General features: G+C 44.8%; 4 protein-coding genes and 2 pseudogenes across 4 annotated transcripts; all 6 read left to right on the top strand.

The window, feature by feature from the left end:
- Window positions 1-4,196: 4,196 nt before the first annotated feature.
- LOC138930655 (melanoma-associated antigen B17-like) lies at window positions 4,197-5,228 on the top strand. The gene has a single exon (XM_070291156.1). It carries the CDS (start codon window positions 4,197-4,199, stop codon window positions 5,226-5,228), a length of 1,032 nt encoding a protein of 343 aa, XP_070147257.1.
- A 13,731-nt stretch (window positions 5,229-18,959) lies between these two features.
- Window positions 18,960-19,991, top strand: LOC138930656 (melanoma-associated antigen B18-like). The gene has a single exon (XM_070291157.1). It carries the CDS (start codon window positions 18,960-18,962, stop codon window positions 19,989-19,991), a length of 1,032 nt encoding a protein of 343 aa, XP_070147258.1.
- A 4,226-nt stretch (window positions 19,992-24,217) lies between these two features.
- Window positions 24,218-24,918, top strand: LOC138930657 (melanoma-associated antigen B5-like; annotated as a pseudogene).
- Window positions 24,919-39,428: 14,510 nt separating this feature from the next.
- LOC138930658 (melanoma-associated antigen B4-like) lies at window positions 39,429-40,457 on the top strand. Its single transcript, XM_070291158.1, has one exon. The coding sequence runs from the start codon at window positions 39,429-39,431 to the stop codon at window positions 40,455-40,457; it is 1,029 nt and encodes a 342-aa protein (XP_070147259.1).
- An 18,244-nt stretch (window positions 40,458-58,701) lies between these two features.
- LOC138930659 (melanoma-associated antigen B17-like) lies at window positions 58,702-59,733 on the top strand. Its single transcript, XM_070291159.1, has one exon. It carries the CDS (start codon window positions 58,702-58,704, stop codon window positions 59,731-59,733), a length of 1,032 nt encoding a protein of 343 aa, XP_070147260.1.
- Window positions 59,734-64,111: 4,378 nt separating this feature from the next.
- Window positions 64,112-65,156, top strand: LOC138930660 (melanoma-associated antigen B5-like; annotated as a pseudogene).
- Window positions 65,157-72,089: the final 6,933 nt, after the last annotated feature.

Consider the following 72,089-nt stretch of genomic DNA (forward strand, 5'->3'; position numbering starts at 1 on the left):
AAATTTTATGTCAAAAATGAAATGATCATAATACCCACTGAAGTCAACATTAAAGATGTAAGTCAGAGAATTGATATTAGCGGATTTCAAAACTTACTTTAAAGCTACAATACTCAAGACTGTATGCTATTAACAGAATACTAGACAGATCAATGTCACAGAACAGAAAATCTAGAAACAGACACCCCAAACACTCAACCAACCTTTACCAAAGGCGCAAAGGCAATTTAATGGAAAAGGACAGTCTTTTAAAATTACAGTCCTGGGATAACTAGGCATCCATATCTAAGAAAAATGAATCCACATACAAACTCTAAACCTTTCAAAATAATTAACTGAAAAGGAATCACAGACCTAAATGAAAAACTCACAAGTAAAAAAAAAATTTGCAGGGACATCCCTGGCAGTCCACTGTTTAAGACTCAACACTTCCACTGCTGGGGGAAGAGGTTCAATTTCTGGACAGGGACTAGGATTTCACATGCCATAAGGAATAGGCAAAAAAATCTAGAAGATAACATGGGGGCAAAACTTGAGTTTGGTAATGAGAGTTTAGGCACAACACCAAAAGCACAGTCCATGAAAGAAAATAATAAGTGGAACCTTGTTAATATTAAAAACTTCTATCTGCAAAATATACTATTAAGAGAATGAGAAAGAAAGGCCACAAAAGGGTAGTTACAAATCTATTTGCAGGGCAAGAATGGAGACACAGACCTAGAGAACGGGCATGTGGACACATCGGGGGACGCAGACAGTGAGACGAATTGAGAGAGTGGCATGGACAAATGTGCACTACCATGTGGACAACAGGCATGTGGGGGAAGTTCTGGGTGACACAAGGATCAGCTCTGTGACGACCTTGAGGGGTGAGTTCGGGTGGGAGGGAAGTTAATGAGGGAGGGGATATATGTATACTGATCACTGCTTCATACAAGAGAACCTGACACACCATTTAATTATCTTCTAATTTAAATAATTGTTTAAAAAAATCTATGAATTTAAAAACTAGAAAAAAAATCTAGGGAAGTACACATAGCCACTAGAGTTACATACAACAATGCCAAATGAATAAAAGTCAGAAGCAATGAAAAGCAAAAGACAGTAACAATTTGATTCTCAAATTAAAATTCTTAGAAAACAGGACCGGAAATATTCAAACATATAAGAGACTTCAAAAATCTGGAATAAAAAAAAGATCACAACAGCAAAATCATCCAGTTGGTCTGGAAGAATCAACAATTACTTGCACCAAGTAACAGAAAATACACCATAAACAAAAGCAACCATAGAAAAAATTTACCCACAAAGAAACTTTAGAAAAATGTATACAGTCTTCATGGAGGCAACAAGAAGTATTTCCTGAGAGACTTAGGAACAAATAGGCTCAAACAGAATAGTATGTTATGTATATTCATAACGTACAGATATTGTAAGACTGTCAATTTTCTGAAACTGGAGTAGGAGTTAGTACCACATTCAGAGTAGAATGTGTTCAGATCACAATGAAACACGGCCTGCTGCTTTTTGTACATAGAAGTAACTACGGAAATCTTATGGAAGGAATGAAGAAAACTATTAACAAAAGTGAAAACATAAAATTAAATAATCCCTGATGGACAGTAAGTCTCCACTGAACTTGACCCTATGTGTGCCCAGGTGGGGGAGTACTTAAGAGACTGGCACAGATGTGCAGCCTGCAAGGGAAGCAGACAACAGGATCAGCTGGAAGAGGCTTTAAACTTGAGCCCTGGATTCTTCCACTCTGCCCTGGCATCATGAATCTCCACTGCTTCACTGAAGGAATCTGAGGCAGCACCTCCGAGGGCCCATGCCAGGTCCATGGGGCACCAAAGTTTGGCTTGGTGTGGCAGTACAGCCCAGATCATGAAATAACCAGCACAAAGTTTGTTGTCTGTGCGCTTAATCACTGAGTTGTGTCCAACTCTTTGTGACCCCATAGACTGTAGCCCGCCAGGCTCCTCTGTCCAAGGGGAAACTCCAGGCAAGAATACTAGAGTGGGTTGCCATGCCATCCTCCAGGGGGTCTTCCCAACCCCCGGACTGAACCCAGGTCTCCCACACCACAGGCAGATTCTTTAGTGTCTGAGCCAACAGGGACTGCTAGGGGATGAGAACTGGCCCTTTGAAATGATCACCGTAATAGACTATCGCCCAGGGACTAAAAGAGAAAAGTTAGTATCACAGGAATTGTAAAAGCAACAGAACTTCATCTCAGAACTTCTGAGCAATGACCCTGCAGTCGACTGAGAGCCCACAGTGAGAACTGTCAGGCTAAGGAGCCCCTTCACTTACTCTTCTGGAATGGTATGAGCATGGCTGGGGACAGGGGTGGACTTATACCAGAAAGGGAAGGATTTCCAGGCCCTGTCAGCAGTCAATATAAATGAAGTTTCTGAGTGAGATGTGAGGGGTTCCACACCTCAGAAGACAGTCTCCCATCCTTTCCTCTCAGCTGATCTTACCTGTAGCAGCCATTTCCAGGAAGCCTTGGGTAGAAATGGTGAGATGAGACGTATGTGCACTTCATACCAGGAGACTCGGGGGTTCACATTTTCGATATGAGGCCTTGTCCTCGGATCAGCAGATGGGACGTAGCCCAGCATCTACAGGGGTTAAGGGAAGGCATGGAGAATGACAGAGCATCGCTTACTCCAGAAGAGGGAGCCCAGAGAGCCCTCGCTGTCGGTCTCATGGGCTCCAGGACGGCTGTTAGGCTTGGGCTCCCCAATTCTTCCTGCTGCGGGTGCTGACACAAGTGAGAGGCATGGAGTGAGCCAGCTGACAGTTCAGGACAGGGACGTCCCAGGACCCCTTAAGAGTCAATGGAAAGTCCACGTGCCAATCCTGGGAGAAGCTCCCCCGGAACCCCGCCTGTCCAGGTCCCACCCCTGCTGCCCTCCTGGAGCCCAGATGCACAGGACAGGAAGCGACGTCCTCCTAAGCACGCTGGGGGAGCGACGCCATGCTTGACAGTGCCGCTATCTCTGAGAGCTGCCATTGACGGTGGCCAGCGGGAGCAGTCACATGTCATCGGGTGTCAAGTTCGGACGTGACGTGAGTTACGAGTGCAGGGACACGTCTCTGCACCCCGAATCCCTTTTCTATCTGAAAAGAGGGGGCCACAAGCCTCCGGCCACCCTAGCCCTGCACTCGGACCAGAGGATCCAGCTTCGCTCTTAGGCCCCAAGACCGTTCACTAACCACTAGGTGGTCTCGGGAAAGAATGCCTCAGTCAGGCTCTGCTGGACCCCAGCTCCGCTCAGTAGTGGGAGAGCCACGAGCCCTGTGGAGTGAAGGAGGGACCCTCGGGGGTACTCAGGGTCTCCATACACCAGAACGGCAGCCATGTGTAAACCCCCACTCACCGCGACTTGGCTGTGGATCATCCGGGCACCCGCCGGGCTGCTCTAAAGGCTGAGGGGCTCCATCCTTGTGACCTCGGACACGGAACACTCAAAGAAGAGGGGACTTGGGTCTGAGTTGCTGACAGCTGGTCAGTAGAGACAGGATGTCAGGGTTCGGGAAGAGTCAGGATGAGGACCAGCCTCAGTGACAAATGCGCAGCTCAGTACGCTCCCCTGTGATCACCGATTCCTCCCAGCCAAACATTCGAAAGTGGGGCGGTGGTCTGAGAGGGGAGCTTGAGCGTGATTGTAAAGGGGCAACCACGACACAGCAGAAGGGAAGGTCCTGGGACCCTCCATGGGAGGCTGAGTACGCCCTCCTATCCTTGTCTGGGGTGACAGGGAAGGTGGCAGTGTCAATTTCAGACAGGAGAGGGAACGGGCTGGGTGCAGGACAGGGGGTGTTGGATATGGAGGTGTCTCGCACCAATTTTCATCCTGACTCTGAATGTCAGCTGTGAGGACTTGCCTCCCCTGCCAGGCCCCATGCCCCGCCCCTTCTAACGCCCAGGCAGGACTGTCTGCTGCGCCCAGGGCTCACTCTCCCTTGCTATTCAGCGGTCTCAGGAGACAGGCTGGCCAGGAGAACAGGAGCCCTGTGGGTCCTAGAGCACTGGCCTCGAGGACCCCTCAGAGGCGGCTTCCATTCAAGCCAGGGAAGACTCTCCTCGCTGAAGGTTCTCAGAGCATGTCCTTGTCCCTCCTCAAGGTGCCCTCGCCTGCTTTCCTGCCTGCACTCCCACCTGCAGCCCCTGACCTGCTGTCAGCATGCCTCGGAGGCACAAGAACAAGTTCCATACCAGTGGGAAACGCCACCAGGTCTGGGGGGACACTCAGGAGGCCCAGGCCCATGCTGCTGCAACCCCAAAAGAGGAGTGCCCCTCCTCCCCCACTTCTGCCCCTCAGGGTTCTCCCCTGAGCTCCCCTGCTGCTGGCGATCACCAGGAGCTTGAGGGAGCCATGGCCCCTAGCTATCCTGATGCAGGGCCTTCCTGTGCAGGATCTGATGAAGGTGCCCAGGGCCCAGAGGAGGAAAGTGCAGGTGCCTCCCAGGCAGCCCCTGCCACTCAGAGCACTCGCAAAGATCCTCTGGCCAGGAAGGCCAGGATACTGGTGGAGTTCCTGCTGGAGAAGTACACCAAGAAGGAGCCCATCACGCAGAAGGCCCTGATGAAAATCGTCAGCAGGAAGTACAGGCAGCACTTCCCTGAGATCCTCAGTACAGCCTGTGAGTGCGTGGAGCTGGTCTTTGGCCTGGAGATGAAGGAAGTCGACCATAGCAGGAACATCTACACCCTCATCAGCAAGCTCAACCTCAGGGGAAACGTTTGTCCAAGTGGTGAGGGGGAGCTTCCCAAGTCTGGTCTCCTCATGGTGCTCTTGGGGGTCATCTTCATGAATGGTAACCGCGCTACCGAGGAGGAGATCTGGGAATTCCTCAGTATGTTGGGGATCTATGCTGGGAGGAGGCACTGGATCTTTGGGGAGCCCAGAAGGCTCATCACCAAAGATCTGGTGCAGAAGGAGTACCTGAACTACCGCCAGGTGCCCAATAGTGATCCTCCCCGCTATGAGTTCCTGTGGGGCCTGAGAGCTTGTGCTGAGACCAGTAAGATGAAGGTACTGGAGGTTCTAGCCAAGTTCCACAGTAGGCTCCCTAGTTCCTTCCCAGACCTCTATGAGGAGGCTCTGAGAGATCAGGCGGAGAGAGCAGGGCTGAGAGGTGTGGCCAGGGATCCACCCATGGCTGAGGCTAATGCCCCTTCCAGGGCCAAGTCCTGCAGCTCCTCCCTCATCTAGGGAGGGGGGCAGGGCACTTTGTTCCCTTTGTGTTGGAAGAAAGCAGTCAAGCTCCTAAATAGTGCAGAGCAGTAGGGTTGGAGGGAAGAAAACCAGTAACTTGTTACAGCTTTAAAAGGTAAGCGAGTTTAGGTCTAGTTTAACAAAATATATATCTGTTTTCTTTTATCAATATGAGAGATATATAGTGAATGATTTAAAGTAGAAAGGTGAAGAGGTGAAGGTTTTAGTATTTTCAAATGTTCTTACTTTTGATAAGTTTTATTGTGCTTCACAATTCAAATGTATGAATTTTATAAATCATAGTTTCTAGCTGTTTTCATGTTTTAAAAGTTTGGGTATTTGTAACACACACTGAAAGTACTGAATATATTGTTCACAATGCAAACAAGATAACATGATATTAGAAGAGAATGTTTCTTGAAAAGCAGTCAGCTTCTAAAGAGTGTGTGGTAGTAGGGGGTAGATCACATTTATTTCGACCATATTTCTCTGTTTCACACAAGTAACTTCTACATATTATATGTTTCTTTTTTTTTCAAATGTTTTTACTTCTAAGAGTTTGTTTTTCTTCAGAGTATTAATTTGGTAATGATACTACTGTTATATTCACTGCTGTTTTAAGAGTTTTAAAGGTACAGTTTTGGTAGACATAAAAGATTCAGGAGCCATCTATATTGTCTTTCTGATCTGCAAGTAGGTAACATAGCACTGCAAGAGTGATTTTCATGCAAATGTGAAGGAAGACCGAAGAAACTATTGAGAAAGGAAAAGAAAATGAAGAAAAGAATAGAGTAAAAAGTCTTTAACTTGTGGTTTACCTTATTTTAAACTTCCTTTTAGTAAAAATAAAAAATACTGTGACTTATTTAGCTCATTTAAGAGTATTTTTTTCTTTTGTGCTAATTCACTGCATATTCTCTGTTCTCTCCTGGATTGAAAATAAACTCAGATGGGAAGGTGGTATTTGAGGGGTTCATAGTAACATAACTCCCACTTATTTCAAACCAATACTTCTTCATCAGTATGCCACTGCTTTATATGTAGTACACGCATTCCAGCATTCATGCAGGATCGGACTGAGCAGACTCCATTTATGGATGGATAACCTGCCAATCTCTCAAGTTCACAAACTGATGAAGTGACCTTCCTGGGACTAGTCCCCTGATCTGGATTCGTGCAGAGCCCAAAATGCGCCACTCCTCCCAGCCTAAGCCAGACATCATGTCTTTTCATTCAATTTTCCTCTAAACACTCCAAAAAATGTGTCTCATTGGATGCATGGGGCACTGTCCCAAAGAACTGTTTTGGAATAAAGTTTAAAAAATGCCAATAAATGAATGGTATGAAAGAAGACAAAACTACTCAGGGACAAGGTGGTCATGAACACATGCAATGTCAGATACCCTGAAAAGATCAATATGCCCTCATTTATCCTTCCTGATTCTCAGGGACATAAAAGCCTTAGCTTGAGCGCTGTGTCCTCAGGTCAATGGATGGAAGAGTCCCAGCCTCTGATAGTTAAATTCCTAAGGGAGTTTAAGGCTGTAGCATGAGAGGACAGGTCTCATTAGGAGATGGGAAGTCAGTGTGAGGACCTGGAGAGAGGACAGTAATAGTGAAAGGAGGGAGGAAATACAGGTCTTCCTAGAAGCCTGCCTGAGGACAGGTGCAGCCAGCCATCAGAAGGCCTCAATTTCCAGTCCCAGCTTTCTGTCCTGAGAGAACACAGGTAGATGTGGTAAGTTGGGCAACCTCTGCTTTCTTCTATTGGGTCTCAGACTGTTGTGGGCCTTACTCTGAGCACATACCCTCAGGAAATGAGACAGGAGCTCCAAGACCTCCCAGCAGTTCCCAGAGGACACCTGGTCATTTCACCAGAGGAGCTTCAAGGAACCCTTGATGTGGCAGGAAGGACAGTTCTTTCATACATGGGTCATCTACTCTGTGCAGACTGATTTCCCTGGGTTTTTTTCCTTCAAGTCCTCCATGATAAAGGGAATTGAAGGAAGGCCCCAAACCAAGTGGCGTGCCCCTCCCCTCAAGTCCTTGCTAGGAAAGTTTACCTTTGATGTTTCTGCACATGCATGACTGCCCCTTCCACTTATTGGGAAGAAAATTGCTCACTAAATTCCAGACAATAGTCCAAGCTGGAGCCTTTCATTTAGAAGGCTCCCACCAAGAGAAACGACAGCTCTTGGCTGGGGGAGCCTGCCTCCATACGACAGGGATAGAATAGCATAGGATACAGGTAGCTGTCCCAAGTGACTTTGTGGAAAAGAATCCACCTGCAATGCAGGAGATGAAGGTTTGATCCCTGTTCTGAAACATCCCTGGAGGAGGAAGTGGCTTCCTATTCCAGTATTCCTGCCTGGAGAATCCCATGGACAGAGAGGCTGGAGTGCTGCAGTTCATGGGATTGCGAAGAGTCAGAAATAAGTTAGGGCCTGAGCACAGACAGACAGACAGAGAGGTAGATCTAGAAGTCTAGGAGGGGACTAGAGATAGAGAAACTTAGGAACCATTGGTAGACCTTTGTAAGTTAACATTGTTCAAGAAAGGTATCAGAATGTAGTGAAGGAAGGCAGGTTTGTTTAAACATAAAGCCATAAATAATCCATGAGATGTTCCCTAGGCCTTTAGGTAAAAGAGGAATGTCACGGCCCTTCTGTCCATTTGAAGAAGTTCTACAATAACCCAAGTTTGACCTCATAAGGTCAGACACTCTCCTGTTCCAAATGAATTGGGAGGGAGTGATGTAAGCCTGACCTCTACTCAGAGAAGGCAGTCTTTCCTAGTCCTCCACTTTCCATTGTCTATAGAATATATTCCACCTAATCTTTCAGGCAGAGCTCTGTCACCTGCCTCCTTGCATCTCTTACATGCATCCTATATATATAAATCTTTCTCTTGCCTAACATTTTGCTTCTGGCTGAATTCCTTCTGCGCTAAGACACAAACAACCTGAGCCACAGTACGTCCAGGTACCAGGTAAGTGTTTCTAATTAAATGACCATGGTTCAAGTCCCAAACTGGAATTTGGGGTGGGGTTGCAGTCCTGGCCATGTGGATTTGAGTCAAAACCTGATGTGATAGGTTTCAGGAAGAGGAGGTCTCCATGCTACCCAATCAAAAATTTTAACCTATGTCCTGTTAAACTGATTCATAGGGCTAGAATGAAAGTCACTTTCTTCTGCATTTCACTGTGCCTAGACTCCCAGTATCTTTGCTTTTGGGTGGACAAATCCAGACACTGTATGCCATGAAAGCCTCCACTTTGTGTTTATAAAATTTAAGCTGAGTGTGTCTACAGGATAGGGAGAGAATGGACAAAGAAAGAAAAAGAAAGTGAGCTAAAAATTTTCTGGCTACCTTCCGAAATATGGCTGTCCTGGTGCCTCAGATGGTAAAGAATCTAGCTGAAATGGCAGGAGACCCGGGTTCAATCCCTGGACTGGGAAATTCCCCTGGAGAAGGGAATGGCGACCCTCTCCACTATTCCTGCCCAGAGAATCCCATGGACAGGGGATCCTGGAAGGCTACATTCCATGGGGCCACAATGACTCAGACATGACTTAGAGACTGAACTACAACAGCAATCTCCTAACATTTCTACTTTACCACTCCTTGCTGCAACTAGTGAAGCCCATGTGTCCCAGAGCCTGTTCTCCGCACTAAGAGATGCCACCACAATGAGAAGCCAGTGCATCCCAATGAAGGGTAGCCCCTGCTCCTCGAAACTAGAGAACACACACGCAGCAATGAAGAGCCAGCACAACCAAAATTAAATACATAAATAATTTCTTAAAAAAAAAATACTCAGGGAAGCCACAACAGCCCCTGTGGCGAGAACTGAACCACATTCTGCCCAGCAAGCTCACAGGTGAGGGATGCCACAGCCATGAAAAGGCCATAAGGGACTTCAGTGACACCTGAAGCCCCTTATGAGCATTTGTCATTTCCTTTTCAGATGGATAACTGACTATGCATCGCTGAAGACTTCTCCTTAGGATTCCAGTGAGGTCCCTTATGTCCAATCTTCTGTGCCTTAAGGAAAACCTCTGAACTTTGAAAGACTTGCCAGGTAGACTCGTCTGGCTTGACAATGCTTAATTTGCCTAGAAAAGCCCTTCCCCTTCTCCCGATGATACTAACCATCAGCCAGCCTCTGAGCCCTGTTCACAGGAACTCTTTCTGGGCAAAAGAAGGAGCCTCTTGGACCAGAGACCTCTTCTTCACTATACTCAGCATTGAACACCGCTGCTCCCAGCCCCATCAACAATGCTTGGCTCTCTAACCTCAGGCTCCAGAACTCCTTAAGCTCTAAGGCCTAAGTGCCTGAAAGAACTTAGACACAGGTCCTGTTCCCTGAAGAGAACTATGACCAGAGATAGCTGCAAACATTATGGGCAAGATGTGGTGGTGAAATCTTGGCAGGGCCTAGAGATGAGAGTCCACTCTGTGGCCCGGAGTCTCTGCCTGGCACAGAAAACATTCCTTTACCAACATTCCCATTTCCATCTCCCTGTGAACTGCCTTCCTATCCTTTCATGTCCCAAACAACTACCATTAAAATTTTCTTCTGTCTTTGGCTCTGGGCTTTGGCCATGTTGATGAGTTATTCAGTTTTCCTGTGTCTCTCTCATGTCTATGTGTTATTACACTTTTATTTTATCCTATTAATCTGTCTCACATCAATTTAATTCTTCAACCATCCACAAAAAACCAGAAGGGCAGGGGGGAATTTCATCCTCCTCCATATTAGCTACATCTCACATATTTCTTTCTGTGTTCAAAATCCTTCTTAATGAGGTATTCAATAACAAAATAAAAGCTATGAATGTCATTAATCATTTTAGTCATATTGATATAATTTTATTTTTCTTTATGGTTTTCTAATTTTTATTTATTTATTAACTGAGCATTACCCCGCCCAATAGAGCAAGAGTCAGGTTTCCTCAGAGCCAGTCCCTCCCATCAGCAAGCTTCCACAAGCCTCTTAAACTCATTCTTCAGAGGGCAGAGAGAAGAACCACAATGCCCTATTCTCTAGAATGAAAACCACAATCACACTAAACTAAGCTAAATGATCACGTGAATCACACCTTTGTGTAACTCAAAAGCTATGGATAAGGTTTTGCAGGGCTACCCAAGGTGGACGGGTCATGGTGGAAAATTCTAACCAAATGCAGTCCACTGGAGAGGAGAATAGCAAATCACTTCAGTATCCTTGCCGTGAGAACCCCATGAACATCAGGAAAAAGCAAAAAGAAATGATACCAGGAGAGCATACCAGAGGGAGACACCTGAGCCCCCCAGGTCAGTAGGTGTCTAATACGTTATTGGGGAAAAGCCCAGAAATAGCTCCAGAAAGAATGAAGAGACTGGGCTAAAGTCAAAATGACGCTTAGTTGTGGATGTGTCTGGTGGTAAAAGTAAAGTCTGATGCTGTAAAGAACAGTACTACATAGGAACCTTCAATGTTAGGTACATGAATCAATGGAAATTGGTCAAGCAGGAGATGGCAAGAGTGACCGTCAACATTTTAGAAATCAGACAACTAACATGGACAGGAATGGGTGAATTTAATTGAGATTACCATTGTATCTGTGGGCAAAAATCCATTAGAAGAAATGGAGCAGTCTCATAGTCAAAAAAAGACTGCGAACTGCAGGTACTGGGGGAAGTGTCCACAAGGACAGAATGATCTTGGTTCATTTCCAAGGCAAAGCATTCAGTATCACAGTAATCCAAGTCTATGCTTCAAACACTGATGCCAAAGAAGCTAGAGTCCAGTGGTGCTATGAAGATGTACATCACAGCCTAGAACTAACATCCCCCAAAAATGTCCTTTTTGTAATAGGGGACTGGAATGGAAAAGTAGGAAGTAAATGAATAACTTGCAGCTGAAGATGGAGAAGCTCTACACAGTCTGCATAAACAAGACCCGGAGCTCACTCTGGCTCAGATCATAAGCTCCTTACTGCAAAAGACAGACTTAAGCTGAAGAAAGTAGAGAAAATCATTAGGCCATTCAGATATGACCTAAATCAATTTCCTTATGATTATACAGTGGAGGTGAGGAATACTTTCAAGGGATATGATCTGGTAGAAAGACTGCCTGAAAAACTAAAGATGGAGGTTCAGAACAAGGTATAGGAGGTGGTAACCAAAACCATCCACAAGAAAAAGCTATGAAAAAGGCTAAATGATTGTCTGAGGAGGCCTTACAAATACCTGAGAAAGAAGAGAAGCAAAGGGCAAAGGAAAGATATACCAATCTGAATGCAGATTTCCAAAGAACAGCAAGGAATAATAAGAAAGCATTTTCAAGTGAACAATGCAAAGAAATAGAGGGGAAAAATAGAATGGGAAAGACTAGACTTCTCTTCAAGAAAATTAGAGATACCAAGGGAACATTTCATGCAAAGATGGGCACAATAAAGGACAGAAACTATAGGGACAGAACAGAAGCAAAAGATTTTAAGAAGAGGTGGCAAGGAGATACAGAAGAACTGTTCAACAAAGGTCTTTATGACCCAGATAACAGTGATGATGTGATCACTCACGTAGAGCCAGACATCCAAGAGTGCGAAGTCAAGGGGGCCTTAGGAAGCATTCCTAGGAACAAAGCTAGTGGAGGTGATGAAATTTCAGCTGAGCTATTTCAAACCCTAAATGATGATGATGTTAACGTACTGCACTCAATAGGCCAGCAAATTTGGACCACTCAGCAGAGGACACAGGACTGGAAAAGGTAAGCTTTCATTCCAATCCCCAAGAAGTGCAATGCCAACGAATGTTCAAACTATCATATAATTGTGCTCATTTCACATGCAAGCTAGGAAATGCTCAAAATGCTTCAAGGTACGCTTCAACAGTATCTGAAAAGCGAACTTCAATATGTACAAGCTGGGTTCAGAAAAGGCAGAGGTATCAGATATCAAATTGGTAATCTCCATTGGGTCATAGACAAAGCAAGAGAATTCCAGAAAACTTCTACTTGTTTGACTATGCAAAAGCCTTTGCCTGTATCACAAGAAACTGCAAGATTCTTAAATGATGGGAATACCAGACTACCTTACCTGCCTTCTGAGAAACCGGTATACAGGTCAAGAATGTATACTATCATGTAAGAATTGAATCGCCAGTCTATGTCTGACGCAGGATACAGCATGCTTGGGGCTGGTGCATGGGGATGACCCAGAGAGATGTTATGGGGAGGGAGGTGGGATGGGGGGTTCATGTTTGGGAATGCATGTAAGAATTAAAGATTTTAAAATTTAAAAAATAAAAAACTAAAATTAAAAAAAAAGAAGCAACAGTTAGAAGTGGACAAGGAACAATAGACAGGTTCAAAATTAGGACACGAATACATTAAGGCTGCATATTGTCACCCTGATTATTTCAGGTAAATGCACATACATCATGAAAATTCCCAGATGGAAGAACACAAGCTGGAATCAAATTGGCAGGAGAAATATCAATATCTTCAGATGTGCATATGATACCACCCTTATGGCAGAAGGTGAAGTTGAACTAAAGAGACTCTTGATGAGAGTGAAAGAAGAGTATGAAAAACCTGGCTTAAAACTCAACATTCAAGAAACTAAGATCATGGCATCTGGTCCCAACACTTCATTGCAAACAGATGGGGAAAAAGTAGAAACAATGGAAGATTTAAATTTCTTCTCCAAAATCACTGTGGATGGTGAAAGCAGCCATGGCGGTGGTGGTGGTGGTTTAGTCACTAAGTCGTGTCCCACTCTTGCGACCCCATGGGCTGTAGCCTCCCAATCTCCTCTGTTCCTGGGATTCTCCAGGCATGAATACTGAATTGGGTTCCCATTTCCTTCTTCAGGCGATCTACCTGACCCGGGAATTGACCGTGGATTTCTTGCACTGTAGGCAGATTCTTTTACAAACTGAGCTATGAGGGAAGCCCCAAATTAAAAGATGCCATGAAATTAAAAGACGTTAATTCCTTGCAAGAAAAGCTATGACAAACCTAGATCACATAATAAAAAGCAGAGATATTACATTGCCAAAAGAGGTGTGTCTAGTGAAAGCTATGATTTTCCCAGGGGTCATGTGTGGATGTGAACACTGGACCATAACGAAGGCTGAGTGATGAAAAATTGCTGCTTTTGAATTGTGGGGCTGGAGAAGACTCTTCAGAGTCCCCTGGATAGAAAGGAGATCAAACCAATCATTCCTGAAAGGAATCAACCCTGCATGTTCATGGGAATATCTGATGCTGAAGTTGAAGTTCCAAACTTTTGGCCACTTATGGGAAGACCTGACTCATTGGTAAAGACCCTGATGTTGGGAAAGATGGAAGGGAAAAAGAAAAGGAGGCAGCACAGGATGAGATGGTTGGATGGCATTACTGATTGGATGGACATGACTTTGAGCCAACTCCAGGAGATGGTAAAGCATAGGGAGCCCAGCGTGCTATGGATCATGGGGTCACAGTCAGAGATGACTGAGCAACTGAACAAAAGCAACAACACAGAACTGCAAAACAACAAAAGTAAAATATATTGTAAGCAACGGACAATAGTTAATAACACCATATTGATATTAGTTGCTCAGTTTTAACAAATGAACTTGTATCAGTTGAACCAATCCAAGATGTTAATAACAGAAGATGCTAAGTGGAGGAAGAGACTAGCTCTATAGCTAGTCTATAGTATAGAGACTAGCTCTGTATACTATCTGCTAAATTTTCTGTAGTCCTAAATCTGTTCTTTAAAAAAATGCAGATGCTCACAAGACAAGATGTTTACAACTCATTATGAACGCAAACCAAAGCTACAATGATGCATCACCTCACACTTGCCAGAAAGGCTATCATAAAAAAATCTAGAAACAATAAGTGCTGAGGTGGCATGAAGAAAAGAGAACCCTCTTGCACTTTGAGGGGGAAAGTAAATTGATATAGCCACTACGGAGAACAGTATGGAGAGTCCTTTCAAAACTAGAAATAAAACTACCCTATGACTCAGCAATCCCACAACTGGGCATACACACCGAGAAAGCCATGCGTGAAAACATTCATGGACCGCACTGTTTATTGAAACACTATTTACAATAGCTAGGACATGGAAGCAACCACCTCAACTTCCACTGAGAGATGAATAGATACAGAAGTTGTGGTAGATGTATATAATGGACTATTACACAACCATAAAAAGAACCAAATGTAAGACAGTTGTAGTGAGGTGGATCATGGGAAAAGCAAGAGAGTTCCAGAAAAACATATATTTCTGCTTATTGACTATGCCAAAGCCTTTGACTGTGTGGATCACAATAAACTGTGGAAAATGCTGAAAGAGATGGGAATACCAGACCACCTGACCTGCCTCTTGAGAAAGCTGTACGCAGGTCAGGAAGCAACAGTTAGAACTGGACATGGAACAACAGACTGGTTCCAAACAGGAAAAAGAGTGCGTCAACGCTGTATATTGTCACCCTGCTTATTTAGCTTATATGCATAGTACATCATGAAAAACACTGGACTGGAAGAAACACAAGCTGGAATCAAGATTGGTGGGAGAAATATCAATAACCTCAGATATGCAGATGACACCACCCTTATGGCAGAAAGTGAAGAGGAGCTGAAAAGCCTCTTGATGAAAGTGAAAGAGGAGAGCGAAAATGTTAGCTTAAAGCTCAGCATTCAGAAAACAAAGATCATGGCATCCGGTCCCATCATTTCATGGGAAATAGATGGGAAACAGTAGAAACAGTGTCAGACTTTATTTTTTGGGGCTCCAAAATCACTGCAGATGGTGACTGCCACCATGAAACTAAAAGACGCTTACTCCTTGGAAGAAAAGTTATGACCAACCTAGAGAGTAGACTCAAAAGCAGAGACATTACTTTGCTGACTAAGGTCCGTCTAGTCAAGGCTATGGTTTTTCCAGTGTTCATGTATGGATGTGAGAGTTGGACTGTGAAGAAGGCTGAGTGCCAAAGAATTGATGCTTTTGAACTGTGGTGTTGGAGCAGACTCTTGAGAGTCCCTTGGACTGCAAGGAGATCCAACCAGTCCATTCTGAAGGAGATCAACCCTGGGATTTCTTTGGAAGGAATGATGCTAAAGCTGAAGCTCCAGTCCTTTGGCCACCTCATGCAGAGTTGACTCATTGGAAAAGACTCTGATCCTGGGAGGGATTGAGGGCAGGAGGAGAAGGGGATGACTGAGAATGAGATGGCTGGTTGGCATCACAGACTCGATGGACGTGAGTCTGAGTGAACTCCGGGAGTTGGTGATGGACAGGGAGGCCTGGCATGCTGTGATTCATGGGGTCGCAAAGAGTTGGACCCGACTGAGTGACTGAACTGAACTGACCTGTAGTGAGGTGGATGCACCTAGAGTATGTTACACCGAGTGATGTAAGCCAGAAAGAGAACAAAAATTATTGCGTATTAACACATTTCTATAGAATCTAGAAAATGGCACTGATGAATCTATCTGCAGGGTAAGAATAGAGACACATGCAGAGAAAAGACGTGGACACAGCAAGGGATGGAGAGAGAGGGACAAACTGAGAGAGGCTGTGACGTATATGCACTGCCATGTGTACCAGAGATAGCTAGTGGGGAGATGCTCTGGAACAGAGGCAGCTCAGACTGCAGTCTGTGACAACCTAGAGGACTGAGATAGGGGTGGCGTGAGGGATGCTTATGGAGGGGCATATATGTATACTTATGGCTGCTTCATAGTGTTGTACAACAGAAACTAACACACTATAAAGCAGTTATCCTCCAATTAAAATTTTTCATAAACGCTTTTATTTAAAATGTAGTAAAAATCTGGACAAGGACACATAGCCAGTACAGAGTTATATACAACAATGCCAAATGAATAAGAACAATGAAAACCAAAAGATAACATAAGAATTTATCCTCGAATTAAAAATCTTAGAAAATAAAAACAGGAAATATTCAAACATATAAAAAATTTTACCTATCTCATATAAAATAGATCACCATAACAAAATCAAGAGTCTGGCCTGGAAGAATCAACAATTTCTTTGGTCACGTAATAGAAAATACACCATAAATAAAAGCAACCATACAAAAATCGTACCTAAAAAGAAACCTCAGAACAATGTATACAGTCCACAGAGACAACAAGAAGAACTTCCTGACAGCCTTAGGAGAAAGAAGTCTCAAACACAATAGGATGTTATGTGTATTCCTGAGGAGCACATACTGTAAGACTGTCGATGTTCCTTAACTCCTGGACAGATCTACTCCAGTCAGACCAGCTGAGACCACAATCAAACATGGGCTGCTGTTTCCTGTACCCAGAATAAACCATGGAGCACTTATACAAGGAATAAAGACAACTATTAACAGAAGCAAAAACACAAAACTAAATAATCCCCAAGGCAAAGTATGTCTCTAATGAACTTGACCCTAGGAGTGCCAAGGTGAGGGAGTACTCGGAGATTGACAAGGGCTGTGCAGCCTACAAGGGAAGAAGACACAGGATCAACTGGAAAAGGCTTTAAAGTTCAGCCCTTAATACTTCCAGTGTGCCCTGGGGCCATGAATCGCTACTGAAGGAATGAATCACTGAAGGAATCTGAGGTAGCATCTCAGAGCTCCCATGCCAAGACCATGGGGAACAGAAGTTTGAGTTGGATGTGGCAGTATGGCCCAGAGGTCATGAAATAACCAGCACAAACTTTGCTGGTGGATGACAACTGGCCCTTTTAAGTGATCACCTTAATAGAGTGTCACACAGGGACTAAAAGAGAAAATGTAGTACCACAAAAGTTGTACCAAAGGACAGAAATTCACCTCAGAACTTTTGAGCAATGCCCCTGCAGTCGACTAAGAGCCGACAGCGAGAACTGTCAGGCTAAGGAGCCCCTTCACTTCTCTACTGGGATTGTGTGGGGCATGGTTGGGGACAGAGGTGGATTCATACCAGAAAGGGAAGGATTTCCAGGCCCTGCCAGCAGTCAATGTGAAGATCCTGAGTGAGATGTGAGGGGTTCCACACCACAGAAGGCAGTCTCCCATCCTTCCCTCTCAGCTCATCTTACCGGCAGCAGCCATTTCCTGGAAGCCTCAGGCAGAGGTGTCCAGGGGAGATGTACGTACACTTCACACCAGGAGTCTCGGGACGTGATGTCTTCGAATGAGGCCTTGGCCTCAGGTCAGCAGATGGCACGTAGCCCACCATCTACAGGGGTCAAGGGAAGACACGGAGATTGGACGGAGCATCACCCAGCCCAGAAGACGGGGCCCGAAAGTGCCCTCACTGTCATTCTCAGGAGCTCCAGGAAGCCAGTTCGGCCAGGCCAGAAACAATTCCTGCTGGGGTGCTGACGGAAGCTAGAGCCTGGGAGGGAGGCCCGTAGACTCCGCTCAGTACAGGGAAGGTCTCAGGATCTGCTGATTCAAGGAAAGGTGCACATGCCAATCCTCCGGGAAGCTCCCCCGGAACCCCGCCCACCCTGGCCCCGCCTCTGCTGTCCGCCTGGAACACAGAAGCACATGACAGGAAGTGACGACCACGCACACACGCTGCGGCTGCGAAGCCATCTTGGAGAGCTGCTGTCGTCTTAGAGAACTGCCGTGTAGGGTGCCCAGGCGGAGGACTCCCAGGTCTCACTAGGTGTCCAAGTGTGAGGTGACGTGAGTTACAAGTGCAGGAACACATGTCTGGCACGACCAAGCCTTTCCCTCTGAAAAGGGGGGGCCGGACAACCCCCGGCCACCCTGCCCCTGTTGTCCCCTCGAAAATTCGGGCCTGTATCTTAACCCCCGAGTCCAGCCACATCACCCAGGTGGTCTCCGAGAGGAAGGCTTCGGTCCAGGCTTGGTGGACTCCAGTTCTGCTCAGTAGAGGGAAAGCCCCTAGCCCTGTAGCTAAAGGAGGGACGCTCGGTGGGCACTGAGGGTCTCCACACCCCAGAAAGGCGGCCACGTGAAACCCCCACCCCACGACTTGGCCTCGGAGCATGCGGGTAGGATCGGGGCAGCTCTAATGGCTGTGGGGCACCCTCATTGTGATCTCGGATGTGGGACAATGAGAGAGGAGGGGACCTCGGTCCGAGACATTGGTAGCTGGTCAGTACAGGGAGGATGTCAGGGCTCAGGAGGAGCCAGGGTGAGGATCATCCTCCCCGACACACAGGCCAGTCAGGACCTTCCCCTGTGGTCAGCGCTTCCTCCTGGCCAAACACGGGGAAGGGAGGCTGCAGTCTGAGTGGGGAGGTTAGAGCTTGCTTACAGTAGGGCGGGTCCTAGGACCCTTCGGTGGGAGGCTGAGCGCTCCCTCCTCTCCTACTCCAGAGTCACAGGGAAGGTGGCAGCATCAGCTTCAGAGCAGAAGAGGGATCGGGGTGGGTGCTATGGGGTCATTCCCCGTTTTTCATCCTAACTCTGAATGTGAACTGAAAGGACATGCCTCCCCTGCCGCCCCTCACAGGCCCCTGTCTAAACCCCAAGCAGGGTGTCTGGCTGCGCCCCAGGTCTCAGTCTCACTTCCTCCTCAGGGGTCTCGGGACAGGCTGACTAGGAGAACAGGAGACTTGTGGGTCCTAGAGCAGTGGCCTCAAGGCACCCTACGAAGCAGACTTTTTTAAACCGGAGACGACTCTCCCTGGTGAAGGTGCTCACAACATTTCTTTGTGTTCCTCAAGGTGCCCTCATTGCCTGCCTTCCTAACTGCACGCCCACCTGTGGTCCCTGACCTGTGTCATCATGTCTCGGAAGCACAAAAGCAAGCATCATGCCCACGGGAAATGCCACGAGGTCCAGGGGGACACTCAGGAGTCCCAGGCCAGTGCTGCTGCAGCCCCAGGAGAGGAGTGCCCCTCCTCCCCCTCTTCTGTCCCTCAGGGTTCTCCCCCGGGCTCCCCAGCTGCTGGCAATCGCCAGGAGCTTCAGGGAGCCATGGCCCCTAGCTCTCCTGATGCAGAGGCTTCCTGTGCAGGATCTGATCAAGGTGCCCAGGGCCCCGAGGAGGAAAGTGCAGATGCCACCCGAGCAGCCCTGCTCACTCAGAGCATTCGCAAAGATCCTCTCATGAGGAAGGCCAGCATGGTGATGGGTTTCCTGCTGGAGAGGTACACCAAGAAGGAGCCCATCACAAAGAATGCCATGCTGAATGTCATCGGAAGGAAGTGCAAGCTGCACTTCCCGGAGATCCTGAGCAGAGCCTCTGAGCGCGTGGAGCTGGTGTTTGGCCTGGAGCTGAAGGAAGTCAACTGCAGCAGGAACATCTATGCCCTCCTCAACAAGTTCACTCTCGGGGTTGAGGAAGGTTCAAGTGATGAGGAGGAGCTGCCCAAGTCTGGTCTCCTCATGGCGCTCCTGGGCATCATCTTTATGAAGGGTAACCGCGCCACCGAGGAGGAGGTCTGGGATTTCCTCAGTGTGTTGGGGATCTATGCTGGGAGGAAGCACTCCATCTTTGGGGAGCCCAGAAAGCTCATCACCAAAGATCTGGTGCAGAAGGGGTACCTCAACTACCGCCAGGTGCCCAATAGCAATCCTCCACTCTACGAGTTCCTGTGGGGCCCGAGATCTTATGCTGAGACCAATAAGATGAAGGTGTTGGAAGTTGTGGCCAAAATCCAGGATACGGTCCCGAGTTCCTTCCCAGACCTCTCTGAAGAGGCTCTGAGAGATCAGGCGGTTAGAGCAGGGCTGAGAGGCATTCCCATTTCTCCAGCTATGGCTGAGGCCACTGCCCCTTCCAGGGCCAAGACCTACAGCTCCTCCCACATCTAGGGAGGGGTCAGGACACTTTGTTCCCTTTGTGTTGGAATAGAACAGTCCACCTCCAAAACAGTGCAGGGTAGTAGGGGTGGGGGGGAACAAAACCCATATGTTCTTCACAGTTTTAAGTAGTATGGGAGTTTAGGTGCAGTTTGCATGTTTTCCTGTTATCCATATGAATACTGTCTAGTCAAAAATAGATGATTTCGTTAGGTACGTGGAGGTGTTTTATACAATATTTAAATGTTACTAATCTTCATAAGGTTTATTTTGCTTCAGAATCTAGGTTTATTAATGTCATGGAGATGTTTACTGCTATTAGGTTTATGACTAGGAGTTCATTTTTTGTAAACAACCTGAACAGACTTCAATATTTTCCTTACCGTTCAGGATGAGGTAATATAGCATTGGAATAGGATTTTACTTGGAAATGTGTAAGAATCCTAGAGATAAATATTTGGGATCAGAAAGCTTTCAGAGTAAACACGGGTTTCTTCTTCATTTGTCTTATCTGTCCTCTTTTCTTGTAAAAGCTAATAACATGGACTTAGATTTGTGTAGCTTATTCAAACTGTATGACACTTAAATCATAATAAAACAGAGTCTTTGCTCATTATTTCTGTTTTCTGCCAAATTAATTGACCATCTTCTTTTTAGAAGGCTTTCTTATAGTACTGGGTTGGTACGAAAATGGAGACCAAGCCACTGCCCATGGAATTTTGAGTCTAGCAGCAGATACCATCTACGGAAGGTGGTGAGCTAACTCTAAGGAATAAACAAATCATAAATTTAAATGGTGGAGGTGTGGAAGAGGAGGTTCCAGATGAGAGCAAGCACGTCTACTTTACCTGATTAAGGCAGCACTGGGTCTTGGGAAACCTCTAGTTCCTCGGTGGGGGGTCATTTTCAGTCCAGATGCATGATGGGCTAGATGAAGCTGTGGGAGTGATGCCAGAGCTCATGCCATGGTTCTCAGAGGTGAGGCTGTAAACCTGGAATATATCTCAACCATATATTTACCATTATTTGGGGATATCTGAAAACTATAGGCAATCTCAACATAGGGAATGGAATAGGCCCTGTGCAGTTGAGCCAGGCAAGTGAACACTCACACTACATGTTTTCATCAAAAGCTGTCCACAGAGTTTCTGAGAAATAAGGGTGATACCCATTGAAGCGAGATGCCAAGATGTCACGGGACTGTCTCTCTCTTTCCGGGATGGGAGCACCAGAACTTGCTCTGTTAAATGGGCAGTTTAATTAGGTTGTGTTTAGTGTAATTTGGCAAACTTTAAGGGTGGGCTCAATTTTTACTGTCAGTGGGATTAAATTAGGGTTGTTTTGGACAAAAAACAGCACCTGAGAGGGACGTTCTTGGTCCTTGAGACAAATGAACTTGTACTTTCACCCATGTGGAGAAGATAACCACAAACACATCCTAAAACAGGTGCTCAAATAGGGAAATACTGCTTAGTTTAACTCGCTTGGGAGCATTAGTGCTGATGTGGATTTGATTCTTGTTTGGAGTTGCATATTCTCTAATATAGCCTGGAAATAAAATTATATGATGGAAGTTTGTGATCATTCAGGGTCAAAATCACCTTCGTAATAACTGCCATTCATTCAACATACCAAAGCTTGTCTCATACTGTGTCAGGTGATTTACATACATCACACATGTCTGTGGTCCTACACTATAGACTTTTTCAAACACAATTTGGAGATAAAGAAGCTGGAATACAGAAGGTAAATTCAAAGCTCATAAATGATAAGAGCTGGACTGAACCCCGGCACTGAATTCCTCCGGAGCCCACACTCTGCCACTTCTCCAGGATGAGGCCAACCTTGTGTCACTTCCTCTTTCTGAACATTAGTCAAAAAAGGCATTTCACATGCTAAATAGAATTTCATACCCAAACACGGTTTTGGAATAAAAAGCCCCAGAAATAAGTAACAAAAATATGAAAATAAAAGTGGAGTACGAATAAAGAAGGAGACAGTATTCAGTGACAATTGAACTACAAAGGAAACATCAGTAAACCACAAAAGATCAGCGATGCACAAAATCATTTAATTCAGCCCCTTCCTTTCAGAGAGTAAATCTGTTAGAAGGTTCTACAAGAGGCTGTGTCTGGTCAGTGAAGAGAAGGAAGAGATCAGCGTGTTTTCTCTGATAGCACACCACCTATGCTGGGGCCCCCTCCCGGACTGCAGCTTCCCCATCACTCCTGGGTCTCAACCCATTCTATGTGAGATTTGGTGCAGGCAGACTAAGACTTCTCAAAGATGTGGCATTTCCCAAGAAGTCTTTCATAGAAGAGACAGGAGTCAAGGTAAAGACAGATGAATGAGGAACTGAAGTCACAGAGAGACTGGCCTGTGTCTGCTCTCAGAAGGCCAAGACAGGGCTGCCAGGCTGCACATTCCCTCACTTCTCTTCAGGGCTTGCAAGGACATGGTCTTTGCTCTACATGGGTCACCTCAGGCTGAAAGTGGAAATCCTGAGTCCCCCAGGAGTCAAGGTGAGGCACCTGAGTCAACTCATACCCCTACACTGAACACAGAGGGCCCCAAGAAGCCTCAATCCTGTTGTCATCCCTGAAGGCACAAGTAGGAGCAGACTCGTGTTGCATTCCCAGACTTTCCCTCTCGGGCATGCCAGGGAGGGAGGAGCTTAGTCTGAGGAGAGCTCCCTTACGTAAACAAAGGAGCCCCACACCCTGCCAGGAGTCAAGCTTTGGACCTATGAAACCCCCTGACCTCAGAACTCTGAGGAAACCACACAGAACCCTGCCCTTCCTGGCATCCCTTGGATACCTGCTCATTGTTGACATGATATGTGCATTTCCTTCTATGATGTCACAAGTGGGACTGGGACATGGTCCAAGGGGTATAGCCTAGGGCCAGCAGTGGGATTATTTCCAGGTTTTCCAGAAACCAACTGAATACCCTGAAGACGAAGGGAACCACACAGCCCATCACCGTATGATTCATCCTCTGCACCTCAGAAGACCAGGGACGGGTATGGACAGATGAGGAGAATCTTACTTTCTCCTAGGGGTCTCATGGAGATGCTTGCCCTACTATAAGAAAGTATAGTAGTAGAAGGGGTGGACCTAAGGGGAAGGGAGGGTAGAATTTTAGGCCACAACAGAGGTCAAAGCAAGGACTGAGGGATCATCTACCAATAAAAAGAAGTGATAATGAATCCAGCCCTGTTCCTTATAGCCCTTGAAGAACCAGGACAGAGCTATCAAGCTGAAGTTCCACCAACATTTATTTGTATCAGGTGTGTCGGAGGTGAAACCCTTAGTATGAAGTTGCAGATACCATTCCAAGAAAGGGGTGGGGACACCAGGCCCTATGGGGAACCAAAGGAAGCACTCTTAATTCGTGTTGAGGACTCCAGAGGCAGGGACAGAAAACTTCCCAGTGCACACTCAGTACTGCGTGATAACTACTGACTGAGGTGATGCGGTGAGGACCTCTTCACTTTTCAGAAATCCCAGGGAGCTTTGTGATGCCAACTACAGAACAGCAGAGGGAATAGGTCCTATGACTGGCCACTAGTTGGGTTGGTGGTCTTGAATGTGAAATAACAGATGCCTCTGTGTAGGAGACTACCAGCCCCTTCTGTCACCCCAGCATGCCTGAGGCAGGGGTAGCAGGATGCAGCCTAAAGATCACTCTAATTTCCTTCAATAACTTTCCCAAAGGACAGGCTGATTAAGAGAATAGGAACCCTGGGAGTTTTCAGAACAGTGCCCTCAAGAAAACCACAAATGTAGCCTTCCTGATAACCAAGGTGGTATTCCCCTGCTGCGGCTGCACATTCAACCTTCGTCATCCTGTGGGCCCTTATCACCTGCCCTCCTACTCACACTTCTAATCATTGTCCCCCAGAGCAGTCATCATGCTTGGGGGCCAGTCTCATAAACTCTGCATCCGTGAGAAACGCTACCAGGCCTGATATGAGCCCCAGAGTCACAAGGGAGTGCAGCTCACTGTAGTAATGGAAGATCTTCCCTCTATCTCTTCTCTTTTGGAAGATATCATAGAGCTCATCAGCTACTGGGTCAAATAGCACTTCCCAGGGGTCTTTGGAAGCCCCATCTACTACCAGCACTTTTTCAACTACTGCTGACCCAACATCTGATGAAGAAGATACCAGTCAAGATGAGGAAGATTCACGTTCCTCATCTTCTACCAAAAACACCTACCGTGATACTCTGAACAGCATGACAAGTTTGTTGGAGCAGTTCCTTCTGTGTAAGTATAAAATGAAGCAGCCCATCATGAGGAAGACATGCTGCAGATTATCCACCCAAGATACCATCACCGATTTGCCGAGATTCTCAAGAGAGCCTCTGAACACATCGAGGCTGTCTTTGCAGTTGACTTGAAGGAAGTTGACTCAACCATCCACTCCTATGACCTCGTCAGCAAACTGAACCTGCCCAGCTATGGGAGGGTGTGGGATGGTAGGGGCTTACCTAAGACTGGTCTCTTGATGACAGTTCTGGGTGTGATCTTCGTGAAGGGCGACTGTGCCACTGAGGAAGACATCTGGAAATTCTTGAATATGATGCGAGTACATGCTGGGAGAAAACATATCATCTACGGAGAGCCCAGGAAGCTCATCACCAGAGAGTTAGTGACGATGGAGTGATGTTACTAACTAACATCAGTGATGTTAGTGATGGTACCTGGAGTACCGTCAGGTTGCCCACCACGATCCTCCACATTACGAGTTCCTGTGGGGCCCAGGAGCCCATGCTGAAACCAGCAAAATGAAAGTCCTGGAATTTTTGGCAAAAGTCAATGATACGGTCCCCAGTGCCTTCTCATCACAATATGAAGAAGCTTTGTGAGATGAGGAGGAGAGAGCTCGAGCCACAGTTCCAGCCAGGCCTGGCACCACTGTCCCTTCCAGGCATGATCCACTGCCACGTCCAGCAGCTTCTCCCACCCCTACCGAAGATGAAGACTTTTAAAAGATCATCCAGATAAGAAAATGTGACATCAAAATAGGGACTTTTGCCGAAATGGGATGCAATCCCACAATATAATTGCTGGGACAATGGAATGAAAAAATAAAATGAAAAAAGTTCAAAACATGATCAACCTTGATTGTTCTCCATCTTTTCGGTCTTCTGTTTTGTAAAACTAAATAATTTATACCTCGATATCCTTCTTGAAAAACTCAGGAGGTATTAAACCTTACCAAGTTAGACCTCTTACTGTCTTCATTTATTTTTTGAGCACCTGCTCTTTCAAAGGCTCTGTGCTAGTTCTGGTGAGGCTAAGATCAAGACCTAGCCTATCCCCATACAACTTTAGATAGAAGGAGCTGCAATCACATAAGCAAGATCTTGAGATAGCCTTTAGGAATGACAGGAACGTAAAAAGACTATCCAGGAAGAAATCTCTACCTGGGGTAACGTACGGATCTGTTAGGCTCTCCACAGAAAAACCCACAGAATGGGTGGTTGAAACAACGGAAACTTATTTTCTCAGAGTTCTAGAGTCTGCAAGTCCAAGGTGAGGGCTGGTTTACCCTGAGGCCTCTCCCCTTGGCTGCCAGGTGGCTACCCTCTTCACTTGCATTCCTTTTAAGTGCATATATCCCTGGTGCCTCCTTTTGTGTCTCAATTTCTTCTGATAGTCACACTGGGTTATGGCCCACACTAATGACTTCATTTTAACTCAACCATCTCTTTAAAGACCTTATTTCTAGCTACAGTTGCATTCTGAAGTACTCCGAGTTATGCCTTCAATATGCATTTGTGGAGGGGACACATTTTGGCCCCTAACAGACAGAAATCTAAGGTGTCTCTGCTCTTATCTCAATGCAGGAGATTCCCATGCACAGACTGGTATTCTATGCACATCGTCTCCAGGGAGCTTCTGAGATGTAAGGGTGAACTCCCTTAGGGAAGAAAGACATTCCTCCCTGTATCCCTTTTGAATTCTTACAGTTAGACTACTAGTAAACTTGACACAAGACAGGGTAACAGGAGACAAAGAGACAAATTGCAATTCATGTGCACAAGAAGTGTCATAGAAAGGGGACCTAAGAAGTGGGCAAAGCAGGCAGCTTCTTTACTTAGTAGACAACACAACAATTTGTGAGGAATTGACAGGACAAATCCACTTAGGTGTAAGGTACTCAACTAGTAAGGAATCTAAACAGAATGTGTACCCAGGGTAGTAAATTAAAGACTTAACAAGGTTTGTGTATACAGGCTTCTCTGCTTGAACTGCCCATTTCTGGTTGGAAGGGTTTCCCTCTGCCTCCAGATGCAGGCAGTACATTCTTCATATGAGGTGTATTTCCTGCTCTCAGGGAGGCAGAAATCAGGGGCGGTGGAATGTCCCTCCTCTGTTGGCTGTTTGTTAAGTAACTTGAATTCAAAATAATCAATACGATACTGTGGTATATTTGGGGGCAGAGTGCCCTATGCCTTGACAGGTCCCTCTTCTGAAACTTGCCTGCAAGTCTCACATGATAAAAGCTGATCTGGTCACTGTGGAGAGAGAGAAAGGACCAGTGGAGTCCTCCATTTCATGGCAGCAGTTGCATAATTCTGGCAACAGGTCAGTTCATTTAAAGAGCGGTATCGCATTTCAATAGGTGGTGATGCAATGCACTCCCAATGCTAGGTCTAGGGTACAAGCAGTATCAGGTAGTTAATAATAAGAGGCATTTCTATGGAAACAAAAGAAAAGCAGATGTTAATGATTGGAGCTGGTTATCAACCAGTTTCTGAGCCCAGGGGATAGTCAGTCAAAAAGTTTTCTAGGTGTCAGGATCAAAGCAACTGTTGCAGTTTGAAATGTCTCTATCACAGTTAGCAATATCTCTGGGTGATCAGGTTTACTTTCTGAGTGGCTCGTATAAGCAACAGTCATGAAGTCTATTTCAACGTAAGCTGTTGTGACTATTTTTCTGATCTTTGCATCAAGTCATGTAGCTTCACCTTGCAGGACTTCAGGAAAATGCCAATGCTAGTTCTCAGTGATTCAAGTCAAAGAATGGGAGAGTGAGCGGATCAAGATGGCAGAGGTGTATCCCTCAGAGCTCACTGTCTCCCCACAGACACATCAAAAGGATGGGAGAAATTGGGAATTTTAGTAAGAAAGTTGCAGCTAGATATGAGTGGATACTAGAAAAATTCAGGATCCGACCCAGTTTGCAGGTAAATAACAATACTTCAAGGAAACGTAATACCACTAGAACCTAATATCACACACGTGTGGTACACTTTCTATGGAACCATTTTTTGCTGTCTGTCATCTCCCTCATTTCTACCAAAGACAGGAAAACTAAGACCTAATTTGTTTGCAAAGGAAGTCTACATTCAATAAACTTGGCCTGATTATTTATCTAAGTACAGTAAAAATAACAATTTGCCATATAGGTGCTTTTAAATCTGCTTTGCTGGAACGGTTTATGAGGAGTGTCCAGAAGGAAATTTTAATAGCTTCTTGAGTCTAGGAAGCCACAGCAAAGACTTGTTGTCAAACTTAGAGATCTGGATGAATTCTTCTCTTCCTGAAGTCCCCAAAACATCCTAAAGTTCCTGTGCCTGCCAGAAGTGATTTTCCTTACTCACCTGGTAATGCTGATGGGAATTCTGTCAGCAAGTTCCCTGGCTGTTTTTCTAATGGGGTTTTATGCTCCAGGGAAAAAGCAAGAGAGTTCCAGAAAAACATCTATTTCTGCTTTATTGACTATGCCAAAGCCTTTGACTGTGTAAATCACAATAAACTGTGAAAAATTCTGAGACAGATCCGAATACCAGACCACCTGACCTGCCTCTTGATAAACCTATATGCAGGTAAGGAAGCAACAGTTAAAACTGGACATGGAACAACAGACTGGTTCCAAATAGGAAAAGGAGTATGTCAAGGCTGTATATTGTCACTCTGCTTATTTAACTTATATGCAGAGTCTATCATGAGGAACGCTGGGCTGAAAGAAGCACAAGCTGGAATCATGATGGCTGGGAGAAATATTAATAACCTCATATATGCAGATGACACCACCCTTAGGGCAGAAAGTCAAGGGGAACTAAAAAAAAGCCTCTTGGTGAAAGTCAAGGTGGAGAGTGAAAAAGTTGGCTTAAAGTTCAACATTCAGAAAACGAAGATCATGGCATCTGGTCCCATCACTTCATGGGAAATAGATGGGGTAAGAGTGGAAACGGTGTCAGACTTTATTATTTTGGGCTCCAAGATCACAGCAGATGGTAACTTCAGCCATGAAATTAAAAGACACTCCTTGGAAGAAAAGTTATTGACAACTAAGATACCATATTGAAAAGCAGAGACATGAGTTTGCCAACCAAGTTCCGTCTAGTCAAGACTATGGTTTTTCCAGTGGTCATGTATGGATGTGAGAATTGGACTGTGAAGAAAGCTCAGCACCGAAGAATTTATGTTTTTGAACTGTGGTGTTGGAGAAGACTGTTGGGAGTCCCTTGGACTGCAAGGAGATCCAACCAGTCCATTTTGAAGGAGATCAGCCCTGGGATTTCTTTGGAAGGAATGATGTTAAAGCTGAAACTCCAGTACTTTGGCCAACTCATTCGAAGAGTTTACTCACTGGAAAAGACTCTGATGCTGGGATTGGGGGCAGGAGGAGAAGGGGGCGACAGAGGATGAGACGGCTGGATGGCATCACGGACTCGGATGTGAGTCTGACTGAACTCCGGGAGTTGGTGATGGACAGGAAGGCGTGGCGTGCTGCGATTCATGGGGTCACAAAGAGTTGGACACGACTGAGTGACTGAACTGAAAGCCCCATGTTCCTAATTCTTATATTGCTAGAGTGCAGTTTTGGTATGTTTCTGTCAATCCTCCCTGATGTTTGTGGGTCATAGGGACAATGATAATTTCTAGAAGCCTGCAAGGTTTTGGTTGAAGCTTGTATAATTTGCCCAGGGAAATGTGAACCTGGATCACAGTTGATAAACCAAGCAGAGAACACATCTTCTCACACGTTCTTTGCCAATGTAAGAGAATCAGCCTTGCCGCAAGGGAAGGCTTCAACTCATCCAGAAAATATAGGAATGACAAGAATATTTTGATGACTCATCTCTTCTGTTCAGTCTCTTGGTTGTGTCTGACTCTTTGCAACCCCATGGACTGCAGCATGCCAGGCTTTCCTGTCCATTACCAATTCCCAGAGCTTGGTCAAACTCATGTCCATTGAGTAAGTGATGCCGTCCAGTCATTTCATCCTCTGCCCTTCCCTTCTTTTCCTGCCTTCAATCTTTCCCATCATGGGGTCTTTTCCAATGAGTCAGTTCTTCACATTAGGTCTCCAAAGTACTGAAGCTTCAGCTTCAGCATGAGTCCTTCCAATGCATATTCAGGACTGATATCCTTTAGAATTGACTGCTTAGATCTCCTTGCAGTCCAAGGGACTCTCTCGAATCTTGCCCAGGAGGAACAAGATGGCAAGAGGAATTGGTGGACGTGGAATACATCTCTCTCCACGGATACATCAGGAATACACCTTCAGACACAAAAATGCATGCAGAATACTAGCTGAGAGTGGACAGGAGTACATGACCAGCAGAAAAGCATATATAGACTCACGCAAAACTCGAGGTCAAGCCCTGAGCCTTTAGAGTGGGTCCACTGGCTCCAGGATCCTAGACTACCAGAGAACTAATTCGAGGATATCAAATAGTGAGAACTAACACAAAGGAAACCATTAGAATACAAGACCTGGCATCACCAAACCACTGATAGCCCCTGTGCTGGATGCCTCATCTAAACAACAAAGAAAAGAAAAATACAACCTGATCATCAGCAGACAGAATTACCACCTACTCAGCCTTGCCCATCAGAGGCAAAAACAAACAAAGAAACAAACACTCAGCACAAATCTCACCCTATAAGAAGCTTACACAAACCACTGGAACAACCTTAGAGGGCAGAAACAAAAAGGAAGAAAGAATTCAACCTTGAAGCCTGGGGAAAGGAGACCTTAAACACCATAATTAAAATAATAATAATAATGGAGAAAGCACAGATATACTACACAAATGAAAGAACCAACCAGAAACACAGAAGTCCAAATAAATGAAGAGGAAACAGGCAAACTACCTGAAAATTAATTCATTGCTAAAGGGAATGCAGTGATACTGATACTTTCCAAACTGTCTGGCAAATTCTTTTAAGCTAAATATAGTCTTATCATATGATCTAACAAATGAACGTTAAGGTATTTATTCAAAAGAGCCAAATCCTTAAGCCCATCCAAAAACCTTCAACCAAATTTTAATAGAAGAATAAGTCATAGCTGCCCAAAACCAAAATCACCAAAGATGACCTTCAGTAGATGAGTGGGGAAACAAATTATGTTAAGCCATGGCCCTTCGCTCTCCTGATGCCGGGCACAGGGCACAGGATCCTGCCTTCCTGTGCAGGATCTGATGAAGGTGCCCAGGGCCCAGAAGAGGAAAGTGCAGGTGCTTCCCATGCAGCCCCTGCCACTCAGAGCCCTCACAAAAATCCTCTGACCAGGAGGGCTAGCATGCTGGTGGAGTTCCTTCTGGAGAAATACACCCAGAAAGAGCCCATCTCTGCTGAAGGTTGTTGGCAGGAAGTATAAGCAGCACTTCCATGAGATCCTCAGGAGAGCCTGTAAGCACATGGAACTAGTATTTGGCCTGGAGCTGACAGAAGTCGACCGTAGTAGGAACATCTACGCCCTCATCAAAAAGCTCAACCTCCGGGGCGATGAAGGTCCGAGTGAGGAGGGTGGTCTGCCCAAGTCTGGTTTCCTCATGGTGCTCCTGGGCATTATCTTTAAGAAGGGTAATGGCGCCCCCGGGGAGGAGGTCTGGGAATTCCTCAGTGTGTTGGGGGTCTATACTGGGAGGAAGCACTGGATCTTTGGGGAGCCCAGAAAGCTCATCACCAAAGATCTGGTGCAGAAGAAGTACCTGAAGTACCATCAGGTGCCCAATGGGGATCCTCTGCACTACGATTTCCTGTGGGGCCCGAGAGCTTATGTTGATTTCAATAAGATGAAGGTGTTGGAGGTGCTGGCCAAGTTCCACGATACCGTCCTGACTTCCTTCCCAGACCTCTATAACAAGGCTCTGAGAGATCAGGTGGAGAGAGCAGGGCTGAGAGGCACGGCCAGGGCTCCAACAATGGCTGAAGCCAGTGCCCCTTCCAGGGCCAAGTCCTACAGCTCCTCCCACATCTAGGGAGGGAGACCCTGACACTTTCTACCCTTTTGTGTTGAAACAGAGCTGTCAAGCTCCTAAACAGTAGAGAGTAGTAGGATGGAAGGAACAAAACTTGTATGTTCTTTACTGTTTTATGTAGTAAGGGAGTTTAGGTACAACTCATTTTTAAAAATACATACCATTTCTCCTTTATCCATAGAAGAAATATCTAGTGAACGTTGATTTAAAGTAGATTAAGGAGATGAGGGAAGAGTTTAGTATTTCCAAATGTTAATTACTTTTCTTAAGGTTTATTGTGCTTCAGAATACAAATGGATTAATCATATAAATCACATTGTTTGCTGTTTTAAAGGTTTGAAAGCCACAGATTGGGTATATGTAAAACACATTGAACGTATTGAATATGTCGTTCACCATCTAAACAAGGTAAGATGACACTGGAACAGAACTTTCTCAAAGAGTAGTCAAGCTGCTAGATAGTGCAGGTTAGTAGGGGTCGAGCAAACCAAGTTTAGATCTCTATTTTCTTCTTGATTTAAACTAGTAACTTCTGCATATTATTTATTTCATTTTTATTGAATATTTTTACTTCTAACAGGTTCTTTTTCTTCAGAATATTGACTTGTAATGATATTCCAGTTTTATTTATTGCTGTTTTAGGATTTTTAAAGTTACAGTTTTGGTAGATGTAAAAGAAATTCATAAACCATCTCTACTGTCTTTATGATCTGGAAGTAGGTAATATGTTGCTGAATGAGAGATTTTCATGGTAATGTGAAACATGACCACAGAAAATATTGAGAAACCAAAAAACAATTAAGCAAACATAAAGGAAAATCTTTTAATTTGTAGTTTGCCTTATTTCCTCTAACCCTTTTTTTTTGGTAAAATAAAATATCCTTTGCCTTAATTTAGCTCATTTAAGAGTATTTATTTCTTTTGTCCCAATGCACTGTGTAGTCTCTGCTATCTACTGGATAAAAATAACCTCAGATAGGAAGATGGTATTTTGGAGGTTCATAATAATCATGACTTCTATTAAATTAAAGACCGGTGTTTCTTAATCAGCATGACTCTGCTTTATATGTAGTACATGCATTCCAGCATTCATGCAGGATAGGATTTAGCAGACTCCACTTATAGATGGACAACTTGCAATTGTTTCAAGTTCACAAGACTGGTAAAGTGACCTTCATCAGACAAGTCCCCTGATGTGCAGTAGTCCAGAGTCCTTCCCTTTCTTTACAAGGGCAAGAACTGAGGAAATCTCTTTTCACCAGTGACATATTTCATACTGTGCTAGGATTGCTGCCATGGTGATCTCAGTGGCCTTGCCCAAACTGCCGGCTGAAGACCCCTGACTTTCGCTCTCTCTCTCCCATGAACACTTGCTTCTGTCACTCTGTGCTTTGTTCTCTTTCCATGACCCACAGGGCAAGATCTGGGTCAGCTCACTGTGTCATGGCTCCCCTCAATTAGGAGCTGCAAGCAGGACGCCCAGGCTGTGCCTACCCAAAGAACGCTTAGGTGGCAGTTGACACTGTCCTTAGGCCTGGTAGACACAGAATTTCCAATGGTGAAAGCGCCCACTGAGGCCAATACTTTCTCCTCTCAGTATTTGTCATTTCCTCTATGGTTCTATCCATTTTGAAGTGAGAAGTTTTACTAAGAAGACTGCATGATGTTCAAATGAAGACTGAATAAATAATCAGGGACTTGATTGGGTGAGTTTCTTCTCTAAGTCCTCGAGCCCAATTCCCTCCCTACACATTCTTAATCTGAGTGTGTTTCCAGGACCAGAACTGCATCAGAGGCCAAAACTGAGGGACTCTGCATTCTTCTCTAGATTTTTGGCTTACCTCACCACACCACGACCTTACAATGCTGGCAATCCCCACCCTTCTGTGGATCTCAAGCAGACATTACCTATAAAAAGGGCAATGTGTCATGCAACTGCAAGGTGAGGTTAGGAACAGAGAACTGCAGAAACTATTGGCATGAACAACTCTGTCCGAACATCTGCCTTAAGAACCTTATCTGACCTCTAGCATGGTTTCTAACAGCAATCTAAGGCCACATTCTAGGACATCTCGGCCAGCCCTGAATTCCTGTTAAAAAAATTTCAAGGCTACCAAAGGAATCTGTTCCAGCCAACATCTGACATAAGCCCCTCATCTTCCTTTACTGAGAGTGTCTATTTAAAACAAAGACCAAAAAAAAAAAAAAAAAAAAAGAAAGAAAGAAAGAAAAAACCCTCACAATTACAAGAAATGTGTGACGGAAATAAACTAGAAATTGATAACAAACAGACATGCGGGAAAATTAAATATTATTTGCAGACTAAACAAAAATCATCTAATAACACATGGGCCAAAGAGAAACTCTAATGAGAAATTTTAAAATATTTTTACAAAATGAAAACAAGATTACTACTTATCAGAAGTTGTGTGATACAGCAAAAGCAGTAAAGAGGTATACATAGCATTGAGTACCTATAACAAAAAAAAAGACAGAATTAATAACTTAAGCTTCTATATTAGTAAACTTGTGAAAGAAAAGAAAAAGCAGAGGAAGAATAAGTCAAAGCGGAAACCAGTGACACTGAAAAAAGGAAGGTAATGCAGAGAAAGAACAAAACCCAGAGAAGTTTCTTTAAAGATACAAAACAAAAAGAAGATAAAATTCTCCCCAGGCTAAATAAGAAAAAAGAGAGAAAACACAAATTAAATTACTAATAGTAGAAATGAAGGAGGGGCCATTACTACTGATTCCATGGACATTGAAAGGATAATGAGTGAATATTACAAACAACTCTGTGCCTACATAAATGAAAGGTTCAGTTGAGAAACTGGCTGAAGGTATAACTTAGCACCACTTTCACAAAGAAAAATAGATAATCTGAAGAGGTCTGTACCTATTAAAGAAATTTAATCTATAACTAATAAGCTAATAAAGACAGTAACAGACCCAGAGGTTTCCACTGATGAATTCTATCAAAAATTTAAGGAAGAAATGATAACAATTCTCTACAATCTCTCCCAGAAAATAGAAGCAAAAGGAACACCTCCTAATTCCTTTTCTGTGAGGTATTACACTCGAATATCAAAATCTCATGAAGAAATTAAGAGAAAAAATTGCACACAAATACCTCTCATGAACATTGAAGCACAATCCCCAACAAAATATAAGAAAAGAAACCTAACAATCCATAGAAGGAATCACATACTATATCAAAGTAGGATGCATTTCAGATGTTCAACATTTGAAAATCTGTCAATCAGCTATCCTTCAATAAAATAAATTTTCAAAAATTAAAAAAAGAAAATCAGTAATCATAATTCATAATATCAATTGTCTAAGGAAGATAACCACAAGATCAGATCAACAGATGAAGGGAGAAAATCATCTGATAAAATCCAACACCCATTCATCATAAAAATTCTCAGCAAACTAGATACAGACAGACATTTCCTCAGCTTCATATACAACATCTAAAAAGAAATACAGGTAAAATAGTCTACTTCATAGTAAGAAGACAGATACTGTCACACTAAGGTGAGGAACAAGGTGAGGATATCCCTTCTCACCATGTCTATTCAACACTGTACAGAAAGTCCGAGCCAATGCAATGAGACAAGAGAAGGAAGCAAAAGATACAGATATTTGGCAGGAAAAATGGAATTATAATCATCAACAACAAGAAAACACCTGGCATTAATAAGCCAGGAGTATATGTTAATAAGGTTAATATATTATCAATGTATAACTATTATATAATAAATATATTAATAAGGTTAATATATAATAGTCAATTTTTTTCCAATAAAGAGATGGAACTTGCAATTAAAAACTTAACATCATTTACTTTAGCACCAAAATATATTAGAAATAATTCTTTAAAAAATATGTATAAGATTTACATGAGAAAAACTCATAAACTGCAGTGAAAAAAATTAAAGATCTAAATAAATAGACACGCCATGTTCATAGATAGGCAGATGCTACATTGTTGAGATGTCACTTATTACCAACTTAACCTAGATATTTAATGCAATTCTGTTCAAAATTCCAGCAACTTAGATTGTAAACGGCAGTCAACAATTTAAATTTTATGTCAAAAATGAAATGATCCATTTACCCACTGAAGTCAATATTAAAGATCTAAGTCAGAGAATTGCTATTACTGGATTACAAAACTTAATAAAGCTACGATACTCAAGACTGTATGCTATTAACAGAATAATAGACGGATCAATGGCACAGGACAGAAAATCTAGAAACAGACACCCCTAACACTCAACCGACCTTTAACAAAGGCACAAAGGCAATTTAATGGAAAAGGACAGTCTTCTAAACTTACAGTCCTGGGATAACTAGACATCCATATCTAAGAAAAATGAATCCACATACAAACTCTAAACCTTTCAAAATAATTAACTCAAAGGGTATCACAGACCTAAATGAAAAACTCACAATTTGAAAAAAATTGCAGGGACATCCCTGGCAGTCCAGTGTTTAAGACTCAACACTTCCACTGCTGGGGGAAGAGGTTCTATCACTGGTCAGGGACTAGGATTTCACATGCGATAAGCAATAGGCAAAAAAATCTAGAAGATAACATGGGAGCAAAACTTGAGTTTGGTAATGAGATTTTAGGCACAACACCAAAAGCACAGTCCATGAAAGAAAATAATAAGCTGAACCTTGTAAATATTAAAAGCTTCTATCTGCAAAATACACTGTTAAGAGAATGAAAAAGAAAGGCTGCCAAAGGGTAGTTATAAATCTATTTGCAGGGCAAGAATGGAGATACAGACCCAGAGAACGGGCGTGTGGACACATCGGGGGAAGCAGACAGTGAGACGAATTGAGAGAGTGGCATGGACAAATATGCACTACCATGTGGACAACAGGTATGTGGGGGAAGTTTCTGGGTGACACAAGGATCAGCTCTGTGACGACCTCAAGGGGTGAGGTCGGGGGTGGGAGGGAGGTTCATGAGGGAGGGAGGGGATATATGTATACTGACAGCTGCTTCATACAAGAGAACCTGACACACCATTTAATTATCTTCTAAATCACATAATTGTTAAAAAACCTATGAATTTAAAAAGTAGAAAAAAAATCTGGAGAATTCCACATAGCCACTTGAGTTATATAAAACAATGCCATATAAATAAAAGTCAGAAGTAATGAAAAGCAAAAGATCATAGTAACAAGATCATGGCAGCAAAATCATCCAGTTGGTCTGGAAGAATCAACAATTACTTACACCAAGTAACAGAAAATACACCATAAACAAAAGCAACCATAGAAAAAAAAAATTACCTGCAAAAAAAGTTTAGAAAAATGTATACAGTCTTCATGGAGGGAACAAGAAGTATTTCCTGAGAGACTTAGGAACAAAAAGGCTCAAACAGAATAGTATGTTATGTATATTCATGACGAACAGATATTGCAAGACTGTCAATTTTCTGAAACTTGAGTATGGAGTTAGTACCACATTCAGAGTAGCTGAGATCACAATGAACCACGGTCTGCTGCTATTTGTACCTAGAAGTAACCACGGAAATCTTATGGAAGGAATGAAGAAAACTATTAACAAAAGAGAAAACACAAAATTATGTAATCCCTGATGGACAATAAGTCTCAGGTGAACTTGACCCTATGTGTGCCCACGTGGGGGAGTACTTAAGAGACTGGCACAGATGTGCAACCTGCAAGGGAAGCAGACAACAGGATCAGCTGGAAGAGGCTTTAAACTTGAGCCCTGGATTCTTCCACTCTGCCCTGGCATCATGAATCTCCACTGCTTCACTGAAGGAATCTGAGGCAGCACCTCCGAGGCCCCATGCCAGGACCATGGGGCACCAAAGTTTGGCTTGTATGTGGCAGTACAGCCCAGATCATGAAATCACCAGCACAAAGTTTGTTGTGTGTGTGCTTAGTCACTGAGTTGTGCCCGACTCTTTGCGACCCCATGGACTGTAGCCCACAAGGCTCCTCTGTCCAAGGGGAAACTCCAGGCAAGAATACTACAGTGCATTGCCATGCCATCCTCCAGGGGGTCTTCCCAACCCACAGATTGAACCCAGGTCTCCTGAACCACAGGCAGATTATTTACTGTTTGAGTCACCAGAGAATGCTAGTGGATAAGAATTGGACCTTTGAAATGATCACCTTAATAGACTATCACGCAGGGACTAAAAGAGAAAAGTTAGTATCACAGGAATTGTCCAAAACGACAGAACTTCATCTCAGAACATTTGAGCAATGACCCTGCAGTCGACTGAGAGCCCACAGTGACAACTGTCAGGATAAGGAGCCCCTTCACTTACTCTTCTGGAATGGTATGAGCATGGCTGGGGACAGGGGTGGACTTATACCAGAAAGGGAAGGATTTCCAGGCCCTGTCAGCAGTCAATATGAATGAAGTTTCTGAGTGAGATGTGAGGGGTTCCACACCTCAGAAGACAGTCTCCCATCCTTCCCTCTCAGCTCATCTTACCTATAGCAGCTAATTCCAGGAAGCCTCAGGTAAAAATGGTGAGATGAGACGTATGTGCACTTCATACCAGGAGACTCGGGGGTTCACATCTTCAATATGAGGCCTTGTCCTCGGATCAGCAGATGGGACCTAGCCCAGCATATACCGGGGTTAAGGGAAGGCATGGAGAACGACAGAGCATCGCTTACTCCAGAAGAGGGAGCCCAGAGAGCCCTCGCTGTTGGTCTCATGGGCTCCAGGACGGCTGTTAGGCGTGGGCTCCCCAATTCTTCCTGCTGCGGATGCTGACACAAGTGAGCGGCATGGAGTGAGCCAGCTGACAGTTCAGGACAGGGACGTCCCAGGACCCCTTAAGAGTCAAGGCAAAGTCCACGTGCCAATCCCGGGAGAAGCTCCCCCGGAACCCCGCCTGTCCAGGTCCCGCCCCTGCTGCCCTCCTGGAGCCCAGATGCGCAGGACAGGAAGTGACGTCCTCCTAAGCATGCTGGGGGAGCGACTCCATGCTTGACAGTGCCGCTATCTCTGAGAGCTGCCATTGACGGTGGCCAGCGGGAGCAGTCACATGTCATCGGGTGTCAAGTTCGGACGTGACGTGAGTTACGAGTGCAGGGACACGTCTCTGCACCCCGAATCCCTTTTCCCTTTTAAAACAGGCGGCCACACAGCCTCCAGCCACCCTAGCCCTGCACTCAGACCAGAGGATCCAGCCAACTCTTAGGCCCCAAGACCATCCACTAACCCCTAGGGGGTCTCGGGAAAGAATGCCTCAGTCAGGCTCTGCTGGATCCCTGCTCTGCTCAGTAGAGGGAGAGCCATGAGCCCTGTGGAGTGAAGGAGGGACCCTCGGGGGGATTGAGGGTCTCCATGCAGCAGAAGGGCAGCCATGGTTAACCCCCGACTCACAGTGATTTGGCTGCGGATCATCTGGGCAGCCGCCGGGCAGCTGTAAAGGCTGAGGGGCTCCCTCGCTGTGACCTCGGACGTGGGACACTCAGAGAAGAGGGGACTTGGGTCTGAGGGGCTGGCAGCTGGTCCGTAGAGGGAGGATATCAGGGTTCGGGAAGAGTCAGAATGAGGAACATCCTCCCCGACAAACAGACGACTCAGGACCCTCCCCTGTGCTCAGTGCTTTCCTCCCGGCCAAACATCGGAAAGGGGGGCGGCGGTCTGAAAGGGGAGCTTGGAGCCTGGTTGTGAAGGGGCAGCCACCAGACAACAGAAGGGAAGGTCCTGGGACCCTCCATGGTAGGCTGTATATGACCTCCTCTCCTCGTCTGGGGTGACAGGGAAAGTGGCAGCATAAATTTCAGACAGGAGAGGGAAACAGACAGGTGTGGGAGACGGGATGTTGGATATGGGGGTGTCTCGCACCAATTTTCATCCTGACTCTGAATCTCAGCTGAGAGGACCTGCCTCCCCTGACAGCCCCCACTGCGCCCCCCCCCCCCGACCGCGTCTTCTAATGCCCAGGCAGGACTGTCTGCTGTGCCCAGGGCTCACTCTCCCTTGCTTATCACCGGTCTCGGGACAGGCTGACCAGGAGAACAGGAGCCCTGTGGGTCTTAGAGCACTGGCCTCGAGGACCCCTCAGAGGTGGCTTCCATTCAAGCCAGGGAAGACTCTCCTTGCTGAAGGTTCTCAGAGCATGTCCTTGTCCCTCCTCAAGGTGCCCTCCTTGCCTGCTTTCCTGCCTGAACTCCCACCTGTGGTCCCTGACCTGCTGTCAGCATGCCTCGGAGGCACAAGAACAAGTCCCATGCCTGGGGGAAACGCCACCAGGTCCGGCGGAACACTCAGGTGGCCCAGGCTAGTGCTGCTGCAGCCCCAAAGGAGGAGTGTCCCTCCTCCCCCTCTTCTGCCCATCAGGGTTCTCCCCTGAGCTCCCCTGCTACTGAAGATCACCAGGAGCTTCAGGGAGCCATGGCCCCTAGCTCTCCTGATGCAGGACCTTCCTGTGCAGGATCTGAAGGTGCCCAGGGTCCAGAGGAGGAAAGTGCAGGTGCCTCCCAGGCAGCCCCTGCCACTCAGAGCACTCGCAAAGATCCTCTGGCCAGGAAGGCCAAGATACTGGTGGAGATCCTGCTGGAGAAGTACACCAAGAAGGAGGCCATCATGCAGAATGCCCTGATGAAAACTGTCAGCAGGAAGTACAGGCAGCACTTCCCTGAGATCCTCAGTACAGCCTGTGAGCACGTGGAGCTGGTCTTTGGCCTGGAGATGAAGGAAGTCAACCATAGCAGGAACATCTACACCCTCATCAGCAAGCTCAACCTCGGGGGAAACGATTGTCCGAGTGGTGAGGGGGAGCTTCCCAAGTCCGGTCTCCTCATGGTGCTCCTGGGGGTCATCTTCATGAATGGTAACCGCGCCACCGAGGAGGAGATCTGGGAATTCCTCAGTATGTTGGGGATCTATGCTGGGAGGAGGCACTGGATCTTTGGGGAGCCCAGAAGGCTCATCACCAAAGATCTGGTGCAGAAGGAGTACCTGAACTACCGCCAGGTGCCCAATAGTGATCCTCCCCGCTATGAGTTCCTGTGGGGCCTGAGAGCTTGTGCTGAGACCAGTAAGATGAAGGTACTGGAGGTTCTAGCCAAGTTCCACGGTAGGGTCCCTAGTTCCTTCCCAGACCTCTATGAGGAGGCTCTGAGAGAGCAGGCGGAGAGAGCAGGGCTGAGAGGTGCGGCCATGGCTCCAACCATGGCTGAGGCCTGTGCTCCTTCCAGGGCCAAGTCCCGCAGCTCCTCCCTCATCTAGGGAGGGGGGCAGGGCACTTTGTTCCCTTTGTGTTGGAAGAGAGCAGTCAGGCTCCTAAATAGTGCAGAGTAGTACGGGTGGAGGCAACAAAACCCGTATCTTCTTACAGTTTTAAATGGTAAGGGAGTTTAGATCTAGTTTGTTTAACAAAATATACATCTGTTTTCTTGTATCCATATGAGAAATACCTAATGAACGATGATTTAAATTAGGAAGGTAAAGAGGTGAAGGAGGTGTTTAGTATTTTCAAATGTTCTTACTTTGGATAAGGTTTATTGTGTTTCAGAATTCAAATGTATGAATCATATAAATCACAGTTTCCAGCTGTTTTAACGTTTTAAAAGTTTGGGTATTTGTAACACACACTGAAAGTACTGAATATATTGTTCACAATGCAAACAAGATAACATGACATTAGAAGAGAATGTTTCTTGAAGAGCAGTCAAGCTTCTAAAGAGTGCATGGTAGTAGGGGTTGATCACATTTATTTCAATCACATTTCTCTCTCTGTTTCACATGAGTAACTTCTACATATTATTTGTTTCTTTTTTTTCCCCAAATATTTTTACTTCTAAGAGGTTGTTTTTCTTCAGAGTATTAAATTGGTAATGATACTGGTGTTATATTTACTGCTGTTTTAAAAATTTTAAACGTACAGTTTTGGTAGATATTAAAGAAATTAAAGAGCCATGTATACTGTCTTTCTGATCTGCAAGTAGGTAACAGCACTGCAAGAGTGATTTTCATGCTACTGTGAAAGAAGACCAGAGAAACTATTGAGAAACAAAAAGAACATGGAGAAAAGAATAGAGTAAAAAGTCTTCAACTTGTGGTTTACCTATTTCTTTTAAACATTCTTTTAGTAAAAATAAAAAATACTTTGAATTATTTAGCTCATTTAAGAATATTTGTTTCTTTTGCCCTAATTCACTGCATATTCTCTGCTCTCTCCTGGATTAAAAATAAACTCAGATGGGAAGGTGGTATTTGAGGGGTTCATAGTAATCATACCTTCCACTTATTACAAACCAATACTTCTTCATCAGTATGCCACTGCTTTATATGTAGTACATGCATTCCAGCATTCATGCAGGATCAGATTTAGCAGACTCCATTTGTGGATGGATAACTTGCCAATTTCTCAAGTTCACAAACTGATGAAGTGACCTTCCTGGGACTAGTACCCCGATCTGGATTAGTGCAGAGCCCACAATGTGCCACTTCTCCCATCCTAAGCTAGACATCATGTCTTTTCATTCATTTTTCCTCTAAACACTAAAAAAAAAAAAAAATGTGTCTCGTTGGATACTTGGGGCTCTGTCCCAAAGAACTGTTTTGGAATAACGTTTTAAAAATGCTGATAAATAAATGGTATGAAAGAAGACTAAATTACTCAGGGACAAGGTGGTCATGAACACATGCAATGTCAGATACCCTGAAAAGATCAACATGCCCTCATTTATCCTTCCTGATTCTCAGGGACATACAAGCCTTAGCTTAAGTGCTGTGTCCTCAGGTCAATGGATGTAAGAGTCCCAGCCTCTGATAGTTATCAAGGGGAAGATTTTAGAACACTAGGGGTCCCACAAACTATATCCTGCTTCTTGCCTGGTGTGGTCATGGGGAGAGCAGTCTGTCTGAGGTGCGCCTTCCTTTCCTGCAGGGCAAGGGTGGAGCGGTTCTCAAGGAGTTTAGCTCCTTGGTCTTGAGGTCCAGGATTTACAGTAGCATACTGGGTGCTGATGAGCGGATTCCCCCATAGCAAGGGGTACGGCACGGAAGAACAGGCAAGGGTAGACAGGGAGTAGCACTCTCACCTCCCTGTCTGTTGTCGGAAGAACTCGAAAGCCTTGGCCACAGGCTAGCTGATTTAGCCAGTAGAGACAGTGGATTCCCATATGCTACTAGAAGTCAAGGTAAGAAACCTGAGCTAAAACTGGGGGACCACTGACTCCTGAAGAGAGTGGAGCCCTAGAATGTTCTCCAAGGCCCCAATGTCCTCAGAAGGCCCCAATAGCTTTGCACACCTCTGGTTCACCCTGTCTTCCAATCCAGAACTTCCAAGAAAGTAATGCCTTTGTGATGAGGAGCATAGCCTCAGGTGAGCAGGGCTGCAGTCTGGGTCTGGTCAGGAGTGAGGATGAGATCCCACCACTCAGCCCAGAACACGGGAGACTGTGGAGGCCCACCCCTGATGTCAGCCCTATGAGACCCACGAAAAAGCTTTGTGGCTGAAGTGCTTCTCTTTCTGCTGGAGTGATCTCAGGGAGGTGAGAGCCTTGGTCTACTGGGAGAAGCCTCACTTCAGTACAGAGTGGAAAACTAGTGACTCCAATTGAGGATAAAATGACTGCACCTAGAATCCGGACCTGCCCATCTACACCCTGCACTGGCAAATTTGGGAATGCGGACATGAGGCACCCAACACATTTCCTTTCAGAGCATCTCAGGAGGTGAGGCGCTGGGGCTCAGGGGTCAACCTCAGGAGGAACTCCAGGTCATGCCAAGAGTCAAGTAGAGGACCATGGGGACTAAAGGAACCACTCACACTATACCACTTTTATAGAATCCCTCCCCTAGGGTCAGCCATGAGTGACCACAGGTTGGCAGCCCTCACATCCTCCAAGGTGGTCTCAGGGAATTTAAGGCTGTAACATGAGAGGACAGGTCACATTAGGAGATGGGAAGTCAGTGTGAGGACCTGGAGAGAGGACAGTAATAGTGAAAGGAGGGAGGAAATACAGGTCTTCCTAGGAGCCTGACTGAGGACAGGTGCAGCCAGCCATCAGAAGGCCTCAATTTCCGGTCCCAGCTTTCTGTCCTGAGAGACTACAGGTAGATGTGCTAAGTTAGGCAACCTCCACTTTCTTCTATTGGGTCTCAGACTGTTGTGGGCCTTACTCTGAGCACATCTCCTCAGGAAAAGAGACAGGAGCTCCAAGACCTCCCAGCAGTTCCCAGAGGACACCTGGTCATTTCACCAGAGGAGCTTCAGGTAACCCTTGATGTGGCAGGTAGGACAATTCTTTCAGACGTGCATTAGCTACTCTGTGCAGACTGATTTCCCTGGGCCTTTGTCCTTCCAGTGCTCCATGATAAAGGGAATTGAAGGAAGGCCCCAAACCAAGTGGCGTGCCCCTCCCCTCAAGTCCTTGCTAGGAAAGTTTACCTTTGATGTTTCTGCACATGCATGACTGCCCCTTCCACTTCTTGGGAAGAAAATTGTTCACTAAATTCCAGACAATAGTCCAAGCTGGAGCCCTTCATTTAGAAGGCTCCCACCAAGAGAAACGACAGCTCTTGGCTGGGGGAGCCTGCCTCCATACGACAGGGATAGAATAGCAAAGGATACAGGTAGCTGTCCCAGGTGACTTTGTGGAAAAGAATCCACCTGCAATGCAGGAGATGAAGGTTTGATCCCTGTCTGGAACATCTCCTGGAGGAAGAAGTGGCTTCCTATTCCAGTATTCCTGCCTGGAGAATCCCATGGACAGAGAGGCTGGAGTGCTGCAGTTCATGGGATTGCGAAGAGTCAGAAATAAGTGAGGGCCTGAGCACAGACAGACAGAGAGGTAGATCTAGAAGTCTAGGAGGGGAATAGAGATAGAGAAACCTAGGAACCATTGGTAGACCATTGTAAGTTAACATTGTTCAAGAAAGGTATCAGAATGTAGTGGAGGAAGGCAGGTTTGTTTAAATATAAAGCCATAAATAATCCATGAGATGTTCCCCAGGCCTTTAGGTAAAAGAGGAATGTCACGGCCCTTCTGTCCATTTGAAGAAGTTCTACAATAACCCAAGTTTGACCTCATAAGGTCAGACACTCTCCTGTTCCAAATGAATTGGGAGGGAGTGATGTAAGCCTGACCTCTACTCAGAGAAGGCAGTCTTTCCTAGTCCTCCACTTTCCACTGACTATAGAATATATTCCACTTAATCTTCCAGGCAGAGCTCTGTCACCTGCCTCCTTGCATCTTTTACATGTATCCTATATAAATAAATCCATTTCTTGCCTAACACTTTCCCTCTTGCTGAGGGACTCCCTCTCCCTTCTGGACTGAGACACAAACAACCTGAGCTGCCCTAAGTCCAGGTACCAGGTGAGTGATTCTAATTAAAAGACCATGGTCAAGTCCCAAACTGGATTTTTGGGGGTTTGCAGTTCTGGCCATGTGGATTTGAGTCAAAACCTGATGTGATAGGTTTCAGGTAGAGGAGGTCTCAATGCCACCCCTTTGAAAATTTTAACCTATGTCCTGTTAAACTGGCTCATAGGGCTAGAATGAAAGTCACTTTCTTCTGCATTTCTCTGCACCTAGACTCCCAATATCTTTGCCTTTGGCTGGACAAATCCAGACAGTGGATGCCATGAAGGCCTCCACTTTGTGTTTATAAAATTCAAGCTGAGTGTGTCTACAGGATAGGGAGAGAATGGATAAAGAAAGAAAAGAAAAGAAATTGAGCTAAAAAATTTTGGCTACCTTCTGAAATATGGCTGCCCTAGTGCCTCAGATGGTAAAGAATCTACCTGAAATGGCAGGAGACCCGGGTTCAATCCTTGGATTGGGAAGTTCCCCTGGAGAAGGGAATGGCAGCCCACTCCAGTATTCCTGCCCAGAGGATCCCATGGACAGGGGATCCTGGAGGGCTACATTCCATGGGGCCACAATGACTCAGACGTGACTTAGAGACTGAACTACAACAGCAATCTCCTAACACTTCTACTTTACCACTTCTTGCTGCAACTAGTGAAGCCCATGTGTCCTAGAGCCTGTGCTCCGGAGTAAGAGAAGCCACCAGAATGAGAAGCCAGTGCATCCCAATGAAGGGTAGCCCCTGCTCCTCGAAACTAGAGAACACACACCCAGCAATGAAGAGCCAGCACAACCAAAATTAAATACATAAATAATTTCTTTAAAAAAATACTCAGGGAAGCCACAATGGCCCCTGGGGCGAGAACTGAACCACATTCTGCCAAGCAAGCTCACAGGTGAGGGATGTCACAGCCATGAAAAGGCCATAAGGGACTTCAGTGACACCTGAAGGCCCTTATGAGCATTTGTCATTTCCTTTTCAGATGGATAACTGACTGTCCATCGCTGAAGACTTGCCCTTAGGATTCCAGCTAGGTCTCTTATGTCCAAATCTTCCTTGCCTTTAGGAAAAACTCTGAACTTTGAAAGACTTGCCAGGTAGACTCTGCTGGCTTGGCAATGCTTAATTTGCCTAGAAAAGCCCTTCCCCTTCTCCAGATGATATTAACCGTCAGCCAGCCCTGAGCCCTGTTCACAGGAACTCTTTCTGGGCAAAAGAAGGAGCCTCTTGGACCAGAGACCTCTTCTTCATTATACTCAGCATTGAACACCACTGCTCCTGGCCCCCATCACCAATGTTTTGCCCTCTAAACTGGGGCTCCAGACCTCCTTAAACTCTCGCCACCTCAGGAAGTCATAGGGCCCACCAGACTTCCATAAGAATCCAAGTTCCCCTGCTCATGCAGGATCTCAGTTGGATAAAACAAGATTAAGGAAAATTCTCAGATGACCCCAAAAAATATCTAGACAAGTTTAGACATCTATGACTTTTGAATTAACCCAGAAGAACACTTATATCATCCTTGCTCAGACACTGTCTCAGGCAGAAAGGACAACTATATACAGAGTCAGCCCTCAGCTCTGAGACAGCTATCACATGGCAAACTCCCAACCATTTCCCATGGGAACGATGGCTGTTCCCTGTTCACAATCTAATTGGGAGTATACTACTTGAGCCAGGTTAGCATCCAGGGATGCTCTGTCTTCCTCTTCCCCACCTGAACACTGGTGGTCAGAGCACACCCAGAGAGGCTCCCTGTTTTGCCCAATGACCACCACTAGGTTTCCAGCCATGTCAGGACCAAGCAAGACAAAGTGCCAGCACGGGGTGGCACTGGTGCACCAAGACCTAAAAGATGACTAATGTAACCCAGGGTTTACGATGCCATATTTATAAAAATAGCACTCTGGTTTCTGTCTTCCCTCCCACTCCATGGATTTTGCTTGTGTACTTATGGGTAACTGCCTGCACACTAGGAGAAAAGTTATATAACCTAAAGCTGTCCATCAACTTGTCAGTCAAATGACACAGGACACACATGACCCTACCCCACGGCAGGACTGCTTCTGGTTTCCAGACAGCCTGCTCTCATCCTTCTCAGGAGAGTAATTTTGCTCTGCCTCATAAAACAGATACATAAAACTGCTCTATTTCTCCAATAAATTATTTTTCTTTGCTATGACTAAAACAGGAAATCAGCGTTCTGCTGGTGAAAATGTGGATCACATATGTATTACTGTTTATCAGATTCCAATTAAAGTTTTTATATTTTATAATGCAAATTTAGAAACTTTTCATTGCTGTGTGATCTAGAACAAGAAAACACAGCAGTGGAAGAGGGATTTTCATGCAAATTTGAAGAGACTCTGTGGCAAAATAACTTAGGTCAAGTAAAAAAGCAAAGAAAAAGCAAATTTTGTTAAGTTTTTAGTTTTGTTAAATTCTTTTAATACTCCTTGTTAGTAAAAGTATGTCCTTAGTTTATTCAAGATGGTGGGAGAAATTAAATAGTAATAAAGCAGACAACACCATCATTGTCACTCATATTTTCAACCACTAATTGAGTATCAACTCCTTGGAATGCTCCATGGCAGAACTGGGGATGATAATAAAAAGAAGCCTGAGCCAGTGTCCATAGAAGTTAAGTGTCTAAAAGTTGCCACCATATCAAGCAGATGGTGAGGTACCCTTTGAGACCTAAACGTGACAAGTTGAAACAAGGGATGAGAACGAGAGGAGGTTTCAGATGAGAGTAGTCAAAAGTAAACGCTTTGAGGCGAGGAATGTGGGCGCTTTGGAACACTGCAGTTCCCTTGAGGATGTAATTTGAAGTTAGGTGGGTTCTTGGGCTAAACGAGGCTGAGTGAATTGAGGGTGGAAGGTGACCCTGAAATAGGGGGATAAAGTTGAGAAGCTGGAGAACAGAAGGGAAGATTACCCTTGATTTTTACTTTGAGACTGTGGGTAAAACAGAGAGAATCTCCACCTGGGACAGGAATACAATGGGTTCTGTGCTCCTTATCCAGTATAGGGAAACACAGTGCACAAACTGGGGATTTAACCCCACTGCCTCCAGGGTGTTTGGCAGAAAGAAGGATGGTATTTCCTTGAACTGAGATATCTCATACCCACTGTAATAGCACTCTCCACACTGGGGTCAGAGGGCACTATGTTACAGAGATGTTCTACTGCCTATTTTAAGCATAATTTGGGGAACTTCAAATGAAGGCTGCACTTTTGGTGCTGGTGAAATTAATGAAGATGGGGCGTGGTGGTATGGATGAAAATATAGCTGGAAGGGAAGATCTTCATCCTTGACACAAATTCTAGAAGTTTTGAGTAGCATCCAGGGAGCAGAGATTCCTCTACATTCAAATGATAAATTTACACATGGGGAAATTTTATTTAGTTTTACTAAGCAGAACACTGTTCATTGTGAAACTGCCACATATTGCTGATATCTCATGCAAGTTAAAAAAATCACCAACAGTTGATACTAAGGTCTGTGGTCATAATTATCAGAGGAATAAATGTCATTCTTTGAAATCCATTATTTCAAGAGCTTTATAAATATCACATATATTACACTAGTTCTACAAAATAGGGTTTAGAAGACTCACTTTGCAGATTATGAATTTGGTAATATTCTCAAGTTCACAAGACTTGTGACAGAGCTGGAAATAGACATTTGGTCTGCATATGTCGAGAGGCCACACTGTTCCACTCCTCCCAGCCTGAGGCAGACCTAGTGTCCTTCAGTTGTCCTGTCATCTCACTACTCCAAACTTTATATCAGAGGCTTCTGTTTCAAGCTGGCGGTGTAGCAGGATGTCTGTTTGCCTCCTCCTGCACCATAACTGCAACTAGCTGTTGGACAACTATCAACCGGAGGACGCTGGAACACACTGAAAATGATACCCCACGTTCAAAGAAAAAGTGGAAGTCGCAACAAGATAATAGGAGGGGTACAATCACAATGAATTCAAATCCAATACCCACTGGGTGGGTAACTGGAGAACAAAAATACCAAAGAAGTTCTCCCACGATTGTGAAAGTTCTGCACATCACATCAAGGAACCCAGCCTGTGGTTCTGACAAAGGGACATGGAATTCCCTGGTCATCTGACCTTGAAGGGCAGTGGGGTTTGATTACAGGACTCCCACAGAAGTAGGGGAAACAGACACACCAGTCTTGGAGGGCACAAAGTCTCGCATGCACCAAGACCCAGAGAAAAGGAGCATTTACTCCACAGGAGACTGAATCAAACCTACCTCCAAGTGTTCAACAGTGTCCTGTGGAGGCATGGGTCAGCTGGGGCTCACCACAGGGATGGGGGCACTGGCAGAAGCAGTCCTAGTGGTCCCCCTTGGCGTAAGCCTTCTTACAGGTCAGCATTAACTCTGCCATAGAGACCACAGACCCATAATTCAAAAAGAGACAAGCACTCTAATGTTCACTGTAGGACTCTTTACAACAACCAGCACATGGAAGCAACGCAGATGTCCATTGACAGATGTAAGTATAGAGAAGTAGTGGAAGGTATACGTGATGGAATATTTTTCTTGTTATTTCGTCACTAAGTTGTATCTGATTCTTCTAAGACCCCAAGGACTGTAGCTCGCCAGAATGCTCTGTCCGTGGGATTTCCCAGGTAAGAATACTGGGGTGTGTTGCCACTTCCTTCTTTGGGGTACCTTCCAGAACCAAAGTTTGAAATCACAGTTCCTGCTTTGGCAGGCTGATTATTTATGATTGACCCACCAGGGTAACCCAGTGGAATATTTCTCAGTCATAAAAATGAACAAAATTGTGTCATTGTTAGAGAGGTAGATGAACCTATTGAGTGTTATACAGAGAAGGAAGTCAGAAAGAGAAAAACAAAGATTGAATATTAATGTATATGTGTGGGATTGAGAAGAATGGCACAGGTGACCCTATTTGCAAAGCAGAAATGAAGACAGTGATATAGAGACCAAACGTATGGTGCCAAGGGGGAAAGGGTTAGGGTGTCAGATTAGAATATTGGGATTGACACATACACACTACTGATACTATGTGTAAATAGACAACTGTTGGGAATATACTGTATAGCACAGAGAACTCTCCTTAATTCACTGGGGTGTCCTCAATGCGAGGGAAATCCAAAGTGAGATGATATATGTATATGTATGTCTGATTACTTTTAGTATGGAATAGAAGCTAACACAACATTGTAAAGCAACATACTGCAAGAAATATTAAAAAAATAATAGAGTAAGACAAATACATTCTTTTGTCTTTGCTGCCATTGACTCTAAACAGTGACTGTAAATGTACTTTACTTAAACATTCCTTGATTTTCCAAAGAACAATGCAAAGCAAATCAGATTTTCCTTCATAGGCTGTTATTTAACACAGTGTTTTTTTATGTTAACATGTATCTTTCAAAATGTAAATGTCATACAAAGGAAACTAGGATTAATGACTTTATAAATTTCTCTTCTTTACTGTATTTGTTTTTACTTTCCTAGTTAGTATGGGGGAGCAAAACATGCCATCTCAAACTGTCTCTTTTGATACACAGGTCATTCTAACTGAAAATAATGAAGGCCAAAAGATTCAGTAAGGAACTTGACCTTTGGCCTAACTGCCTTAAAGAATTTAGACAAAGGTCCTGTTCCCTGAAGAGAACTATGACCAGAGATAGCTGCAAACATTATGGGCAAGGTGTGGTGGCAAAATCTTGGCAGGGCCTAGGGATGAGAGTCCACTCTGTGGCCGGGAATCTCTGACTGGCACAGAAAACATTCGTTTACCAACATTCCCTTTTCCATTTCCCTGTGAATTGCTTGCCTATCCTTTCAGTTCGAAATAACTACCATTAAAATTTTCTGCTCTCTTTGGCTCTGGGCTTTGGCCATGTTGATGAGTTATTCAGTTTTCCTGGGTCTCTGTCATGTCTATGTGTTATTGTACTTTTATTTTATCCTATTAATCTGTCTCACATCAATTTAATTCTTCGACCGCCCACAAAATACAAGGGCAGAGGGAATTTCATCCTCCTCCATATTAACTACATCTCACATATTTCTTTCTGCGTTCAATATCCTTCTTAATGAGCTATTCAGTAAAAAACTAACAGTTAGAATGTCATTAATCATTTTACTCATATTGAAATAATTACATATTTCATTATGCTTTTCTAATTTTTATACATTGCCGACTAAGGTCCATCTAGTCAAGGATATGGTTTTTTCAGTAGTTATGTATGGATGTGAGAGTTGGACTGTGAAGAAGGCTGAGCGCCAAAGAATTGATGCTTTTGAACTGTGGTGTTTGAGAAGACTATTGAGAGTCCCTTGGACTGCAAGGAGATCCAACCAGTCCATTCTGAAGGAGATCAGCCCTGGGATTTCTTTGGAAGGAATGATGCTAAAACTGAAACTCCAGTACTTTGGCAACCTCATGTGAAGAGTTGGCTCACTGGAAAAGACTGTGATGTTGGGAGGGATTGGGGGCAGGAGGAGAAGGGGACGACAGAGGATGAGATGGCTGGATGGCATCACTGACTCAATGGACGTGAATCTGAGTGAACTCCGGGAGTTGGTGATGGACAGGGAGGCCTGGCGTGCTGCGATTCATGGGGTCACAAAGAGTCAGACACAACTGAGCGACTGAACTGAACTGAACTGAATTTTTATTTATTTATTTACTGAGCATTACCCGACCCAATAGAGCAAGAGCCAGGTTTCCTCATAGCCAGTCCCTCCCATCAACAAGCTTCCACAACCCTCTTAAACTCATTCTTCAGAGGGCAGACAGAAGACCTACAATGCCCTATTCTCTAGAATTAAAACCACAATCACACAAAGCTAACTTAAATGATCCCGTGGATCACACCTTTGTGTAACTTAAAAGTTACGGGCCAGGCTTTGCAGGGCCACCCAAGGTGGACGGGTCATGGTGGAGAATTCTAACAAAATCCGGTCCACTGGAGGGGAGAATAGCAAACCACTTCAGTATCCTTGCCTCGAGAAACCCATGAACATCATGAAAAGGCAAAAAGTTATGATATCAGGAGATCATACCAGAGGGAGACACCTGAGCCACCCACGTCAGTAGGTATCTAATATGCTATTGGGGAAGAGCCCAGAAATAGCTCCAGAAAGAATGACGAGACTGGGCTAAAGTCAAAACGACACTTAGTTGTAGATGTGTCTGGTGGTGAAAGTAAAGGCTGATGCTGTAAAGAACAGTACTACATAGGAACCTTCAATGTTAGCTCCATGACACAATAGAAATTGGTCAGGCAAGAGATGGCAAGAGTGACCGTCAACATTTTAGAAATCAGACAACTAACATGGACAGGAATGGGTGAATTTAATTGAGATTACCATTGTATCTGTGGGCAAAAATCCATTAGAAGAAATGGAGCAGTCTCATAGTCAAAAAAAGACTGCGAACTGCAGGTACTGGGGGAAGTGTCCACAAGGACAGAATGATCTTGGTTCATTTCCAAGGCAAAGCATTCAGTATCACAGTAATCCAAGTCTATGCTTCAAACACTGATGCCAAAGAAGCTAGAGTCCAGCGGTGCTATGAAGATGTACATCACAGCCTAGAACTAACATCCCCCAAAAATGTCCTTTTTGTAATAGGGGACTGGAATGGAAATGTAGGAAGTAAATGAATAACTTGCAGCTGAAGATGGAGAAGCTCTACACAGTCTGCATAAACAAGACCCGGAGCTCACTCTGGCTCAGATCATAAGCTCCTTACTGCAAAAGACAGACTTAAGCTGAAGAAAGTAGAGAAAATCATTAGGCCATTCAGATATGACCTAAATCAATTTCCTTATGATTATACAGTGGAGGTGAGGAATACTTTCAAGGGATATGATCTGGTAGAAAGACTGCCTGAAAAACTAAAGATGGAGGTTCAGAACAAGGTATAGGAGGTGGTAACCAAAACCATCCACAAGAAAAAGCTATGAAAAAGGCTAAATGATTGTCTGAGGAGGCCTTACAAATACCTGAGAAAGAAGAGAAGCAAAGGGCAAAGGAAAGATATACCAATCTGAATGCAGATTTCCAAAGAACAGCAAGGAATAATAAGAAAGCATTTTCAAGTGAACAATGCAAAGAAATAGAGGGGAAAAATAGAATGGGAAAGACTAGAGTTCTCTTCAAGAAAATTAGAGATACCAAGGGAACATTTCATGCAAAGATGGGCACAATAAAGGACAGAAACTATAGGGACAGAACAGAAGCAAAAGATTTTAAGAAGAGGTGGCAAGGAGATACAGAAGAACTGTTCAACAAAGGTCTTTATGACCCAGATAACAGTGATGATGTGATCACTCACGTAGAGCCAGACATCCAGGAGTGTGAAGTGAAGGGGGCCTTAGGAAGCATTCCTAGGAACAAAGCTAGTGGAGGTGATGAAATTTCAGCTGAGCTATTTCAAACCCTAAATGATGATGTTGTTAAAGTACTGCACTCAATATGCCAGCAAATTTGGACCACTCAGCAGAGGATACAGGACTGGAAATGGTAAGGTTTCATTCCAATCCCCAAGAAGTGCAATGCCAACGAATGTTCAAACTATCATATAATTGTGCTCATTTCACATGCAAGCTAGGGAATGCTCAAAATCCTTCAAGCTACGCTTCAACAGTATCTGAAAAGAGAACTTCAATATGTATAAGCTGGGTTCAGAAAAGGCAGAGGAATCAGATATCAAATTGGTAATCTCCATTGGGTCATAGACAAAGCAAGAGAGTTCCAGGAAAACTTCTACTTGTTTGACTATGCAAAAGTCTTTGCCTGTGTGTATCACAGGAAACTGCAAAATTCTTAAATGATGGGAATACCAGACCACCTTACCTGCTTTCTGAAAAACTGTTATACAGGTCAAGAAGCAACAGTTAGAAGTGGACAAGGAACAACAGACAGGTTCAAAATTGGGACACAGGTACATCAAGGCTGCATATTGTCACCTTGATTATTTAAGTTATATGCACAGTACATCATGACATTCCCAGATGGATGAACCCAAGCTGGAATCAAATTGCCAGGAGAAATATCAATACCTTCAGATATGCATATGATACCACCCTCATGGCAGAAAGTGAAGTGGAACTAAAGAGACTCTTGATGAGCGTGAAAGAAGAGAATGAAAAACCTGGCTTAAACTCAACATTCAAGCAACTAAGATCATGGCATCTGGTCCCAACACTTCATCGCAAACAGATGGGGAAAAAGTAGAAACAATGGAAGATTTAAATTTCTTCTCAAAAATCACTGTGGATGGTGAAAGCAGCCAAGGCGGGGGTGGTGGTGGTTTAGTCACTAAGTCGTGTCCCACTCTGGCGACCCCATGGGCTGTAGCCTCCCAATCTCCTCTGTCCCTGGGATTCTCCAGGCATGAATACTGAATTGGGTTCCCATTTCCTTCTTCAGGGGATCTTCCTGACCCAGGAATTGACCCCGGATCTATTGCACTGCAGGCAGATTCTTTACCAACTGAGCTACGAGGGAAGCCCCAAATTAAAAGATGCCATGAAATTAAAAGATGCTTTTTCTTTGCAAGAAAAGCTATGACAAACCTAGATCACATAATAAAAAGCAGAGACATCACATTGACAAAAGAGGTGTGTCTAGTGAAAGCTATGATTTTCCCAGGGGTCATGTGTGGATGTGAGCGCTGGACCGTAAAGAAGGTGGAGCACTGAAAAACTGATGCTGTTGAATTGTGGTGCTGGAGAAGACTCTTGAGAGTCTCCTGGATAGAAAGGAGATCAAACCAGTCATTCCTGAAGGGAATCAACCCTTAATATTCATGGGAATATCTGATGCTGAAGTTGAAGCTCCAAACTTTTGGCCACCTGATGGGAAGAGCCGACTCATTGGTAAAGACCCTGATGTTGGGAAAGATGGAAGGGAAAAAGAAAAGGAGGCAGCAGAGGATGAGATGTTTGGATGGCATCACTGATTGGATGGACATGAGTCTGAGCCAACTCCAGGAGATGGTGAAGCATAGGGAGCCTGGTGTGCTACGGATCATGGGGTCAAAGTCAGAGATGACTGAGCAACCGAACAAAAGCAACAACACAGAACTGCAAACCAGCAAAAGTAAAATATATTGTAAGCAATGGACAATAGTTAATAACACCATATTGATATGAGTTGCTCAGTTTTAAGAAATGAACTTGTATCAGTTGAACCAATCCAAGATATTAATAACAGAAGATGCTAAGTGGAGGAAGAGACTGGTTCTATAGGAACTCTGTACACTATCTGCCAAATTTTCTGTAATCCTAAATCTGTTCTTTAAAAAATTGCAGATGCTCACAAGATAAGATGTTCACCACTCATTATGAAAAAATGCAAACCAAAGCTACAATGATGCATCACCGCATACTTGCCAGAAAGGCTATCATAAAAAAATCTAGAAACAATAAGTGCTGCAGTGGCATGGAGAGAAGGGAACCCTCTTGCACTTTGAGGGGGAATGTAAATTGATATAGCCACTATGGAGAACAGTATGGAGAGTCCTTTCAAATCTAGAAATAAAACTACCCTATGACTCAGCAATCCCACTATTGGGCATACACACTGAGAAAGCCATGCATGAAAACATTCATGGACCTCACTGTTTATTGCAGCACTATTTACAATAGCTAGGACATGCGAGCAACCACCTCAACTTCCACTGACAGATCAATAGTTACAGAAGTTGTGGTAGCTATATAAATGGACTATTACTCAACCATAAAAAGTCACAAATTTAAGTCAGTTGTAGTGAGGTGAATACACCTAGAGTCTGTTACACGCAGTGAAGTAAGCCAGAAAGAGAGCAAAAAGGATTGTGTATTAACGCATTTATATGGAATCTAGAAAATGTCACTGATGAATCTATCTCCAGGGTAGGAATAGAGACACATGCAGAGAAAAGACGTGGACACAGCAAGGGATGGAGAGAGAGGGACAAACTGAGAGAGGCTGTGACGTATATGCACTGCCATGTGTACCAGAGATAGCTAGTGGGGAGATGCTCTGGAACAGAGGCAGCTCAGACTGCTGTCTGTGACAACCTAGAGGACTGAGATGGGGGTGGCGTGAGGGATGCTCATGGAGGGGGATATATGTATACTTATAGCTGCTTCATAGTGTTGTACAACAGAAACTAACACACTATAAAGCAATTATCCTCCAATTAAAATTTTTCATAAATGCTCTACTGATTTAAAATGTAGAAAAAATCTGGACAAGGACACATAGCCAGTACAGACTTATATACAACAATGCCAAATGAATAAGAACAATGAAAACCAAAAGATAACATAATATTTTATCCTCGAATTAAAACTCTTAGGAAACACGCACAGGAAATATTGAAACATATAAAGAACTTCAGATATCTCATATAAAATAGATCACCATAGCAAAATTAAGAGTCTGGCCTGGAAGAATCAACAATTACTTAGGTCACGAAATAGAAAATACACCATAAATAAAAGCAACCATACAAAAAACGTACCTACAAAGCAACCTCAGAACAATGTATACATTTCACACAGAGGCAACAAGAAGAACTTCCTGACAGCCTTAGGAGAAAGAAGTCTCAAACACAATAGGATGTTATGTGTATTCCTGAGGAGCACATATTCTAGGACTATCAATGTTCCCTAACTCCTGGACAGATCTACTCCAGTCAGACCAGCTGAGACCACAATCAAACATGGGCTGCTGTTTCCTGTACCCAGAATAAACCATGGAAAACTTATACAAGGAATAAAGACAACTATTAACAGAAACAAAAACACAAAACTAAATAATCCCCGAGGCAAAGTAAGTCTCCAATGAACTTGACCCTATGAGTGTCAAGGTGAGGGAGTACTCGGAGACTGACAAAGGGTGTGGGGCCTACAAGGGAAGAAGACAACAGGATCAGCTGGAAAAGGCTTTAAAGTTCAGCCCTTGATTCTTCCACTGTGCCCTGGGGCCATGAATCGCTACAGCCTCACTGAAGGAATCTGAGGTAGCATCTCAGAGCTCCCATGCCAAGACCATGGGGAACAGAAGTTTGAGTTGGATGTGGCAGTATGGCCCAGAGGTCATGAAATAACCAGCACAAACTTTGCTGGTGGATGACAATTGGCCCTTTTAAGTGATCACCTTAATAGACTATCACACAGGGACTAAAACAGAAAATTTAGTACCACAAAAGTTGTACCAAAGGACAGAAATTCACCTCAGAACTTTCGAGCAATGCCCCTGCAGTCGACTAAGAGCCCACGGTGAGAACTGTCAGGCTAAGGAGCCCCTTCACTTCCCTACTGGGATTGTGTGGGGCACGGTTGGGGACAGAGGTGGATTCATACCAGAAAGGGAAGGATTTCCAGGCCCAGCCAGCAGTCAATATGAAGATCCTGAGTGAGCTGTGAGGGGTTCCACACCACAGAAGGCAGTCTCCCATCCTTCCCTCTCAGCTCATCTTACCGGCAGCAGCCATTTCCTGGAAGCCTCAGGCAGAAGTGTCCAGGGGAGATGTACTTGCACTTCTCACCAGGAGTCTCGGGACGTGATGTCTTCGATGTGAGGCCTTGGCCTCAGGTCAGCAGATGGCACGTAGCCCACCATCTACAGGGGACAAGGGAAGACACGGAGATTGGACGGAGCATCACCCAGCCCAGAAGACGGGGCCCGAAAGTGCCCTCACTGTCATTCTCAGGAGCTCCAGGAAGCCAGTTCGGCCAGGCCAGAAACAATTCCTGCTGGGGTGCTGACGGAAGCTAGAGCCTGGGAGGGAGGCCCGTAGACTCCGCTCAGTACAGGAAAGGTCTCAGGATCTGCGGTGATTCAAGGAAAGGTGCACATGTCAATCCTCTGGGAAGCTCCCCCGGAACCCCGCCCACCCTGGCCCCGCCTCTGCTGTCCGCCTGGAACACAGAAGCACATGACAGGAAGTGACGACCACGCACACACGCTGCGGCTGCGAAGCCATCTTGGAGAGCTGCTGTCGTCTTAGAGAACTGCCGTGTAGGGTGCCCAGACGGAGGATTCCCAGGTCTCATAAGGTGTCCAAGTGTGAGGTGACGTGAGTTACAAGTGCGGGGACACACGTCCGGCACGACCAAGCCTTTCCCTCTGAAAAGGGTGGGCTGGACAACCCCCGGCCACCCTGCCCCTGTTGTCCCCTCGAAGATTCGGGCCTGCATCTTAAGCCCCAAGTCCAGCCACATCACCCAGGTGGTCTCCGAGAGGACGGCTTCGGTCCGGGGCTGGTGGAGTCCAGTTCTGCTCAGTAGAGGGAACGCCCCTAGCCCTGTAGCTAAAAGGAGGGACCCTCGGGGTGGACCGAGGGTCTCACACCCCAGAATAGCGGCCACGTGAAACCCCCACCCCCCCACGATTTGGCCTCGGAGCATGCGGGTAGGATCCGGGCAGCTCTAATGGCTGCGGGGCACCCTCATTGCTATCTCGCATGTGGGACAGTGAGTAAGGAGGGGACCTCGGTCCGAGGGGTTGGTAGCTGGTCAGTACAGGGAGGATGTCAGGGCTCAGGAGGAGCCAGGGTGAGGATCATCCTCCCCAACACACAGGCCAGTCAGGACCCTCCCCTGTGGTCAGCGCTTCCTCCTGGCCAAACACGGGGATGGGAAGCTGCGGTTTGAGTGGGGAGGTTAGAGCTTGCTTACAGAAGGGCAGCTCCTGGGACCCTTCGGTGGGAGTCTCAGTGCTCCCTCCTCTCCTTCTCCAGAGTCACAGGGAAGGTGGCAGCATCAGCTTCAGAGCAGAAGAGGGATCGGGGCGGGTGCTAGGGGGTCATTCCCCATTTTTCATCCTAACTCTGAATGTGAACTGAAAGGACATGCCTCCCCTGCCAGCCCCCACAGGCCCCCGTCTAACGCCCAGGCAGGGCTGTCGGGCTGTGCCCCAGGTCTCACTCTCACTTCCTCCTCAGGGGTCTCAGGGGACAGGCTGACTAGGAGAACAGGAGACTTGTGGGTCCTAGAGCAGTGGCCTTGTGAAGTGGACTTGGTTTAAGCCGGGACGACTCTCCCTGGTGAAGGTGCTCAGAACATTTCTTTGTCCTTCCTCAAGGCGCCCTCGTTGCCTGCCTTCCTAACTGCACGCCCGCCTGCGGTCCTTCAGCTGTGTCATCATGCCTCGGAAGCACAAAAGCAAGCATCATGCCCACGGGAAACGTCACCAGGTCCAGGGGGACACTCAGGAGGCCCATGCCAGTGCTGCTGCAGCCCCAGGAGAGGAGTGCCCCTCCTCCCCCTCTTCTGTCCCTCAGGGTTCTCCCCCGAGCTCCCTTGCTGCTGGCGATCGCCAGGAGCTTCAGGGAGCCATGGCCCCTAGCTCTCCTGATGCAGAGGCTTCCCGTGCAGGAGCTGATCAAGGTGCCCAGGGCCCCGAGGAGGAAAGTGCAGATGCCGCCCGAGCAGCCCTGCTCGCTCGGAGCATTCGCAAAGATCCTCTCATGCGGAAGGCCAGCATGGTGATGGATTTCCTGCTGGAGAGGTACACCAAGAAGGAGCCCATCACAAAGAATGCCATGCTGAATGTCATCGGAAGGAAGTACAAGCAGCACTTCCCGGAGATCCTGAGCAGAGCCTCTGAGCGCGTGGAGCTGGTGTTTGGCCTGGAGCTGAAGGAAGTCGACTGCAGCAGGAACATCTACGCCCTCGTCAACAAGTTCACTCTCGGGGTTGAGGAAGGTTCAAGTGATGAGGAGGCGCTGCCCAAGTCTGGTCTCCTCATGGCGCTCCTGGGCGTCATCTTTATGAAGGGTAACCGCGCCACCGAGGAGGAGATCTGGGATTTCCTCAATGTGTTGGGGATCTATGCTGGGAGGAAGCACTCCATCTTTGGGGAGCCCAGAAAGCTCATCACCAAAGATCTGGTGCAGAAGGGTTACCTCAACTACCGCAAGGTGCCCAATAGCGATCCTCCAATCTACGAGTTCCTGTGGGGCCCGAGATCTTATGCTGAGACCAATAAGATGAAGGTGTTGGAAGTTCTGGCCAAGATCCAGGATACAGTCCCGAGTTCCTTCCCAGACCTCTATGACGAGGCTCTGAGAGATCAGGCGTTTAGAGCAGGGCTGAGAGGCATTCCCATTTCTCCAGCCATGGCTGAAGCCAGTGCCCCTTCCAGGGCCAAGTCCTACAGCTCCTCCCACATCTAGGGAGGGGTCAGAGCATTTTGTTCCCTTTGTGTTGGAAGAGAACAGTCCACCTCCAAAATAGCGCTGGGTAGTAGGGGTGGGGGGAACAAAACCCATATGTTGTTCACAGTTTTAAGTAGTATGGGAGTTTAGGTGGTTTTAACAAAATATGCATGTTTTCCTCTTATCCATATGAATACTATCTAGTCAAAAATAGATGATTTCGGTAGGTAGGTAGAGGTGTTTTATAATTTTCAATGTTACTGCTCTTCATAAGGTTTATTTTGCTTCAGAATCTAGGTTTATTAATGTCAGTGGAGTCATGTTTACTGCTATTAGGTTTATGACTAGGAGTTCATTTTTTGTAAACAAGTTGAAAAGACTTCAGTATTTTCCTTATGGTCCAGAATGAGGTAATATAGCATTGGAATAGGATTTTACTTGGAAATGTGTTAGAATCCTAGATATAAATATTTGGGATCAGAAAGCATTCAGAGTAAACACAGGTTTCTTCTTCGTTTGTCTTATCTGTCCTCTTTCCTTATAATAGCTAATAACATGGACTTAGATTTGTGTAGCTTATTCAAACTGTATGACACTTAAATCATAATAAAACAGAGTCTTTGCTCATTATTTCTGTTTTCTGCCAAATTAATTGACCATCTTCTATTTAGAAGGCTTTCTTATAGTACTGGGTTGGTAAGAAAATGGAGACCAGGCCACTGCCCATGGAATTTTGAGTCTAGCAGCAGATACCATCTACGGAAGGTGGTGAGCTAACTCTAAGGAATAAACAAATCATAAATTTAAATGGGGGAGGTGTGGAAGAGGAGGTTCCAGATGAGAGCAAGCACGTCTGCGTTACCTGATTAAGGCAGCATTGGGTCTTGGGAAACGTCTAGTTCCTCAGTGGGAGGTCATTTTCAGTCCAGATGCATGATGGGCTAGATGAAGCTGTGGGAGTGATTCCAGAACTCATATCATGGTTCTCAGAGGTGAGGCGTAAACCTAGGCTATATCTAAACCATATACTACTACTGCTAAGTCACCTCAAATGTGTTCTGATTCTGTGCAACCCCGTAGATGGTAGCCCACCAGGCTCCCCCATCCCTGGGATTCTCCAGGGAAGAACACGAGTGGGTTGGCATTTCCTTCTCCAATGCATAAAAGTGAAAAGGGAAAGTCAAGTCACTTAGTCATGTCCGACCTTCAGCATCCCCATGGACTGCAGCCTACCAGGCTCCTCCATCCATGGGATTTTCCAGGCAAGAGTACTGGAGTGGGATGCCGTTTATTTACCATTATTTGTGGATATCTGAAAACCATAGGGAATCTCAACATAGGGAATGGAAGGGGCCCTGTGCACTTGAGCCAGGGCAAGTGAACACTCACACTATTGTGTTTTCATCAAAAGCTGTCCAGAGTGTTTCTGAGAAATAAGGGTGATACCCATTGAAGCGAGATGCTACGATGTCCTTGGACTGTCTCTTTTTCTGGGATGGGAGCGCCAGAACTTGCTCTGTAAATGGGCAGTTTAAATAGGTTATGTTTAGTGTAACTTGGCAAACTAAGGGAGGGCTCAATTTTTACTGTCAGTGGTATTAAATTAGGGGTGGTTTGGGAAAACACACACACACACACACACACACACCTGAGAGGGAAGTTGCTGGTCCTTGAGACAGATGAACTTGTACTTTCATCCATGTGGAGAAGATAACCCCAAACACATTACAATGTGCTCAAATAGGGAAAATACTGCTTGTTTTACTTGCTTGGGAGCATTAGTGCTGATGTGGATTTGATTATTGTTTGGAGTTGCATATTCTCTAATATAGGCTGGAAAGAAAATTATGTGATGGAAGTTTTGATCATTCGGGGTCAAAATCACCTACGTAATAACTGCCATTCATTCAACGTGCCAAAGCTTCTCTTATACTGTGCCAGGTGATTTACATAAATCACATATGTCTGTGGTCCTACACTATAGATTTTTTTTTAATTTTTATTTTTACTTTACAATACAGTATTGGTTTTGCCATACATTGACATGAATCTGCCACGGCTGTACATGCATTCCCAAACATGAACCCGGATAAGAAAGCTGTTGTACGTATACACAATGGAGTATTACTCAGCCGTTCAAAGGGATACACTTGAATCAGTTCTGATGAGATGGATGAAACTAGACTTCTTCAAACACAATTTGCAGATAAAAAAGCTGGAATAAAGAAGCTCAAATTCAAAGCTGATAAATGATAGGAGCTGGACTGAACCCCAGCACTGAATTCATCCAGAGCCCACACTGTGCCACTCCTCCAGGATGAGGCCAACGTTGGGTCACTTTGCTTTCTGAACATTAGTCCAAAAGGTATTTCACATGTTAAATAGCAGAATTTCATACCCCATACACGGTTTTGGAATAAAAAGCCCCAGAAATAAATGAAATATGAAAATAAAAGTGAAGTATGAATAAAGATGGAGAAGCATTCAGTGACAATTTATCTACAAAGGAAATGTCAGTAAACCACAAAAGATCAGGGATGCACAAAATCATTTAATTCAGACCCTTCCTTTCAGAGAGTAAATTTGTTAGAGTAAAGGTTCTACAACAGGCTGTGTCTGGTCAGTGAAGAGAAGGAAGAGATCAGCATGTTTTCTCTGATAACACACCACCTATGCTGGGGCCCCCTCCTGGACTGCAGCTTCCCCATCACTCCTGGGTCTCAACCCATTCTCTGTGAGATTTGGTGCAGGCAGACTAAGACTTCTCAAAGATGTGGCATTTCCCAAGAAGTCTTTCATAGAGACAGGAGTCAAGGTAAAGACAGATGAATGAGGAACTGAAGTCACAGAGAGACTGGCCTGTGTCTGCTCTCAGAAGGCCAAGACAGGGCTGCCAGGCTGCACATTCCCTCACTTCTCTTCAGGGCTTGCAAGGACATGGTCTTTGCTCTACATGGGTCACCTCAGGCTGAAAGTGGAAATCCTGAGTCCCCCAGGAGTCAAGGTGAGGCACCTGAGTCAGCTCATACCCCTACACTGAACACAGAGGGCCCCAAGAAGCTTGTATCCTGATGTCATCCCTGAAGGCACAGGTAGGAGCAGACTCGTGTGGCATACCCAGACTTTCCCTCTCGGGCATCACAGGGAGGGAGGAGCTTAGTCAGAGGAGAGCTCCCTTACATAAACAAAGGAGCCCCATACCCTGCCAGGAGTCAAGCTTTGGACCTATGAAACCCCCTGACCTCAGAACTCTGAGGAAACTGCACAGAACCCTGCCCTTCCTGACATCCCTTGGATACCTGCTCATTGTTGACATGATATGTGCATTTCCTTCTATGATGTCACAAGTGGGACTGGGACATGGTCCAAGGGGTATAGCCTAGGGCCAGCAGTGGGATTATTTCCAGGTTTTCCAGAAACCAACTGAATACCCTGAAGACGAAGGGAACCACACAGCCCATCACCGTATGATTCATCCTCTGCACCTCAGAAGACCAGGGACGGGTATGGACAGATGAGGAGAATCTTACTTTCTCCTAGGGGTCTCATGGAGATGCTTGCCCTACTATAAGAAAGTATAGTAGTAGAAGGGGTGGACCTAAGGGGAAGGGAGGGTAGAATTTTAGGCCACAACAGAGGTCAAAGCAAGGACTGAGGGAATCATCTACGATTAAAAAGAAGTGATAATGAATTCAGCCCTGGTCCTTATAGTCTTTGAAGAACCAAGGCAGAGCTATCAAGCTGAAGTTCCACCAACATTTATTTGTATCAGGTGTGTTGGAGGTGAAACCCTTAGTATGAAGGTGCAGATACCATCCCAAGAAAGGGGTGGGGACACCAGGCCCTATGGGGAACCAAAAGAAGCCCTCTTAATTCGTGTTGAGGACTTCAGTGGCAGGGACAGAAAACTTCCCAGTGCGCACTCAGTACTGCGTGAAAACTACTGACTGAGGTGATGCGGTGAGGACCTCTTCACTTTTCAGAAATCCCAGGGAGCTTTGTGATGCCAACTACAGAACAGCAGAGGGAATAGGTCCTAGGACTGGCCACTAGTTGGGTTGGTGGTCTTGAATGTGAAATAACAGATGCCTCTGTGTAGGAGACTACCAGCCCCTTCTGTCACCCCAGCATGCCTGAGGCAGGGGTAGCAGGATGCAGCCTAAAGTTCACTCTAATTTCCTTCAATATGTTTCCCAAAGGACAGGCTGATTAAGAGAATAGGAACCCTGGGGGTTTTCAGAACAGTGCCCTCAAGAAAACCACAAATGTAGCCTTCTTGATAACCAAAGTGGTATTCCCCTGCTGCAGCTGCACACTCAACCGTCGAAATCCTGTAGGCCCTTATCATCTGCCTTCCTACTCACACTTCTAATCATTGTCCCCCAGAGCAGTCATCATGCTTCAGGGTCAGTCTCATAAGCTCTGCATCCGGGAGAAATGCCACCAGGCCCGATGTGAGCCCCAGAGTCACAAGGGAGTTCAGCCCACTGCAGTAATGGAAGAGCTTCCCTCTACCTCTTCTCTTTTAGAAGATAAGTCATAGAGCTCATCAGCTACTGGGTCAAACAGCACTTCCCAGGGGTCTTTGGAAGCCCCATCTACTACCAGCACTTTTTCAACTACTGCTGACCCAACATCTGATGAAGAAGATACCAGTCAAGATGAGGAAGATTCACGTTCCTCATCTTCTACCGAAAACACCTACCGTGATACTCTGAACAGCATAACAAGTTTGTTGGAGCAGTTCCTTCTGTGTAAGTATAAAATGAAGCAGCCCATCATGAGGAAGACATGCTGCAGATTATCCACCCAAGATACCATCACCGATTTGCCGAGATTCTCAAGAGAGCCTCTGAACACATCGAGGCTGTCTTTGCAGTTGACTTGAAGGAAGTTGACTCAACCATCCACTCCTATGACCTCGTCAGCAAACTGAACCTGCCCAGCTATGGGAGGGTGTGGGATGGTAGGGGCTTACCTAAGACCGGTCTCTTGATGACAGTTCTGGGTGTGATCTTCGTGAAGGGCGACTGTGCCACTGAGGAAGACATCTGGAATTCTTGAATATGATGCAAGTATATGCTGGGAGAAAACCTATCATCTACGGAGAGCCCAGGAAGCTCATCACCAGAGACTTAGTGACGATGAAGTACCTGGAGTACCGCCAGGTTGCCCACAGCGATCCTCCACGTTACGAGTTCCTGTGGGGCCCACGAGCCCATGCTGAAACCAGCAAAATGAAAGTCTTGGAATTTTTGGCAAAAGTCAATGATAAGGTCCCCAGTGCCTTCTCATCACAATATGAAGAAGCTTTGCGAGATGAGGAGGAGAGAGCTCGGGCCACAGTTCCAGCCAGGCCTGGCACCACTGTCCCTTCCAGGCATGATCCACTGCCATGTCCAGCAGCTTCTCCCACCCCTACCAAAGACGAAGAGTTTTAAAAGATCATCCAGATAAGAAAATGTGACATCAAAATAGGGACTTTTGCTGAAATGGGAAGCAATCCCACAATAAAACTGCTGGGACAATGGAATGAAAAAATAAAATGAAAAAAGTTTCAAAACATGATCAACCTTGATTGTTCTCTATCTTTTCGGTCTTCTGTTTTGTAAAACTAAATAATTTATACCTTGATATGCTTCTTGAAAAATGCAGGAGGTATTAAACCTTACCGAGTCAGACCTCTTACTGTCTTCATTTATTTTTTGAGCACCTGCTCTTCGAAAGGCTCTATGCTAGTTCTAGTGAGGTTATTATCAATACCTAGCCTAACTCCATACAACTTTAGAAAGAAGCAGCTGCAATCACATAAGCAAGATCTTGAGATAGCCTTTAGGAATGACAGGAAAGTAAAAAGACTATCCAGGAAGAAATCTCTACCTGGGGTAACGTACCGATCTGTTAGGCTCTCCACAACAAAACCCCACAGAACGGGTGGCTGAAACAATGGAAATTTATTTTCCCAGAGTTCTAGAGTCTGCAAGTCCAAGGTGAGGGCTGGTTTACCCTGAGGCCTCTCCCCTTGGCTGCCAGGTGGCTACCCTCTTCACTGGCATTCCTTTTGAGTGCATATATCCCTGGTGCCTCCTTTTGTGTCTCAATTCTTCTGATAGTCAACACTGGGTTATGGCCCACACTAATGACTTCATTTTAACTCAACCATCTCTTTAAAGACCTTATTTCTAACTACAGTTGCATTCTGAAGTACTCCGAGTTATGCCTTCAATATGCATTTGTGCAGCGTCCACAATTTGGCCCCTAACAGACAGAAATCTAAGGTGTCTCTGCTCTTATCTCAATGCAGGAGATTCCCGTGCACAGACTGGTATTCTATGCACATCATCTCCAGGGAGTTTCTGAGATGTAAGGCTGAACTCCCTTGAGGTGTGGGGAAGAAAGACATTCCTCCCTGTATCCCTTTTGAATTATTATAGTTAGACTACTAGTAAACTTGACACAAGACAGGGTAACAGCAGACAAAGAGACAAATTGCAATTCATGTGCACAAGAAGTGTCATAGAAATGGGACCTAAGAAGTGGGCAAAGCAGGCAGCTTCTTTATTTAATAGACAACACAACAATTTGTGGGGAATTGACAGGACAAATCCACTTAGGTGTAAGGTACTCACCTAGTAAGGAATCTAAACAGAATGTGTACCCAGGGTAGTAAATTAAAGACTTAACAAGGTTTGTGTATACAGGCTTCTCTGCTTGAACTGCCTATTTCTGGTTGGAAGGGTTTCCATCTGCCTCCAGATGTAGGCAGTACATCCTTCACATGAGATGTATTTCCTGCTCTCAGGGAGGCAGAAATCGGGGCGGTGGAATGTCCCTCCTCTGTTGGCTGTTTAAGTAACTTGAATTCAAAATAATCAATACGATACTGTGGTATATTTGGGGGCAGAGTGTCCTAAGGCTTGACAGGTCCCTCTTCTGAAACTTGCGTGCAAGTCTCACGTGGTAAAAGCTGATCTGGTTACTGTGGAGAGAGAGAATGGACTAGTGGAGTCCTCCATTTCATGGCAGCAGTTGCATAATTCTGAGAATAGGTCAGTTCATTTAAAGAGTGGTATCGCATTTAGTGCTTGTAGATTTTTGGATCGCAGACATTCTGACTGGTGTGAAGTGGTACCTCATTGTGGTTTTGATTTGAATTTCTCTAATAATGAGTGATGTTGAGCATCTTTTCATGTGTTTGTTAGCCATCCGTATGTCTTCTTTGGAGAAATGTCTATTTAGTTCTTTGGCCCATTTTTTGATTGGGTCGTTTATTTTTCTGGAATTGAGCTGCATAAGTTGCTTGTATATCTTTGAGATTAGTTGTTTGTCAGTTGCTTTATTTGCTATTATTTTTTCCCATTCAGAAGGCTGTCTTTTCACCTTGCTTATATTTTCCTTTGTTGTGCAGAAGCTTTTAATTTTAATTAGATCCCATTTGTTTATTTTTGCTTTTATTTCCAGAATTCTGGGAGGTGGATCCTGCTGTGATTTATGTCTGAGAGTGTTTTGCCTATGTTCTCTAGGAGTTTTATAGTTTCTGATCTTACATTTAGATCTTTAATCCATTTTGAGTTTATTTTTGTGTGCGGTGTTAGGAAGTGATCTAGTTTCATTCTTTTACAAGTGGTTGACCAGTTTTCCCAGCACCACTTGTTAAAGAGATTGTCATTACTCCATTGTATATTCTTGCCTCCTTTGTCAAAGATAAGGTGTCCATATGTGTGTGGATTTATCTCTGGGCTTTCTATTTTGTTCCATTGATCTATATGTCTGTCTTTGTGCCAGTACCATACTGTCTTGAAAAATCTACAAGCAATAAATGCTGGAGAGGGTGTGGAGAAAAGGGAACCCTCCTACACTGTTGGTGGGAATGCAAACTAGTACAGCCACTATGGAGAACAGTGTGGAGATTCCTTAAAAAATTGCAAATAGAACTACCTTATGACCCAGCAATCCCACTGCTGGGCATACACACCGAGGAAACCAGAATTGAAAGAGACACATGTACCCCAATGTTCATCGCAGCACTGTTTATAATAGCCAGGACATGGAAACAACCTAGATGTCCATCAGCAGATGAATGGATAAGAAAGCTGTGGTACATATACACAATGGAGTATTACTCAGCCGTAAAAAAGAATTCATTTGAATCAGTTCTGATGAGATGGATGAAACTGGAGCCGATTATACAGAGTGAAGCAAGCCAGAAAGAAAAACACCAATACAGTATACTAACACATATATATATGGAATTTAGGAAGATGGCAATGACGACCCTGTATGCAAGACAGGGAAAGAGACACAGATGTGTATAACGGACTTTTGGACTCAGAGGGAGAGGGAGAGGGTGGGATGATTTGGGAGAATGGCATTCTAACATGTATACTATCATGTAAGAATTGAATCGCCAGTCTATGTCTGACGCAGGATGCAGCATGCTTGGGGCTGGTGCATGGGGATGACCCAGAGGGATGTTATGGGGAGGGAGGTGGGAGGGAGGTTCATGTTTGGGAATACATGTAAGAATTAAAGATTTTAAAATTTAAAAAAAGGAGTGATATCGCATTTCAATAGGTGGTGATGCAAGTGCACTCCCAATGCTAGGTCTAGGGTACAAGCAGTATCAGGTAGTTATTAATAAGAGACATTTCTATAGAAACCAAAGAAAAGCAGATGTTAATGTTTGGAGCTGGTTATAAACCAGTTGCTGAGCCCAGGGTGTAGTCAGTCAAGATTTCTAGGTGTCAGGATCAAAACAACTATTGCAGTTTGAAATGTCTCTATCACAGTTAGTAATATCTCTGGGTGATCAGGTTCACTTTCTAAGTGGCTCGTACAGCAACAGGCATGAAGTCTATTTGAACGTGATCTGTCATAACAATTTCTCTGATCATTGCATCAAGTCATCTAGCTTCACGTTGCAAGACTTCAGGAAAATAGCAATGCTAGTTCTCAGTGATTCAAGTCAAAAGAATGGGAGAGTGAGCGGATCAAGATGACAGAGGTGTATTGCTCGGAGCTCACTGTCTCCCCACAGACACATCAAATGGATGGGAGAAATTGGGATTTTTAGTAAGAAATTTGTAGGTAGATACGGGTGGACACTAGAAAAATTCAGGATCCAACCCAGCTCGCAGGTAAATAATAATACTTCAAGGAAACGTAATACCACTAGAACCTAATACCCACACATGTGTAGTACACTTTCTATTGAACCATTTTTTTCTATCATCTCCCTCATTTCTACTGAAGACAGGAAAACTGAGAGTTAATTTGTTTGCCAAGGAAGTCTACATTCAATTAACTTGGCCCGATTATTTATCTAAGTACAGTAGGAATAATGATTTGCCATATAGGTGCTTTTAAATCCACTTTGCTGGAACAGTTCATAAGGAGCCTCCAGAAGGAAATTTTAACAGCCTGTTGAAGTTAGGAAGCCACAGCAAAGACTTGTTGTCAAACCTAGAGATCTGGATGAATTCCTCGCTTCCTGAAGTCTCCAAAACATTTGAAAGTTCCCGTGCCTCCCAGAAGTGATCTTCCTTACTCACCTGGTAAGGCTGATGGGAATTCTGTCAGCAAGGTCCCAGGCTGTTTTTCCAAAAGTTTTTAATCACTCCATGGAAAAGGTAAGAGAGTTCCAGAAAAACATCTATTTCTGCTTTATTGACTATCCCAAAGCCTTTGACTGTGTGGATCATAATAAACTGTGGAAAATTCTGAAAGAGATGGGAATACCAGACCACCTGATCTGCCTCTTGAGAAACCTATATGCAGGTCAGGAAGCAATAGTTAGAACTGGTCATGGAACAACAGAGTGGTTCCAAATAGGAAAAGAAGTACATCAAGGCTGTATATTGTCACCCTGCTCATTTAACTTATATGGAGAGTACATCATGAGAAATGCTGGGCTGGAAGAAGCACAAAATGGAATCAAGGTTGCCGGGAGAAATATCAATAACCTAAGATATGCAGATGACGTCACCCTTAATGGCAGAAAGCAAAGAGGAGCTAAAAAGCTTCTTGATGAAGCTTCTTGATGAAAGTGAAAGAGGAGAGTGAAAAAGCTGGTTTAAAGCTCAACATTCACAAAACTAAGATCATGGCAGCTGGTCCCATCACTTCATTGGAAATAGATGGGGAAATAATGGAAACAGTGTTAGACTTTATTTTTTGGGGGCTCCAAAATCACTGCAGATGGTGATTGCAGCCATGCAATTAAAAGATGCTTACTCCCTGGAAGGAAAGTTATCACCAATCTAGATAGCATATTCAAAACCAGAGATATTACTTTGCCAACAAAGGTCCATCTAGTCAAGGCTATCATTTTTCCAGTGGTCATGTATGGATGTGTGAGTTGGAATGTGAAGAAAGCTGAGTGCCGAAGAACTGATGCTTTTGAACTGTGGTGTTGGAGAAGACTCTTGAGAGTCCCTTGGACTGCAAGGAGATCCAACCAGTCCATTCTAAAGGAGATCCTTCCTGGGTGTTCTTGGAAGGACTGATGCTAAAGCTGAAACTCCAATACTTTGGCCACCTCATGTGAAGAGTTGACTCATTGGAAAAGACTCTGATGCTGGGAGGGACTGGGGGCAGGAGAAGGGGACGACAGAGGATGAGTTGGCTGGATAGCATCACCGACTCGATGGACCTGAGTTTCAGTGAACTCTGGGAGGTGATGATGGACAGGGAGGCCTGGTGTGCTGCAATTGATGTGGTCGCAAAGAGTTGGACACAACTGAGCAACTGAACTGAACTGAACTGATGGTTAACCTTAGTTTCCTCAAGTTATCTGGTGTTGTCCAAGTCTACCTGTGTCTGTCAAATATGACATTCCAATCAAAGTCTTGGTAGTGTAATAAATGCTTCCACTTGTCCCGATATAAGAACAGATTCTTTCTGAGCTTTTGAAAAATAACTATTTTCCTAAGAAAATGAGAACACTGAGAGTTTCTAATTTCTGGAGTGATATAGTACGGAGAGAAAAATTAATGTTTCAATTCTAATGACAAAGGTACAATTTATCAAATTGCTGTTTAAAAAATTTCCTTATATCTAGAAAATGAAAGATTTTAAAGACAGTAATCTTTCAAAAATCAGGAAAATTATCATATTTTTAATTCATTAAGCTCCAAGTTCCTAATTCTTACATTGCTAGAGTGCAGTTTTTGTTGTTTCTGTCAATCCTCCCTGATGTTTGTGGGTCATAGGGACAACGATAATTTCAAGAAGCCTGCAAGGTTTTGGTTAAAGCTTATATAATTTGCCCAGGGAAATGCATGCCTGGATCACACTTGATAAACCAAGCAGAGAACACATTTTCTCACACGTTCTTTGCCACTGTAAGGGAATCAGCCTTGCAGCAAGGGAAGGCTTCAACTCATCCAGAAAATACAGCAATGACAAGAATATTTTGATGACTCATCTCTTCTGTTCAGTCTCTTGGTCGTGTCTGACTCTTTGCAACCCCATGGACTGCAGCATGCCAGGCTTCCCTGTCCATCTCCAATTTCCAGAGCTTGCTCAAACTCATGTCCATTGAGTAGGTGATGCCGCCCAACCAGTTCATCCTCTGCCCTTCCCTTCTCTTCCTGCCTTCAATCTTTCCCAGCATGGGGTCTTTTCCAATGAGTCAGTTCTTCACATCAGGTCGCCAAAGTACTGGACCTTCAGCTTCAGCATCAGTCCTTCCAATGCATATTCAGGACAGATATCCTTTAGAATTGACTGGTTAGATCTCCCTGCACTCCAAGGGACTCTCATGAATCTTGCCCACGAGGAACAAGATGGCAAGAGGAGTTGGTGGTTGTGGAATACATCTTTATCCATGGATACCTCAGGAATACACCTTCAGACACAGAAGTGCATGCAGAATACCAGCTGAGAGTAGACAGGAGTACATTACCAGCAGAAAATATATAGACCCACGCAAAACTCAAGGTCAAGCCCTGAGCCTTTAGAGTGGGTCCACTGGCTCCAAGATCCTAGACTACCAGAGAACTAACCCTAGGATATCAAATAGTGAGAACTGACACAAAGGAAACCACTGGAATACAAGACCCAGCATCACCAAACCACTGATAGCACCTTGTGCAGGACGCCTCATCTAAACCACAAAGAAAAGGAAAATACAAACCCAATCATCAGCAAACAGAATTACCACCTTAATCAGCCTTTTCCATCAGAGGAAAAAACAAACAAACAAACAAACACTCAGCACAAATCTCACCCTATTAGTATTTACACAAACCGCTGGACCAATCTTAGACAGCAGAAACAAAACAGGAAGAAAGAATTCAACCTTGAAGCCTGGGGAAAGGAGACCTCAAACACGATAACTAAAATAATAATAATAATGAAAAAGGAAGAGAAAT

The sequence above is a fragment of the Ovis canadensis genome, chromosome X, assembly GCF_042477335.2.
Source record: "Ovis canadensis isolate MfBH-ARS-UI-01 breed Bighorn chromosome X, ARS-UI_OviCan_v2, whole genome shotgun sequence".
Taxonomy (NCBI): Eukaryota; Metazoa; Chordata; class Mammalia; order Artiodactyla; family Bovidae; genus Ovis; species Ovis canadensis.

Coding starts and splice junctions, on each gene's coding strand:
- LOC138930656 (XM_070291157.1), top strand. CDS start 18,960: ATGTCTCGGAAGCACAAAAGCAAGCATCATGCCCACGGGAAATGCCAC.
- LOC138930655 (XM_070291156.1), top strand. CDS start 4,197: ATGCCTCGGAGGCACAAGAACAAGTTCCATACCAGTGGGAAACGCCAC.
- LOC138930659 (XM_070291159.1), top strand. CDS start 58,702: ATGCCTCGGAAGCACAAAAGCAAGCATCATGCCCACGGGAAACGTCAC.
- LOC138930658 (XM_070291158.1), top strand. CDS start 39,429: ATGCCTCGGAGGCACAAGAACAAGTCCCATGCCTGGGGGAAACGCCAC.